Source organism: Eupeodes corollae, chromosome 1 (genome assembly GCF_945859685.1).
Source record: "Eupeodes corollae chromosome 1, idEupCoro1.1, whole genome shotgun sequence".
In the NCBI taxonomy this organism is placed as follows: Eukaryota; Metazoa; Arthropoda; class Insecta; order Diptera; family Syrphidae; genus Eupeodes; species Eupeodes corollae.
The window spans coordinates 300,615,513-300,687,601 of record NC_079147.1 but is presented as its reverse complement, the minus strand read 5'-3'; the positions used below and the strand labels follow the sequence as shown (position 1 = coordinate 300,687,601).

Here is a 72,089-nt window from a genome sequence, read left to right as displayed (position 1 = left end):
AAAAACTTAAGAAGTAATTTTTTAATGCTTATGTAACGAGTAGATAATTATCTCTTCCCTAAGTCCAATTCAGATCAAGAGTTTATATTTTTAATAAAGCTACACAAAGTTGGTTAACTTTCAATTGTTTCTGTTTAGCAAAGTGGGTATGTTAAAAGAATGTTATCGGTACTCAAATTGTCGAACATCTTTTTTCGTTACCGAAAAATATGACCAAGTGGAATAAAAAATTTACATTTGACCAAGTAAACAAATAATGACCAAATTTGGACACATTTGACGAATGTGGCAACCGTGATTGGAATTGTCATTCAAAGCAACCTCGAAGTACGCCCAACGTTACGCAGACGTGTTGTGTTTCAGCCATAAAGAATTGAGGCCAGCTTCAAGCTCGCTTTAACACATGAAGTAGTCTATGAACAAACCCCCGCCTTAAAGCAATTGTTAAATGAACTTTTTGTATAAAATCTCAATTTCCAGGTATTTTCTAAACATTAACTGATGTTATTTAAACGCTTGATTTTCACAAAACTTTCTTCTATTTGTGTTTATTTTTTAATTATTATTCTTACAGGTCTTCTTTTAGTTGTACCAATTTTTAAATACAAAAATCTACCGATGCGTTTTCTTGGGAATTTTCTACTATACTATTTATAGAATGCCAAAAAAATGCTCCAATGCTCAAAAACCGTCAATGAAATCGTTTCTTAAGTTACAATGCATGAATAGTTAGAAATAAACAAAATTAATTATGGTATGCCACAGGGCTCCACACTGTTACCACCTTTCTCTCTCATATTCATATTAAAACATTTAACTACCTGAGTCTTATAGAGTTTTTCAAGCAGACATTAAATTTTAATAAGCAAGGGCTATTTAAGCAGTTGTCACTTTTTAAGCTGTATTCTTTTGACATTTGACGATATTTTGGACATTTTTTACAGTCAAATTTCTTAACCAGTTCTCCTGGCCGTGGTATTTCTCGACATAAAAGATGGATTTTACGAGATTATTTTTGTAGTATCGAACTCAAAATTCTTATTGGAAAGCATCCGTGAGTGGAGCTGTTTTTAATAGAATTTTGAAATGCTTTTTTTTAATTCTAAAAAGTTTATAGGAAGACCTTTTGGCTCACTGATGTTGTTACCAAAAATATGATACAAAGTGGATTCTGTGCACTCAACTTCATCAAGCTCACTCTATAACTTAAAAAACATTCTTTAATCTATGAGTATACATACTTACATAGAGTACTCACTATTTACATACGCCTTGATTGATGAAGGTAATATTCGTTTACCTGAGGAAATGAACAAAAAAACTACCTTTTACCTATATTCAATTTCAATTTCCACTTTCCAATCAGGTTTATTTTTTTTTGTATTTATTGCTAAAAACAAATAGGTAAGTACTTCTTTTCTTCCGTGTTGATTTTAATTTCCTTCCTGTTCTAAGGTTAAACTTCTAGTTTTATTGAGAACTTGGAAATTATGGAAAATATCTGCATACAGATATATTTAAAGTACTGCTTAAGAAATTTTAATCTCTATATTTCTGTATATTAATCTAAGACAAAAATAATATTTCCTTATTGAAATGTTGGGTGCATATACATAAATCAAGCTCTATGACCACTCCCGGATGTTATTTCAGTTTAACAAAGGAAATCAATCATATATATATATTTGTAGACATGAAGACCTTACCTTCAAGGTCTTGCACATAGAACAATGTTGTTAGTACAAGTATTTTCTTTAAGTGCGATGGAATTCTCAGAAAATGGTATGATTTTAACTTTAAAGTGGATGGATTTTAAAGAGTGTGATCCTATTTTCGAATTGTTGTGAATCAAAATAATTTACAAAAAAGAGGCTGGGATGCGACCCACACTGATAATTTTCCATCCCGTCTCTCGATTTGTCTTGCTTTAGAGTTTGTAGGGTTGGATTAAAAAGTTAGTTGTTATTTTTTCTCTATTGTTCAAATAAGACGAAGTTTAGTTTGAAAATCTAGTTTTGTCGAAAACCAATTTTTACCAATTTTAGTAACATTTCTTATATTTTTAGACATTTTTATTTTTTGTAAAAAAAACTGTCAATTCGTTTTTTTCTCAAAATTTTACTGACCATATTTTTTAAAAGCTTAAAGTAGTTTAAAACCAATATCTCAATGTTTTGAAAAGATATTTGAGTCGAGAACCAATTTTTACCAACTTTTATTAATTTTTTTGTTCAGATTTGTGTTTTTTGTAAAAAAAACTGAATTTGATTTTTCTAAAAATTTCTGAGAATGTTGAAAACCATATTTCTTATAAGTTAAAATTAGTTGAAAGCTATACAGGCCAATTGTGCTATTCATCGGGGTTAATTGTACTTGAATTTTCACTAACTATTATTCTGGTATTTATTCGAAGTGAATCTTTGTGTGTCGGTAACGTCGGTAACACTGCGCGGTATTCTTCTATTCACGTGAAAGCATTAATTCTATACAATTCATATCCGCATATAAAATTCAGCGGATTTTTCATTTGATGTCTGGTTTGTAAATTTTTCTAAGCAAAATGTAAGTGAAAAAAATTTTAGAGGAAGGAAGACACTTCTTAACATTTCTTCCGAAGCTCTCTGTTTGAGAATTCTCTTATTCCTGTGCTTACATTTGGAATAAGAAGTCCAATACTGCCCATTTCCAAAAATTATACAAATTAATCTGTTTTCGTGGATTGATTAAACTTAATTTTTGTATGAATCAAAACAATTTATTCAACTTTAGCAAGATTTTTACATGAACAGCTGTTATTTGAATGTCAAATTGGTTTAGGATAATGTAGTTCACCCGATGGAAAGCATAATGCAAAGGCAGTGTGAAAGGGAATGGAATATACGATCCACGGGAATAGCAGACTAGGGCTTATAATCTCAAAGTTTTGAAAAGAAATTTGAGCCGAAAATCAATTTTTACCAACTTTGAGTATTGTTTTTTTTTTTTTAAGTTTTAATTTTTTATAAAAAAAATTGTCAAATTTTTATTTCATTTTGTTGATCTATAAAAAAACTGTTAATTGGATTTTTTCAGAAAATATACGTGTTTTCTATCAAATTATAATATATTATATAAAATTTAGTTCAAGTCTATAACATATTTGGTTCGTAAGATATTTAGGGTTAGCCAAAATGTTTTTTTATCGAAATTTATTCCCTTCAGTCTTGACGGATCTGTCCTTCCTTCAATTTCCAGGTCATTCAATACAAGGGACCGATTTTGATTACTTACCTGCTTCACTCATCACAGTGCCTTAAGGTTTCCATTTGTTCTTAGACTCTAAACCCTCTACCCTTTGTACTTCTACGAATGCTGCCCGTGATGCAGTGGGACAAACATAGGCCATTTTAATAATCCATTGTGATGTCACATGAATCTTGAGGCTTTCCTCTAAGCTCAATGAAGCCACTCTGAGTACCCTACGAAACGTAAGAGACAAATTACTTACTTACTTAAGGTGGTGTTACAGTCCTGTGTGAACTAGGGCCTCACCCAACAAACTTCTCTATCTAGCTCGGTCCCTAGCTAGATGTCTCCAGTTTCGCGCTCCAAGTTGGGTGAGGTCACCTTCCACTTGTGCGCGCCACCTGATCCGCGGTCTTCCTCTACTGCGCTGTCCTGTGGGTGCTGATTTGAAGACTTTCCGGGCCGGAGCATTGCTTTCCATGCGCTCTACGTGACCCAGCCATCTTAGTCGTTGGACTTTTATTCTTCTGGCTAAGTCTACGTCGCTGTACAGCCCGTACAGTTCGTCATTCCATCTTCTCCTCCACTCCCCTTCGATGCATACGGGACCGTAGATCACACGAAAAATTTTTCTCTCGAAGCGACCCAAGGTGCTTTCATCCGCTTTTGTCATGGTCCATGCTTCTGCACCGTATAGCAGGACGGGGATGATAAGGGTCTTATATAGCAACACTTTGGTCCCTCGAGAGATGACTTTACCACTCAATTGCTTTCAGCGCTGGTGTTGTTTTCTGCGTTTACAGCGGAGCCTAGGTAGTCCTTGACTACCTCAAAAATACATCTGTCGATTGTGACGTTTTGACCAAAACGTCGATGTTGTATGTCCTTTCTAGACGACATCATGTACTTTGTTTTGCCCTCATTAACCGTTAAACCCATTTTTGCCGCCTCTGCCTCAATACTCACAAAAGCCCCATTGACATCACGCTGAGTTCTTCCGATTATGTCAATGTCATCAGCAATGCTAGTAATTAGACAGACTTTTGAAAGATAGTGCCTCTAGTGTTGACATGTGAGCTCTGCACTATTCTTTCAAGCACGATGTTAAAAAAATCGCATGACAGCGCATCACCTTGTCTAAAACCTTTTTTGACATCGAAAGGTTCTGTAAAGTTGTTTCCAACCTTTATGGAGCAGCGTGAATTCTCCATGGTCATCCTCCACAAACGGACTAGTTTGGCAGGGATGCCAAAACTAGACATGGCTCTATACAGCTCGTCCCTGCAGATGCTGTCATATGCGGCCTTGAAATCGATGAAAAGATGGTGGGTGTCGATTTGTTGTTCTTGAGTTTTTTCCAGGATCTGCCGTAATGTGAATATTTGATCAACTGTGGACTTTCCTGGTCTAAAACCACACTGATAAGGACCTATCAGGTTGTTGACTATGGGCTTTAGACGTTCACATATTACGGCAGAGAAGATTTTAAAGGCGATGTTAAGTAGACTTATTCCTCTATAGTTGGTGCAGTTTAGAGGGTCTCCTTTTTGCAGGATCAGGCAAACAATACTGAGGTTCCATTCATCGGGCATGCTTTCTTCCGACCATATCTTACAGATAAGTTGGTGCATGCTCCTAACCAGCTTATCTCCGCCTGCTTTAAAGAGCTCGGCATTAAGCCATCCGCTCCAGCGGCTTTATTAGACTTCAGCTTAGATATGGCAATCTTTACTTCGTCTAAGTCGGAAGGACGGGATTGTTGGCTTTCGTCGTCTATATCGAATGGGTCATCCTGCCTGACAGCGGAATTCAGTTCTTCGTCGCCGTTATACAGTCTGCCGAAGTGGTCCTTCCATATCCTCAGCATTGACTGCGGTTCCACTATGATGTAGGTTTACATACCTGTGAATTTCGTTTCACATGTTCATAAAACTTTCGAACCTCATTCCTGCTTTTATACCTCTTAACATCTTCAACCGCACGCTTCTCATGCTCTCTCTTTTTTCTTTTGAGAAGTCGACGTTCCTCTTGCCTCTTCTGCTCATAGAGCTCATGAGCAGCTCTCGCCCTTTTATGCAGCACCGTTTTGCGTGCCTGTTGTTTGGCTGCCGACATTCCTCATCAAACCAGGGGTTCCTTGTTGGTGGCTGTTTGAAACCCAGCACATCTCTGATTGCATCTTCGCAATGTTGCCACTGATTTTCGATACATTGTGTTGGCTGCAGAGAACTTCGATAGAGGTTACTTGTAACTCGGTCAGAAAAGGATTTGGCGATCTCTAGCGATTGTAGCCGTTCGACGTTGTACCTTCTCCCAGCACCTCCCTGTTTTGCCTTGGGTCTGGAAATCCGAAGTGCTACCTTGGCTACAACGAGGTAGTGGTCCGAGTCCATGTTAGCTCCTCGGAAAGTTCGTACATCCATAATGCTGGAAGCGTGTCTGGCGTCGATTGCAATATCGTCAATCTGGTTGACGGTAGATTGATCTGGAGAGGTCCAAGTTCCTTTGTGGATGTTAAAGTGTGGAAGAGGAAGAGACAAATTATGTTAGTATAATTGAGATCGTTTAGATCCTTATAGAAGAATTCTCCGAGGTAATTCTTAAGTTTTTAAACTCCTCTTTCTCATCCATACAGATTCTGAAAAGGCAATTTCAGAATACGAGTTTTCCTATTAGGCAGTACTCGGTTATAATTCCGATCATCGAGCTTATATGCGATATGCTAAGGGAAATCAGGCACCTTGATCGCTTTAGATCTAGTGTAGGACAGTTGTTTTTTGTGGCCTGACACGTGGTGATGTTGTTCGACTTAATGTTTGCCTTCTTCACAGCGTCTTGTATAGTTTACATGTAGCGATTTGTATTCAAATTTTATAGCCAATCGTGGTAGAATGGGTTGTACTGTGCCATTTCTGGCAAGTTTATCGGCCTTGCAATTTCCTGGAATGTGTCTATGGCCCGGCACCCAGTAAAGGTAAATATTTAACTGTTGTGCCATCTCGCCAATAGAAATTATTGACAGTTAGAGACTGTTAGTGTTTTTAGAGACAGAGTCCAGGGATTTGATAACGACTTGACTATCTGAGAAAACTTGAATATCAGATGTTGAAATCACATTTTCTGTAAGCCAGGACAAGGCTTCTTTTATCGGCAAAATCTCCGTCCGGAACACCCCACAATGATTGGGGAGGTAGAATGAGAGACTTTATTTCAGTCATTCAGAGTTTTTTTTTTATATACAAGTGGACTGACTCGTCTCCAAGGAATGCCACATCCTCCCAGAAAGATCTGGAAGGTATAGAAATCTGGTAAACCCTAAGGCCCAATTTCGTTCGTTAAAGCGTTTCGTTCTTTAGCCGTACTAGGTGAATGTGTTCAATGTTATTTCAATATTCAGTAATGAAAAACCAATACGTACTAAAACCCCTAATTTCAAACCCTCCCTCCATTTTCTTATACTCACAGTGTGTCCTGACATAAAAAGCGTACAAAAAAATCCCTTTGACTGTGAGTTTATTACAAACAAACAATAAACTATATCTCTTAAAAATACCTGTTAAGGGTTTTTTTTAGAGGTGTAATACTTTGAAATTAATTAAAACAAAAATGATTTTCTTTAAGTTGACGTGACATGTACTTTATTTCGAAAGATAATCTTTTGGCATTATAATTTCCGCATATAATCGTCACTACTGGCACGAACGTTCTCTAATCTAAAGGTCAAATTTTCGATGAAGTTTACCAAAATTTGTGGCTGTAGATCGTAAATGTCGTCCTCCAAGTGATTAATCATTGGGGATTATCAACGTAGCTAAGCGAATTTACATATCCTCTCAATAAATTCAATCGCACGATTTTGGCAGTAAGTCATGGGTCAGTACTCCTTAACGTAAAACTATACTGTTACCAAACTTTCCCTGTGTGACATATTGCACGACTCCATGTTGTTTATGGTTTTCAATTTATGAACAAAAAAGTCAGTTATCATTGATTTGTAACATTCACTATTGACTGTAACGTTTTGGTCTTGCATCATTTCAAAAAAAAGTACGGACATATTATTCTACCTAAAGTAAGTATTCAAACAGAACCATGATTTTTAAAATAAAATTGGACCAATTTGCAAGCGTTGTTCTTTTCATATACATCAATTATTGACAGCTGACAAAATGACAGCCAGTTAAAAAAGTGTTGCCAACTTAAAGTTATATACCTCTTAAAAAAATACCCGTGAGAATCTTATGTCAGAATCATGTTATTAAAAAAAGGCTTGTAGAACTTGTCTTATTTCAAATTAATGTAATTCTTCGAATTCTTAAGTTCTTTTAATAACACTCCCGAATGGAATCAACGGCTGAAAGTCTGTTCCTTTGCTTTCAGATAAAGTTGGTTTCATTAATTATAAATAACACTAAACATGATTTTTTCGATCATTAAGGCATTATTCAGCAAAGTCAGAGTTTACAAAAGTGATTTTTATCTTTTTTCAATTGCATTTCCTGGTTTTTTGTGTTCTAAGTAAATTAAACTACTGTTTATTTCTCATTGACATGCTAAGGAATGCATTTTACATAGGAAGACATTTTTAACTAAAAATGCATTTATTTAAAGCAGCCTTGACGCCTACAGCTTTAATTAAATATAACTTCTATTCAAATATCATATCAATAAAAACAACAAACTAACAACATTATAATTGCTACTTTCTTTTCTATGAGCATGAGTAATAATTAATAACTTATAATGACTTTTGCACTGTCACCACTTCTGACAATCTGGGTTAATGGTCTAAACAAAATCTATCTACTCCCATACGATTATAGGTAAACGTATTCAATAAAGCCCCTTTTTTAATGACTGCAAGTCAAAGTCGGAACTATTGTTGAGATCATGCTTTTTATGTGGCGTTGTCACTTTGCATTGAGGTTGACTTGGCTGCCATTTCAATTGGAGTAAAACTTCAATTTATGGGCATTTGGTTCACTGACAAAAGAGTATTATAAAGTGTATCAGTATATTGAAAAATCCAGGCAACTGGTACAAGAGCGCCATTTTAAGAGCCACTATATTTATTTTGTGACGTGGACTAAATTCCTTTTTATAGGTATCGGAACGTATAATGTATAATAATTGGTGCGTGGTACGTCACTTAGTGTATAAATTAATTGCACGCATTCAAGAAATAATTCATAACACTAAATGACTCACGTATTAAATGGAGTTTAACTGAAGTTTTGGAATTATTAAGATGATTTCAATAATCATAAATTTGAATGCGCACGATTATCGTATCGTGTATAGCAAGTATTTTCATACAAATATCGAATAACATAGAAAATACCTTCTTATGGGAAAAACATATTATTTTCCAAATGGTTTTATTAGTGGTTATGTATATGACTCAATGGAAACAGAGCCTTAAAATTCCAAGCACGAATTCAAATCTAAAAGCTAGCGTGAAGTAGGTTAACAGGTTAGTTAAAAAATAAAGTTATTTGTTTATTTTGTATGAAATATTGAATAGATTTTTGTGAATAATAAAATACGCAAATAATACAAAATGAACACAAACAAAATTAAAATAAACTTAAAGTGGTTTGGTTTTATGGGCTGGCAGTACTGTTTCCAGTGTTTTGTTGGTTTACTGTTGACTGTGATTCGTATCAATTTGACATTAGTACTTAACCGTCAAAGTTAAATTTTTCTTTAGCTAATAATGGAAATAAGTACTTTAAATCACACTCGCCGTCCAGCATCATTTTTAACATCGAAAATCCGGCTAGAAGGACCAATTTTGTATACGCAGTAAGTAAATCCACAGTATTTGACAAGGACTTACACTGTATGGATTTTAGCGGATGTTTTGACGTTAATCACTAGCAATGCATTGCGCTGTTTTGTTTAATTTGAGAAGGACAGAGACAAATACATAATTTTTTGTTGTCGTAAGTTGTATATAAATAAATAAATGAATTAGGTGGCGTAACAGTCCGTAGAGAACTAAGGCCTAGTGACTTACAACTCTCAACCATTCCTGTGTGCGAGTAATTGCAGATATGGAGGGGACCTACAGTTTATATGCCGAATCCGAACGGCTAATTTGAGAAAGCACTTTTTCATAACAAGAATTACTCTCGGAGAATTTGTCAATTCTTCGCAAGCGACACTACCCGTGAATAAAACTTTAGGTTGCACAGGCAGGGATCGAACGCAAGACCTATCGCATAACAGTCCAACGCACTAACCATCATGCCACGAGTACCAGTTGCATATGAAACAGCAATATCTACTAAAACAATAAATCCATACAAATTCAATTCTCCGATTAAGTTGTGGTTTTCGTAAACTTTCAACATGTTCAATTGTTTTTTTATACGTTTCAAAATGAACATAAACCAAATCAATATGAATAACGATTTGTTTTTATAGGTTGGCAGCACTGTTTCTAATATTTTAATAGTTTACTGTAAACTCTGATACACATCAATATGACAGCCAAAATGTTATTTTAGGTAACAAGAAAAATAAGTAACTTTAAAATATCCTCACTGCCCAGTCATTATTCTATTGACTGCCTCCGACATGAAAAATCCGACTCGAAGGACTAAGTTTATGTGCGCAGTAAATAAGTCCAGAGTATTTTACAAGGATTTTCACTGAAAATGTATGGATTTTTAAACACTCTTTTAACTTGCCTAGTGAATTTAAAAGCGAATGTTTTGACGTTAATCGCTAGCAATACATTGTGTAGTTTTGTTTAATTTAAAAAGGACAGAGACAAATATATAATTTTTGGTTTTGATATTTTTCTTTAGGGTGTTAACGTATGCCGTGGCATGATGGTTAGTAGGTTGGACTGTCATGCAAGGGGTCTTGGGTTCAATCCCTGCCTGTGCGACCTTAATTTAAAATAAATTAACTTTCGCGGATACTGCGTCTGGAGAGGAATCGACAAATCCTTTAAGAGTAATTCTTGTCATGAAACAGTGCTTTCTCAAATTACCCGTTCGGATTCGGCCTAAAATTGTAGGTCCCTTCCATTCCTGATAACAGTACTCGCACACAGGAATGGTTGAGAGTTGTAAGCCACTAGGCCCTGGTTCACAGAGGACTGTTGCGCCACCCAATTTATTTATTTATTTTAGTCAACGTATGCAACAGCAGCATCTGCGAAAATATTAAATGCATACATATCCAATATTTCGAACTTTTAACATGTTCATGTGTCTTTGAACTTATAGTGGTTTGGGTTTAAGAGTTGGCAGCAATGTTTCCATTGTTTTGATATACTATGTTAACTACGATTTGTTCTAATATGCCACTAATACTTAACCGTCGTTGAAGCAAAATTTTTCTTTATTGACTTATTAAAAATAGAAATAAGTGACTTTTTCCGCTTTTAACATGAAAAATCCGGCTCGAAGGACCAGTTTTGTATGCGCAGTAAATAAGTACACAATAAAAAACCTTTGCATTTGAAATAAAAGGTAAAAATAATTGCTGACTAAAAAAGGTTTATATTTTGAAAATAAATAAGGAGAGAGACACAAATAGAGGATTACTATAATAATTTAAATTTTCTTTTCTTGGTTTTGATATTTTTTTTTAGGGTGTTAAAGCAGATAGGCTGCAACTTAAACAACAGCAATATCTGTCAAAATATTGAACTTTTAACATTTTCATGTGTAATTTTTGACGTTTGAATAAAATTTCAGTTAAAGTTAATTGGCAATTTAGTATTTCAATGATTTCAAAAATGTCAAACAATCAAAACACAAAATATAATTTTTTACTTCCCATAGGAACTTATTGTAATGTGTCCAATTTGTCAAATGGAAAATTTTCACATTTCTCGACGTTTCAAGGTCCCTAGAGTCGAAATAAAAGATTTTTAGAAAGATGTCTGTGCGTGCGTGTGTACGTACGTTTGTACATCCGTACGTTCGTACGTTCGCGACGTTTTTTTCGTCGTCCATAGCTCAAGAACCAGAAGAGATATCGACTTCAAATAAATTTTGTTACGTGTGGGGCGCATCCCAGCCTCTTTTTATATTTGAAATAGCTCTGTTAGCAGTGAAAGTGTATTACTTTATTGAATGAGTTTAAAGGTACGTTTAGAATACATGATGAAATTGTCAATTTGCGAATTTCTGCTAAAGTAGGAACAAACTAAAAAGCTTATGTCAAAATTCACTTTCCATCACTTCTTTTTACTAATACTAAAACTGACTTAAAATTTCTTGCAAATTGCATTAAAATGAAATTTATATTCTTCTCAGTACAAAAACCAGAACTTAAATTTTAACATAACTCCAGTTTTATGTGCAAAAACTAAAATCTGTGGAATATTTTCATAAAATAAGTCTTTTTTTTTGTCTTCTTTTGTTTATTTACCACATTCAAAGCAAACACTATCCATTGTCCATCAACTCTAAAGTCATCTTCAAACAAAAATTACTCATAAACTTACTGTATACGACATGTACACTTGTACAGTGTATTGTACATCTTTAAGTGTTCATCAATATGATGTCGGCCTTTTTTACAATTTCGTTCACGTCCTCTTTCGGCCACATACCTACCTAACCCTTGTTGTATGTACACAACAGTAGTGTGTACTCGTCTTAAGCTTAAGATACGAAGTGAATTTGTTTATGTTTCGTTGTTTTTGTTGCATTAATTTTGTTTAACGGAGACCGTTTAATATGCACGACACTTAACAGTCAACACTCTTCACAAAGAAAAAGAGATGGCAGATTTTAGACTGCCATAACGTGTGAGTTGTGCGTTATTTAAACGCCCAAGTTCACTGAACTTATTTTCTGTTTGATTTTCTTGCAAAGTGCGTTTATAAAGAAAATCTGACATTTCAATAACTTGATGTTTGATGGCATTTTAATTTTTATGAAAAAGAGAATTTGATTTGATGTTTTGTTAATTTTTTTCTAGAGCAAAACTTTTTGACATACGATTTGACAGTTTAATGTTTATATACATTATGACACAGAAGTTATCAAAATTAAGAACTGTGTGTTTTAGAGCATCGGATTGGCCAACTGTCAAAAATAGTTAAATCACTTTAAATGGCATCATGGATTTTAATATTTAGATTTAATAAAATACATACTGAAATTGGCAAATCTTCTAAATCCATTTTTTCTATTGTGAATGTTGTTTCGTGCGTGAACTAATATGCTGAAATTTGTGAAGAATTTGTTCTTTTTAAATATGTACGCACAAAAACATACATTTAAAAGAGTAAGCGCTGCTTTAAAATTGGCTTCAAGTTGAAATACTCTGCATTCTGTCATTGTAAAAAGGATTAAAACACGGGGAAAGTAATTGCTGTAGATTTGTTGACGCTTCTTTTTAATATGCTGTAATAGTTTTTTTTTGCTGTTATATTTATATTGTTATATTTAATGTAAATGGTTTCTTTTGTGTTCCAAGCACCACCTCTCGGCCTTCTCACAAAAGATGATAATCTGGCAATGCCGGACAAGAAACAAAGGAAAAACACGTGGAATGCAGGAAATGAAGCCATCTCGTAATTTTTGGAGATTAATGAAGTTTGGATACGAAAAAAAAAAGACTGATTCTGTGACTAAAGAAGAAAGAAAAAAATAAAGTTTTATTACAATGCTTTAAAACTTCTTCAATTTACTACGTTCCACACGATAAATGTCAGAAGGAGTCCAGGTCAAAAGTACTAACAAGAAGATTGAGCAATGTGAAGTTGGAAGTTATACAGTCTACAAATGACAAATTTTCGTTTGTAGATCACAATAGGCAAAATAATATCTCATGTACTTGGTTTTAACATATATGTCATTTGAGACAGCTACATAAAAAAGTACCTATTTTGAATAGTTATTGTCAATGACACATATTTCAAAAATGACAGTTCCCGCCAACAACTTTTTTTAAGTCAAGCAATTACCAAACTTTCTGAAGGCAGTCTATTGACTAAGTTTACTAAGAGGTGTGTACTTACCTTCAATATGTGTTAGCAAATATTTGGTGGTCTTTTTTTTTAAGTAATTAATTAAACCTTGCTTACATTTTGTGCAAAAAAAGGTCAACTCCCACATTACTGATGCACTTAGTTTATTAGATAATAAAGGTAAGGTGCCACTACTTAAAAAAAAGCAACATCACACCAAACCCAACACAATAAACGCCTAAATGGAGAGGAGAAAACAGCTGAATCAGCAGCCAACAAATTATCATTAACCATCATCGTGTAAACCTCATTCGAATGCAAATTTTAATTCATTTTAACTCTGAAGTTTTTACATAAGATTTTCTTTTATACGTTTTTTGTTTTATTTTAAAAAATGGAGGTAGGATTTGTTGTTTGAATCTTTAAGGTTGACCTCGCTGACCTCCGTAATTTTACGCTAAAGAGCAACAGAGTGAGTTTATTATTTAAATTGTACACCTTGCTTGGTGTGTTGGGGTTTGCTTTGTATTGTAGATGCAATAAACTATTCAATCTGTGTCATATCAAACAAAAGATGAAGAAGAGTGTTTTTGCTGGGTGGGTTAGTTAGTTGCCTGAGGTAAAATATAAAGTAGGTGTACAGCTTAAAGAAAAAAGTATAAAAAGCTGACTGTGGATAATTTTCACAAAATGATTTAGTGTGCATAGTGTGAACAAAGACCGAATCGATGATAATGCTAGTTGAGAGTTTGGAAAGTACTTTTACTTGTTTACTTTACTTTATGTGAAAGGTGTTAAAAAAAACAGGAATAATTCAAAACTTCGAACACAATATGTTAAAGAATAATCATACCAATTATAGAATCCGATAAATGAGTGTTGCAGATGGATCCGGAATGAGTATTTTACATTTCCTTACTTAAGGTGCCGTTACATTTCGGGCGGACATAGGCATCAACCAAAATACGTCTCCATCCAGCTCAGTCCCCTGCACAGAAAAAAAAGTTGTCATAGTAACAATCGTCGATAGTCAACCCGAAATTTGGGAAAATTGTCGCATTGACTACCAAAATAGTCAATATGACAACCTTATTTTTAAAAATTGACTACTGGATAGTCAATAGAACAATTTTCAATAGTCAATATGACAACCTTATTTTTAAAAAATGACTACTGGATAGTCAATAGAACAATTTTCAATTTTGAGTAGTCAATATGACAACAGCGGTAGTCTATAGAACAACTTCGGTAGTCAATACGACAATTTGGTTGTCATATTGACTACCCACAATTGACTATCGAGAATTGTTATATTGACTACCTAGTTGTCCTATTGACTTCCGCAGTAGTCATATTGACTATCAAATTTGACTATCAAGAATTGTTATATTGACTACCGCAGTTGTCATATTGACTACCGCAATTGTCATATTGACTACCGCAGTTGTCATACTGACTACCGCAGTTGTCATACTGACTACCGCAGTTGTCATATTGACTACCGCAGTTGTCATATTGACTACCGCAATTGTCATATTGACTACCGCAGTTGTCATATTGACTACCGCAGTTGTCATATTGACTACCTCAGTTGTCATATTGACTATCAAATTTGACTATAGAGAATTGTTATATTGACTACCGCAGTTGTCATATTGACTACCGCAGTTGTCATATTGACTACCGCAATTGTCATATTGACTACCGCAGTTGTCATATTGACTACCGCAGTTGTCATACTGACTACAGCAGTTGTCATATTGACTACCGCAGTTGTCGTTTTGACTACCGCAGTTGTCATACTGACTACCGCAGTTGTCATATTGACTACCAAATTGTACAAAAATTTCGGATCCCAAAATTGACAACCGAAAATTGTTCTATTGACTATCGCGGTTATCGGCTGAAAACTGATTACCAAATAGTCATATAGGATGACTTTTTTCGTTCTGTGTGCTAAGTGTTGGGGTCCTATCCCACTTGCCTGCGCCACATGAGCCACGGTTTTCCTTTACTGCGTCGCCGGCCGTCCCTCGGGATTGGATTCGAAGACTTTCCGGGCTGAAGCGTTGACGTCCATTCGTTCTACAAGACCCAGCCATCTAAGTCCTTTGTTCACAGCTAATCAAATTGAATCAATAAGTGTTGTGACTGTTTAATCCGCGAATTTGCATGTTAACCAAAATTGCTGTCAATGATTCCATAGTTCGAGTTGTTAATTATCCAAATAGCTAATCAGCCAATATTGGGTGATTCGCTCTATTTAACCAGAGCCTGTGACAAAACTTTTTACAGATATAGCAAAATGTGAACAAACTAGCCCCAAAGTTAGTACTGTTACACATAATTCACATGCTTAATGTTTTTACTGTCACTTACAAAAATCTAGTTAGTAACCAAAAAGCTTTCAAGTCGTTGATATTGTTTAATTAGCAAAAGTGCAAGTTCGTATTTTTCAATAAAAAAAAATCGAGCTTTTTTTCGCTTATTATTTTAAATATACAATAAATTGACTGATTAAAAATTGTAAGTGTTATTTCTGTTGTGTTTTCTACAATATTTTTAGTCATTTTAAGGATTTTACAGATATTTATTACAGGCTATGCGTCTCATCAAATAACAGGTTATAAATTACCCTCAAATCGTCAGGTTTTGGCAACTTTGTTGTTTAATTTGTGGATTGTGAAGTTAAATCTGAAAGAATCAGCAAAACTTGTCATTTGAAAAGTACTTATTTTTTTGGAAAAAGCAAGAATGGAGAAATCACCAACGATATTAAAATAAATCATTTGAAACCACTAAAAAACAAAATTAGAGAATTTGCCTTAAAATTAGACGATCTCTTTGATGTAGCCCATCGCGATGCCTTGATTAGATGGAGCCAGAAGATAATGGCTGAAACACATACACGAGTTACGAGTTCAACCATAGGAATTCAATGCATGCTATCACAATGAAGCTTCGACCTCACGTTTCGTTTGACAATCGTAAGGAAAAGAACGTAATGTAACGTAATGTGACTCCAAACGGAAGCTCTAGTTCAATTATCTGAACACTTGCTTTGTCTGACAGCTCATCAGCTATAAAAAAATGTCAATAAACAAAATATTTGCTCTTTGGAGGGATGAAATAATAATAGAAATAATAATAAATGTCATTCAAAGCAACCTCGAAGCAGGCCTAACGTAACGTAGACGAAGCCGAAGCTGAAGCGTGTATGTGTTTCAGCCATAAGGTTTTTCTTTTGAAACAGATAGAAAAAGGTCGTCAAGGTTGTCTGATTGGAGTCGATTTGCGGTTCAGTCGAGCTGAAGAGGAAAAGCCTAAAAAGAATGCAGAGAAAATGAAACGCAGAATTAAAGAATTCTGTTTTGATATCGGTAAACTTTCCTTTCAATATTTTTAGACCTTTTGCTGCTCTTGCTCTAATTTTAAAAGATACTATCGATGAGGAGGAAGCACAAGCGAAAGAGGAGGAGGCTCAAGAAAATGAATATTACCAGCATTTGAGCATTCTACGCATTGGGATGAAATGGGCGTTTCTACATCTCAGGAAACCACAGAAGTTTCTGGACCGTCGTGTAGCAAAAGAATGTCGTGGGGTGAAAGAACTGTTAACAATGAAACTTTCAATGTTATTAGATCGATGTAAGGTATCTGACGGAAATGCTTCTCGCTATAATAGAAGCACTAGGGCAGAATCCAATTAAGTTTGTAGTTTCAAAATCAGCCTTACATTCGAGAAGAAGAAACTTTAGGGAAAAATACACCGCGGACATTCGAAAACGAGTACAAATATCAGAAAATGAAGCAGTGGTTGTTCATTGGGATGGGAATCTGCTACCAGGTATTCTAAAGAGAGAGCAGAATAAACGGATTGCTATATCCTATGGTAAAAACGAACAACTCCTTGGAGTGCTGGTGTGTATGAAATTCTGGAGCAATGGGAAGTTTCACACGCTGTGAAAGCAATGTGTTTTGACACCACTGGTTCAAACACTGGAAAGCTTGCAAAATTTTTCAGCAAATGTTGGATGAGAAGTTGCTTCACCTGACATGTTGTCACCACATTCTTGAAGTTTTACTAAGAGGTATTTTTGACTGTAAATTGGGTTCAATCACTGGACCTCAACCTGATATTTTCAAAAGATTTCAAAATGAATGGTCAAAAATAGACATTAAACGATATAACACAGGCATCAGTGATAAAAATGTTAAAAAACACCTAACCAATGATGTTAAAACCCAGATCTACAGATCTGGTGCTAGATGGAAACGTATTTGGATTTAGAACACTAGGTCCTACTCATCATGCCAGATGGATGGCTAAAGCTATTTATAGTTTAAAAATATATATGTTTCGAAGCCAGTTTAGCATGAGTAATGAAGAACGAACTGGGGGATATATGCGTTTTCAATGTTAAAATTTACTGCAAAGCTTGGTTTAATGCTCAAAGGGCTTATATGGCTCCTAAACAAGATATTGATCTTATGCGTAGTTTTTTCGAGTACTAGAAAATAGACAAGAACATTTCTGAGAAAGCTCTTGCAAATTTTTCAACCATTTATATTATTTGAGTTCAGCGAAAAATCTGAAATGGTCAACATACTTTTGGTAAGCAACGAGGCAGAAGATAACAGAGTTGTAAACTCAAGGCTTCCGAAACATCAACTTAAACAATTTGTAACAGCTGGGTTAAGAAACATTGTCAACAAGGAGACATTGAACTTTTTTAACCGCTTAAAAATAAATGTAAATTGTGTGAAAGAGCCTCTAAATCTTTGGCCCAAAAACCACCATTTTGATGATAGTTTCAAAATAGTTAAATCACTTAAGGTCGTAAATGACATGGCAGAAAGAGGAGTCAAATTAATAACATGTTTTAATGACCTTTTAACAAAAGATGAGGATCAAAAGCAATATGTTCTTCACGTAGTCAGTGAGTGCCGAAAATTGTATCCAAATGTTTCAAAATCCACTTTATGTAAATCTCTAGATTATACGGCAGAAAGGATCTTATACGCAATGTTCAGGAGACTGAAGGCTCTGCAGCCAGGGGAATTTAGAAGGCTACCTTTCTTGTGTATTGGCCAAACTGATGTTGATATTGAGATTCCACTCATCGGGCATGCTTTCTTCCGACCATATTTTGCAGATAAGTTGGTACATGCTCCCTACCAAGTCATCGCCTACTGCGTTAAACAATTCTTACTTAAGTTTGAGGTAGCTATCGTCGCTTAGGTTTAGTGCTTCTATCTCCCTATATCTAGTATTTGACACTTATATTGTAGAAATGTCAAAATTAACATTTGGTTCTCGGTTTGAATAGATTTTACCATGTTCAAAAAATTACATTAAAAGGCATATTTTTTCGCAGCCAGCTTGGATATGACACTCTAGCAATTGAAGTTTTTTTACACTGTAAAAAAAACCTACAATGTGAAGATCAGACACTTTCAAATGACAGTTCAGCGCTAGATATGACACTCTAGTAATTGACGTTTTCACTTTTTAACATCGATTAAATCCCGGAACTGTCAATAAAACCTACAAGGGAAAGATCAGACAAAATTAAATGACAGTTCAGCGCTAGGGAGTGTTTCTTTTTAATATTAAAGATGGCTCTGAGTCAAAAAATTAAAACGTAAAATGTCTCTACTTTTGCTGGCTAATATTTGAAAAAAGACTTAAGCTTAGGCTATTTAAAGGAGTAAAATAAGATTTTTTTGAAAATCAACCTTTTGAATTATTCTAATAGTTGAGGCCCTGAGTATTGAATGATTGAGAGTTAATTTCTTTTAAAACTTGCATTTTATTAAAGTTTCGTTTTTGTAGAAGTTTCCCAGAAAGAAAACAAATAAAAATACTTTTTAAGCTGCAAAGACATTAATTCCTAAACATTGAGCTAACGAGTATTATTTTTCGTCATTTAAATTTATTGAGGAAGGTATTTTGCACATGCGAAAAATTCTGTAGATACCCATAAATTTTCGTTGACATCTGTCAGTAGCGGTTTAAATTTACTAAATTACCACACATGACCTTCAAAAGTATAAATATCATATGGCTCGTATCTTATGCAGATTAAAACCCAAAAAAAGACTTAAGCAAGAAGAACATTAAGTATAATCAACAAAGACCAGCCACGAAACTTAGGTCCCATTTGAATTCTTAACACGTCTTCAGTCGCAATCACGATCATTATCAACATAAAGTCATATTATATACTGCCAGAAGGTAAGTTAAGGTACGAGTACATCATCCACCATTCCACTTCATCATACCCTGATGTACAACTGACTCTACACTATTTTAATGTTTAATCTCAGCAAGAAAATCTTAGTGGCAATTGCCACATAAGTTGCACCTAAATGTTTACTAACCCCTTAACTTTTGGATCACATCAACCGCAAAGAGGTGAATAAGACCAACTACGACGACGATGTGACACGATGAACAACCAACAACAATCACCACAGAGAGAAAGAGAGATGGCGTGTGGTAGAAAGAGAAAGAATAATCACATCAGCCAATCCTATTCCGTAGTCATCACGTTAAGTCCATCCAATTATGCAAGATTCTTATCCCAGATTGGGTATTATGGTATTTCACGAGGTTAAATGTTGGATGAGTTTGTCGTCTTTGCCATTTGACTGTCAGTTATTATCTTATATTCCGAGTTAAGTTGGGAAGGAGCAACAATTGCAAATGGTTACTTAAATGTCTCCACCATAAGGAGTCTATTCCTTCCACAGCCCGCCATCGCTATATAGCCATATCGCCACCGCCATCACCACCTGGTTAGACTTCATATTATTCAAACAAATTGCCAACCCAACCAGTCGGTGCCAGAGCCACAGTGCCATAGTGGAGCTGGAGCCAACTGGCAGAGGTGAACTTCTATATTTCCCCCACACCTAACCCCCATTCTATGGTTTCGTTCTTTACAGAGTGACAGGTATTGTTTACACTGTGAATCTGAACAAAGAATCGATTGCTATATTGTGTTGTAGGTACATATTGCTGATGCAGAGGTAATTTAATTAAAAATCTTGAACTACTGCTGTCGCACGCCATCATCCACAACAAAGTGTTGCATGACTAACAACACAATATTTACCTACCTAACCTAACCTTACCTTAACTACCTCAGCTACCTAAAGCAACAGCTTTACAAAGGTGGCATAAGGTTATATAAATGTACATATCTTAGAAGTTGAAGTTCATAAGTAAAGACCTTTTCTTTGTGAATTCAATGGTTACATAAATATTTTTAGAATGACGACGTTACGCTCAGGAAGTTGAGACACTTTATATTCTAACTTGGCCTTGACGGATGGTGGTTCATGGAGATGAAGCTCTGTTTCTGGATAAACTAGAGAAAGATCTAGAAAATAGCAAATAAATCAGAAAAAGAATAAAGAGTTTAATTATAAAAATTGATTTATATGCATGACAAATGTTCGTTTCTATCGTGTAAATGTAGCATTAAGTTCGAAAAGTATGTGCATATACTTCATTTAGCAAACTAGGTGAGGTTTACACGACACCATTCAATTGCATGAATGTATCTAATGACTGCTCACACTTAGCAATAAGAGTGTGAAGGTCATGGTAAATAGTTTTTTTTTATTTTTTTTTTATATTGCTTTGCTCAATAAATCAATCAGTCAATTGACTGATTGAAAATTAAGAGAGCTGAAGATTGAGATTTTTGCATTACATTGACATTTATATAAATGACAGAAGGTGTATTTGATTAAGAATAAGAAGTTATGTCAGAAATCTAAAGGTGACAGGGATAAATTGATAGTTTGAAGAGATTAAGGGCAGAAAGCTTTAAATTAACCTTCTGCTTTTGACAGATTTCGTAAACGTCAATTTGCCTATCCGTCTTAATGTATGAACTAATATAGCAACAATTAGGATCAAGAGAGAAATTTAACAATCCAAGCAAGCTGATAGTCAATTGAACAGATTTAACATAGTTTAACAGATTCATATTCCCTTAAATTAACGATAAAAGAGACTTTGAAAGTCTATAAAAGGGGCGTAAGCCTCAATTTGACAATTTTGAGTTGATGATATGGAAAAAACAAACATTTTCACATATTTAAACGAAAAGAAGATGGCACTTTTTGTTGTTTCTGTATATTTTTAAAAACTAATTTTAATTCTATTTCGAAGGCTTTAAAGCATCTTGTGCATAAGATACGATTTGTGAACTGTGGATGTTCTCATATTTTGACTTTTTTTCACTTTATTTCTATTCGCAGACAGCGACGAAATGTCAATTTATAATTACACTTTTCAACAAACAAAACAAGAGTGGTATAAATTTGAGGTTAAGTTGAGCGTGAATAATATATTCGTTGCAGTGTGGATGGTATGTGGAACGCAAATAGAATTTGACAGTTCGTAGCAACCACAGGGCAATTCGTTACTACCAAATTGTTTGTATGTACATAATTGCCTTGTTTTAGAGAAAAATGTAAATTATATTATCCTAACATAAGTGTTAATTGGTTTCTTATAATTTAAATGAGTTTTCGTTTAAAATTGACTTTTTGAAATGTGTAAAATCACGTTTGTTCGTCCATTCCTTGTTCGCTTTCAAGGCCTTTAAGTGTCAGTAAACTGTCAGAAAAGGAGTGATAATCACAAATTTTAGATTAAAAAAATAGGTCAAAAGCAAAAATTTGATAAAATTATGAAAATTAAATTATACTTAAAATACTTAAGCATAAGATCTGTCAGATCTGTTTGGAGTGTTCTATTGGTATTCCTTCCAGTTGACCATTGTTGTTCGATTTGTAAAAAAGCGGCTGGGATGCGACTATATTTCAGTTGAAAATCTATTTGTAGTATTTTATAAAGGTTTCTAATGTTGTAAGAAAAAATTTTCAATTTTATTTTCCTAAAAAATACACCACATTTCAAAAACGTTTCCCTCGTTGTATAACATCATTCTGGTGGAAATATCATTTTTTGTTTGTCAAATATTCGATAAAAACTCAAATTCAAAGTTTTTTTTTGTAAATACTTTTGATACTACTAAATTGATACCACTCTGAAAGCCATGGATTTCGATGGTACAGAAATTGAAACTTCAAGAAATATCAACATTTTCAAATTAAATATTTTGACCGATTACAATAACTTTTAATAGGAAACGTTTGGATTGATTCGCTATGTTCTAAAAAGCTATATTCTCCATATGTGAGAAAGGAATATCATGCAAATGTTTCAACTGTCAAAAACTTTAACAGATTTATCCTAGAGTTGATGGAATTGTCACCTGTCAGTTTTCATACATACTTTTCAGTTAAGATACGTCCTTAATTTTTAGTATTGAATCAAAACGTTATGTGTTTGGTGTGTTTTCAGCCTTACGGAGAATTGTTTTCCTCTTATGTGAGAAAGGAAGATTATCAAAATGCTTTATATGTCAAAAACGTCAAATGTCAATAGAGCTGACACCTGTCAGTTTTAATATATACTTATCAGTCAGTGTGATTTTAAATCACATTTGACAATTTTTGACTATCGAATCAAAAGCGTTTCGCGTCATCTGGAGTGTTTTCAGCCTTATGGAGAATTGCTGTAATCATATGCGAAAAAAGAAGATCATGCAAATGTTTCACCTGTCAAAAAATTATATCGGATTTATCCTGCGGTTAATAGAACTGTCACCTGTCAGTTTTTATAAATACTTCTCAGTTTTTGTGAGTTCAAATAAGAATAGTCCTTCATTTTTAGTATCGAACCAAAATGTTTTGTGTTAAGCAGCATTCACATGAGTGCGACCAACGAACGATGAATCCATTGCAAAATGTGAGTTTATATACTTTTGAAGACATATTTCCACACGAATTCTTAAAAAAATGATAGCAATATAGTTTCTATCTAATTTATGATGCATAGTTGTACTTTTCAATATCATACGTTAGTAAATTTAAGAAGTCAAATTTATTTGTCGGGAAAAAAATTGTAGTGGATGCGAACTGTCAAACTTTATTCGCGTTCCACATTATCCACACTCGCAACGAATAAAATAATCGCGCGTACTTACCCTGAAAAAAAACTTTCTTGATTTGGTGTCGGTGGTCAAAGTCAATCTTCATTCGCGACGAATTGAAAACTCTCATGTGAAAGAAATGTCAAAATCCACGAATATTCGTTTATTCCTTGGTCGTTGGTCGTGCTCATGTGAATAATGCTTTTGTGTGTTATCCCTAACGAAAAGTTGTTACGTGAGAAAGAAAGATTATCAAAATGATTTACATTTCAAAAATTTAAAGCAGATTTATCCTCATGTCAATATAACTGTCACCTGTCAGTTTTAATTATTACGAACATAGTTTCGGCCACACTGTTACTAGAACTAAATACATTGTTTCCTGCATTAATTTTATTGTATTTTTTCTTCGATATAAACGCTTATTTTTCAAAAATGTTTATTATGTTTTCAGTTCCTCAAAAGTTAAAATTAAAATCAGTGCATTAAGTTTAACCACAACCGTAAAAAAATCATTCAAAATTCTAAGAAAATATTGTGTAGTAATAAAATCTGAATGTTGAATTAAATTCTGAATAACGAGCAAACAATCACCAAAATAAAAAATAAATAAAATTAAGGCTCAATGTAGGTAAACCGATTATTATTTTTTTGTTGTTTCTTAGAAATCTCAGGGCCACAAAACTTGTTTGCCGCCGCTAATATTCTGTCATTTATTCATTTGTAACAAAATTGAAGCCAATTTAAAGCAAAAACAAAAAAAGCTGAAATAAAACCTTTTAGCAAAGTGTGTAGACCGTATAGATCACTCTTGAATACGAATTTCTCATTAAGTCTTTTGAATCATACATATTACCGATTACCGTCTTGTACCGTCAGGTATCGGCCATATGTGAGTATCATAGGTTTTTGTAGTTGTTTTTTTTTTGGTGGTTGTGAAAATCAAAATAACTTTCCTATAGCTTCAACTTTAACTTAACTCTTTTGACTACTAAATAACTCTGCAGATATTGTAGTGAAGATAAAAGTGAAATCATCTTAACTTTAAAAAGACAGGTAGCAGCTGATGGCAAGGTAAAGGTAATGATATTTCTTTTGTAAGCTCTTGTTATCTCATTGATATGGTTTTTGTTCATTCTTCGGGGAGATGTTGATGGTCTTCAGTTTTTTTTTTAAGGCTGTCATAAGAAGCAAATAAAACAACAAAAAGAAGAGGATACTCATATGCCCCTAATGATGTCGAATCGACGAACGTAGTTAATGTGTAATCAATAAAAGAATTGAGTATTCATTTCCCCCCTTTAGTTAATCCGTTTCACTTTCACTACGTGAGTCGTGTAGTTGTTGAAATCGATCGAAGATGATGGTAAATAGTCTGAATCGATTTTAAACTGCAGATGATATATCGGACGGAGATTCAGTCGCAATGTGAACGTTGCTTTAATTATCAGGAAATTCCATTTTCTTTATGATATTTGGAATATTTTATGCGGTATTTTTAGACTGAAGACTTTTTCTTCCGTATTCTATTAAATAATTTAATAAATTGTTATAATTTTACCTACTTTTCAAAGTTGAACAGAATATTTTCAGACTTGTTTGGTAAGCTTCTCTTTATTTAAGAACTTATGTATATACCTATTTATCTCATAAATTATTTTTGAATTTTCAAGGCCTTAGAATTTTTACAAGTACTGATATTAAATTAATGTTTTTCCTGGAATTCTCAAATGAAAATGAAGCCTCAGGGATAGATGTTAATATTTGAAACATCACGGTTAAAACTGTCTGAAATTCCGCTGAAATAAGTAAGATAAAGTACCTTAACCATTTGTCAAACATTGTGTTAAACTAGTTCCGAGCATCACTGAGCACTCATTATTAATCCTATAATAACATGGTCAATGATTTCGGGGTTTCAAGTTGATAGCGCATATGTATGACAGCTGTCAAATTAATAAAGAAAAATGAAGTGAAATGTTGTCGTCCCCACAATTCTATAACGATGCACGGTGCAAATCTAAGTCCAAATTGAAACATCACTAATTTAATAAATTCCGAAACTTAAGGCTCCATTTTAAATGCCGATGTCGATTTTGAATAAAACACAATTTTTTTTAGGAAATTATTTTTATTTATATTTATTATGATAATGTTGGTATAGTTTAATTATGTATGGAACAAAAAATATCGGCCAAGTGGCTGCAGAAATCTGACGATGAGCCATCATTGAGGTTCAATGAATTTAATGCACCAAATTGTCTCAACCTTAAGCTTTTGAATTGTTGCTGGCTTATTGACGTGCACCCTTTCTTTCAAATAACTTAAAATAAATAAGTTCAACAGTTTGAAATCACAAGATCTTGGCGGCTAATTGACATCGCCACCACATGAGATAACACGGCCATTCAATTTGTCGTGCAAAATAGCCATTCTGTCGTTAAAAGTTCGTTATAACGGGTGTGTTCAAAAATGCAACTAGTTGTACAAGCCATGCCGACAAAACTCCTGCAATGCCTTTATGATCAGAACAACTACTGCAAGAATGCGGCAGAAATACAATATCAAAAACCATTTCATAAATGTCATCTTAATAGGGGCCTATAAAAAAATATGACAGAAATAATTAAGTTTTTTCTTTGAGTTACGCGAGTTTTGGTTTTAAGTGCGTTAACAAATTTTTTTTCAAAATGTCAAGTAAAAATGTTTTGTTAGGACTTATATAAAATGTTTTGAATCTAACAAATTCATTTCTATGTAGTATAAATATTGAATTTCAACTAGTTGCATTTTTGAACACACCCGTTTGAACACACACTAGTTGAATGGAACAAATAATTTCATTCATTTCTATGAAGTATAAATATTATATTTGAACTTATTAATAACAAATCATTTTATTTTTTGCCAAAAATTTCATAAATATTCAATTATTTTACCTGCTCATCTTGTTCTGACATTTTTCTGTAGAGCAGCAACAGAAATGAAAAGACTGCAGGATTGCTCCCATTTCAGCTGTCAGACTGTTCTTTTAAACAGAATTACCGACTGCGGTAATGCAGTGCAATTACATTTATGAACGCAAATCTTATTACTGCTGCATTTTTACATTAATGATCTTATCTCACGATATCGAACACGATTCACAATAATTGCCTGTTCGGACTCAGTTTGGGAAAAATACGGCCCGCCAGTTCATGAACCGCACCAGACAGTCACTCTTTTTGGGTTCATTGAAAATCCACTGTTGCCATTTCTTGTCACCATTCTGACCATTAAAGACGACGACGCTTGAAATTGAAATGTTCAGGAAGCTTTAGTTCTTTAGTCAATAGCACCACACAGACACGGTTTGCTTAAAATGTACGCACATTTGGCCGATTAAATTCAGTGAAAATGATACGATAAGCATTTTGATTTGAACGCAAATTTTCATAATAAGCTTGAATAACTTCAACACGTTTCTCGATAATATAACTTTCCATGGTTCAATTTGAATTAGTCTGAAATTGAGAAATGTCAAATGAAATGCATACAAAAACTTGACGATTATGTGCTGTTTACATCAACCTCAGCCCTTAAAATGTAACTATCTTTTATTTGTCAAATGTTGTTGTTGTTAGTTTCGAGCATCACTAATATCTTAGTAGACAATATTTATCCTATAACAAATACTACATGATTACTTATTTCGTGGTTTCAAGTTGGCAGCGCAGGTATTTGACATCTGTCAAACTCAGCAGCCATTTCAAGAGTCATAATATCTATTAAGCACATGAGCACCACCAACGAAAGAACGAATATTCGCCGATTTTGACATTTTGAGATTTTTTAATTCGTCGCGAATGAAGTTTGACTTTGACAATTGTGTTTTTTTGTGTTTATCATTATTGTGTTTTGTTTTGAAAACAAACGATTGAGAAAATGGGGTCGAAGCTATATTTGTTTTAAAAAAAGTTATTGGTGTCTTTGTTAATAAACAAAACAAGAAAAAGATTTTATGCGCATCCATTTATTGCAAATCGGAAAATTGAAGGAGAATATGTTTACTTAATAAGACTACTGGAAAAATGTCCAGAAGATTTCTTTACATATACATACATAGCCGAACACCATGCACCACCGAAACAAGAATGATCTTTTTAGGTGAAGTACGCTCGATTATTTTATTCATTGCGAATGTGGATAATGTGGAACGCGAATGAAACTTGACAGTTCGTATCAACTACAATTTTTTCCCTACGAATAAACTTGTTTTCTTAAATAATTTATTAATATACTAGTTGACCCGGCGAACTTCGTACCGCCTAACAGTCAATGAATGTCGTGTTAATTTTTAGCTGAACTAATTTAGGCTTTGATGAACGTAAAACAATGATACAAAATAATATATTTATATAGATAAAAACAAAAAAGTATTTTATTATGATGAATGATGATGATGATGGCGAAGGCAAGACGAATCGGAAATTGATTTCATTTTAACTCAAAGGGCATATCCGTTGGGATCATCGGAATCCTTGGAATAAGAACTTCCTCATCTTTAAATTTTCCTTTAAGTTTCGACGCGTGAATCACATTGCTCATCAGTTTTCTTATCACCAAACGCGTTCCATTACACAGTTTTGGTTGGTTTAAATTTCTAAGCATGATGACTACGGAGCCAACTTTAAGTTTCATATTGTGCAGTGGTAAACCAGGCACATCCAAGAAGTTTAAAAATTCAGTTGGAAAATTAGAGGCTTCTTCTTCGTTTGTTACACAATCGATAGATTTGAATAAATATAGAGTACCTACAGTTTGATTTTGAATTATAAAATTGAGGTCATCTACATCTTTATTTTTAGCGGCCAAAATTGCTCGCTCACTCAACCATTTATTATGTTTGTGGTTAGCAATGATATCCGGGAATACTTTATTGATAAACTCGTCTTTTGATGATACGAAATTGTGAAATCAAAGCGCTCGATTTGTCAATAGGAAAACGGTCATTACTGATAGTCAGCAATTGCTTCGAGGAATCATCAGCAGATAGATTGTTCAACAATGCAACTTTCATATTTACAGACAATTGAAGTTTCTTTACATATCGCCAAAGATTTAATGCTTTGAGGCATGCGTTTATTTCGTCGGCAGCAGTAGTTCTTGGAATGACTGGTAGTGCTTTGTCGGAAATCGCAAGATAATAAAATCATTGCACCACCAAAACATCTCGAGTCATAGCGCAGATCCTTAAATGTTCGGTCTAGTGCTTCCAATGCGAGTTTGTGCGCCATTGTGTATTCGTCCCATATGATGATTTTTGATGGTACTAAAACTTTGGCCATTTCGGAGTGTTTCGAAATTGTACATGTCGGTTGTTCCATAGTTTGAAGGTTTAATGGCAATTTTAACGCTAAATGAGCCGTACGGCACCCGTCTAATAATATGGCCGCTATTCCAGAAGAAGCAATTGCTACCGCAATTTCCGATCTTGCACGTACAGTGGCCAAAATCAATGACATGAGGAATGTCTTCTCAGTTCCACCGGGGTCATCCAAAAAAAAATAAGCCGCCATTTCCATTATCAATTGCATTATTCAGTGTATCATCATTCCGCAATCTGACGCTGGCATTCCTAACCTAACTAACAAACTGCCGCAAGGTAACACATAGAGCAAAGTCTGGTTATGGATCTTTCTTGAGCGAATTCGATGTAAAATATCTTCTGACATGTTATCCTTGTATTTGTTCTACAGGTCCCGTGGGTTCGATGGAAAGCATGTTAAAATGATGATAGCAAATAATGTGCGTATCTGACTTGGAGATGCAGAAATAATTGCCTCAGCGATTGTCGTGTCCCAATGAGTATCGTTTTCAAGAAAATTTAGCTCTGACATGCTGCACGAAATGTGGGGCACACGATACTATTAACCGTTCGTAGTGATTCAAATGATGTTGGCCCTCGAACATGTACCAGCAACAACCGCAAATAGAAACATTCATCATTCTTCGGATGAACTGTGTAAATACGACCAAGATCATCAGTAGAACACATATCTGGATGACCAGGAACTGCATCGCCTTACTTCCGACGTTGAAATTTCTTCGATGTAGCGTTCCAAGTGTAATAACGTGGTATTTCTGAGTAAAGCAAAGTTCGTGCAAACGTATCGCTTTGACAAATCGCAAAGAAAGTGGTCGGTGTTGTCGCTAGAGGTGTTTCGGCACGTTGAGCAGCATTCGACGCTGCGAGATATACTCTCTGACCGTTCTCTAGATGCACCCCCAAATGTAAAACAGTGGAATGACGTTCGTGAATAGGGAATGAAAATATACGCCAAATTGCCTCATTGCAGTTCACATATCTACCAACTTGATAGCGCGTGATTTCATCGTTGGTATTGGATGTTTGGATACCAAAAACCGCCATGTCTCTCCCTTTCGTGACATATTTGCAAATGTATTTAATTGACTTGACCGAATTGCAATACTCAACATTACAATGTGCTTTGAATGTTTTGGAAAGAAGTGGCAAATATGGAACAATCCAACTGTTGTCAACTACGAAATCGTTTCCTTTCACTTTAGTTGTGATAGTTCTACCATTATCATCGGGCCTTCGACGCCGCTACAATGGATAACCATCGTTGCCTGTAATGGTATCTGCCGTCAATTTTCGTGGAAACCGTTTGGAACACTTGCCGTCGATCATGCACGGTGGTTGTCAGTTAATAGTGCCAAACGGTCCATGAAACATATTCGTGACTACAACATCATGTAGGTCTGGATCGGATTCAGTAGCAGGAATCTCCGCACATATGATGTCATCTATTTGATCTGGCCGAATTCTTTCGACTAACCAAAACCTTCTTTGCTCCATACTAACGCGGTGCTGTTCTCGTGCAATTTCTCGTTCTCCATCAGATACTTGACTCGCGATATTCCGTTGCCTAATTGCATTACGGCTTCACTGGGAAAGATAAGATCTTCTAGGACGCGACATAGTTATAAAAATGTGCACTCAATTAAAACCACCAAATATAATAACAGTGCCTGAACTTTCGAGACATAGACAATAGCTCAAAGAGTATATAACCACTACGTATGAATAGCTTATCAAGACAAATCATAGACAACCTATAAAAAGACAATTTTCGGGAATTGAAAATCAAATAATTAATAAATAATTTTCGAAAATTAATGTCTAAAACAAACAAATATAACAGTACCTGAACTTTGTAGACATTTTACAAAAAATAAATTTCTGAACGCACACATGATGTCTTCAGAAAAAAATAAAGTTGTGGCTTAAAGGTTTCATCAACCAGTCCATAAGCTCCAAAAAAAAAAATAGTTGTTACACTATTTGACAGAATTGGACAACAATCCTGTCAAATAGTGACATGTTTGACATGTAATAAACAAATCAGCATCTATTGAAATGATTAAGTATTCATTACACATATCAAGTTTTCATTGTTTTTTAGATGTATTCTGCTATTCGGGACGGAAACAAATCCAACAAATCAAAAACCATGGCAATCTGTCCAGCCGTTCTCGAGTTATAAGTGTTGTAACAAACACGACTTTCTTTTATATATATAGATGATATTGAAATGTAAAAGTATGCATCAAAAATCAAATAGAAACTAGATTGCTATCGTTTTGTTAAGAATTTGTGTGGAAATATGTCTTCAAACGTATACAAACTCACATTTTGTTATTCAATAGTCGTTCGTTGGTCGCGTTCATGTGAATACTGCTTTAGTTGCATCTTTGTCATATACGATACTGACATTTGAAAAACTTGCTTCATTAAACTTACTACAAAAGTATACTAACTCGAACTTAGCCACTTTTAGCACATTACAAAAATATTAAACTTTTTCCTTACTTGAATACCGCTGCAATGTCTTTTTGTTTTTCGTGTCTTACCGGTATTTTGAAAAACAATGTTTTGACGAAATACCAAAACGTATTGGCCTATTCAAACAATTCACGATTTATACTTGCATTGTCTGGGCACTTACTTAGGTCCACAGAGACAGACCTATAAAGTCCATCTGAGATAGTGTCTCAACTATTCCTAAGCGCTATCGTATTCAAATTCCGGTAATGTTTTTAAGAGTCCTTCAGTTCTTCCCAATTCCGACAATTCCTCCTAGACCGTTGATCTTCACATGCTTCTCGGTCTTCCAACTCCAAAATGACCCATCAGTTTCCCCTTGAGCTCAATTTCAGACGTACTGTTGAGTACAGATATGCTTTTATCAACCGCACATTAAGAATGTGAAATGCTTTTCCGTCAACCTTCCATTTTGATATTCAAATCTTTAAGTCCCGTTTTAATGATTCTGCCAAAGACCCTTATATTCTCTTATTAATAAATAAATCCGTATGAAATTAAATAATTGAATATAAAAGATGTGTGTCAAAGTTATTAACACCATCTTCATCGATGACATAAGAAATTTCGCAAAACAATGTATTGTGTACCACTCTTTTAAAAAAAACTGGTATTACGCAGGTGACGCATTTTATAATTTTATTATGTTTTGTTCATCCTTATTGACATCGCCATGAAAAAACGGCACTCCCATCAAATTTATTTTGAATCCAAATTGGGAGTTCTTTTTGGTTTTAATTGCAAAAACAAAAAAAATAGTAATAATGACAACGCCAACGTAAATTTAAAATCAGGGTTCCATTGAAGAGATTATTATTTTTACTGGTTTTTTAATTTTATTTCAGTAGGTTGTACGATGTTTGCCAAAATTATAATAAGATTTGTGTTATTATCGCGGAAGACTAAAATCAAATCATGAATTGGGGTTTTTTTGATGATGCTGTTGTTGTTTTGCTTTTTGACAGGTAAACACAATTGGGTGCAGTTGTAGTAAGTAACATCTCTTGAAATAAGTAAAAAAAATGTTTAATTTAGTGTAGGATCTTCAACTTTACTTTATTGTTTCATTGATTTGTTAATTGAAAATTTATTGGGTAATGGAAAAAATTGATTTTGATTGATGATTGACTGATGGATTTGACGTTTTGATATTTTCTTATGTGTATAGACCTTTAATACATGGGTAAGTTTGTTACTGACAGGCAATTTCAATGAATTTGTAACTGTCAAAAAATGCCAACCAACACAATGTAAGGAACCTTTTTTTATTTTCAACTATAATTAAAATTTGTTATTTATTAATTTTTTAATTGTATGAAATTCACAGCACTTTATGTAAAAATTTACTGAGAGTAAAGTTTCGTCTTAGGATACACGATAATTTTTCATCTCTGTATCAGTTTCAACTTTTTATTAGGTCCTTAATCATTGTTTTGAAAAAAGTGTACCCTTACAGAAATCAAGAAATACAAACTTTAGCCATTCTTGGTACACGAAATAATTGCGTTTACTGCGTAACAAAAGGAATAAGGCGTGGAAATCATATATCAAAACTCTGTCTCCAATCAACTTCGAACTCTTTAACCAATTTAAGTCTCTTTCTAATTTTGTATATGCTTGCTATTTTATTGATATGGGCACCTCTTTGAAAGAGAATCCTAAAAAATTTTGGAATTTTGTACACTCAAAGAAAAAATGGCTTTCCAGTTAACTTCACTGTTAACTGTTGATATCTGTAACGCTTTCGCAACAAATTTCAGCCTTTTGTTAATAGCCCTGAAGAAGTTGATGAAGTATATTTTCATAATCTTCACCCCTTTTCGCAAACTAGGTGTAGTCACATCCCTGTGCTACAGAGTACGGTCCTTGATCTTTTATCCGCGTTGAATGATGACTGCTCAGCAGGTCAACTTTTTCTAAAAACAGGCAAATTTCCCAGCATGGAAGAAGTCATTTCTAACACCAATTTTTAAGAAAGGTAACAAGTCGGATATAAGCAACTACGGGCCCCAAGCTTTATTGCATTCCTAAATTGTTTGAACAAGTTGTTTGTGAAAGTGTAGTATTTTTAGTAAAATATCATTTGCGAACAGCAACATGGTTTTGTGAAAAAAAGATCAACCGTTACTAATCTCCTCACATTCTCAAACATATGTTCAAACGCTTTAGAACAAGGTTATGAAGTTGACTGTGTATACACTGACTTTTCTAAAGCTTTTGACCAACTTAGCCACGGAATTATTTTATTTAAACTTAAGGTTCTTAGTTTTCCACCATTTTTCTTAGCTTGGATTAAGTCATACCTTGAAAACAGATCCTTCGAAGTAAAATTTAGAAATTGTCATTCTGAACCTTTTGTTGCTCAATCTTATTGAAACCAAGTTTTCTGTTAAAGTTAATTTGATACTTGTTTCTTTTTGCACTTATTACTTTAAGTTTCGAATTAAGTTTGTTTTTAGCAAAGCTCAGTTTTTATGTTTTTTAATTTAATTTTAGTCTGAAAAATAAACTCAAAGATAATTGTTCAATTTTATTAACGTAAAATCTTTTTATTCGAAAATTTGATTAATTTGATATTGATTTCAGATTCAAAAGGTTATGGTCCCAGTCCAAAATATAAATTAGTTGGTTTCTGAATTGAATTTAGTTTATTTAAAATTGAAAACTTCATTTAGTTTGAGAACATGGATTTTTCGAAACATATAAAACCTTTGACTGGTGAAGCAGATTGGCCAATATGGAAACGGAAGATAAGGGATTTACTCAATTACCATGAAGGAGCAATAGACGTTATTGACGGGATATTGACGAAACCCGAAGCCTTAGAAGCAGGCGCTTCAGAAGCAGCAGTTAAGAAGCACAGCGAAATGAACAATTTCTTTCGGAAGGCAAATAGCTATGCAAAGTCCATGATCACAAGCTCAGTAACTGATGAGGTCTATCAGAAGATTATGGATCAAGAAACAGCTCGTGATACTTGGGAAACGTTGCGTTTGCATTTCGAAGCAACTTCCAAGGATCAACTGTTCAAAATATGTACCGACCTTTTTGCATTTAACTGGAATACAAGCAATGATGTTTCCACGCATATTGCACATTCGAAGAGTTGCATGTACAAAAGAAATTTCAAAAAGAAGGATGAAGATGACAACTCAGCTCAAGAGGCGCTAGTTGTTAAATATGATTCAAGAAAACAAGAAAACTTACGAAGACCAAGAACATCAAGAAATAAAAGAGAAGATATTTGTAATTTTTGCAAGAAAAAAGGACATTAGATGCGAGATTGTAGGCGATGGATATCTGAAGGAAGACCAACCAAAGATAAGATGTTTAACAGAAGTACACACAATTTTGTTGACACCAACACATTAACTGATGTTTGGTATGTACCTTTTATTTCTCGTGATTTACTTTCCATATTAGCTGCTCAAGACACAAATCAGAGAAGTGTTGTCAAGTCGACCACTAAGGAGTATTGGCTTGATATCGATGGAGAGATTGTTTTATATGGAAACCGTCAATTGAATGGTTCTCTTTATAAGGCAGCAATCAAACCAGTAGTATCGAAAAAGAATTTGCAGTTGAATGTAGCCGTTGGAGAAGACTCAACACTTCAACTTTACCATGATCAATTTAGCCATCAAGACAAAAGACACGTCAAACAAATGATTGAGAAAGAATTTGGAATTAAAGTCATGCTCGACGAAAAGATTTGTGAGCCTTGTATCTACGGTAAAGCTCATTGACTTTCATTCGGAACAAGAAGAAAAGCGACAACACCTGGTGAGCTGATGTCTACAGACGTTTGTAGACCTTTCAGTGACTCGTTTGGAAAGAAGAAATACCTTGTCATTTTTAAGGATAGTTTTACGAAGTTCCGATACGGATTTGCAATAACACACAAATCAGAAGTTAAAGATGTTCTGAAATCTGAAGGAAGTGATTGCAAATGCCAAGATGTTAGGTCATCCCATCAAGAAACTACTGAGTGAAAATGGTGGTGAGCACCAACTCTGAATTTAAGCAAATTCTACGATCAAATGGTATCACACAGAGACTTACAGCACCATATACGCCAGAGCAAAATGGTAGTTGTGAACGTGAAAACCGAACTATAGTTGAAATGGCAAGAACCTTTAAGTATTCGAACAGTGAAGCTAATTTTCCAAACGCAATTTGGGCGGAGCTGACAAAAACTGCTGTTTATATTCTGAACAGGACAGGAAAGTCTTCAGTTGATGGTAAAAGCCCGTACGAATTGTGGATGTGGAAGAAGCCGAGGATAAAGCATTTAAGAATAATTGGGTCCACATGTTACACCCACATTCCCATTCAGAAGAGACAGAAAATGGACAAGAAAGCAGTCAATGGATTTCTTGTGGGATATGACGGTGATGAAAGATACCGAATCTTTATTCAAGATCAGAACAAGTTAGTTCTTTCAAGAGATGTGCAGTTTCAGGAAAAGCCGATTATATGTGAAAATGCAGTTAAACTTCTCTTTCGAGAAGAACGTCAAGGAAATCTTGCAGATCCCGAAAACGTTGACGAAATAAGAGATGAAGAAAGAGTTATTAATTTAGAGAGTAGCATATATTCGGATGGATTTCTAAGAAATCGAAATACTATCAAGAAACCGCAGAAGTTTGAAGACTCTTCAACAGTTGCAGAAACTTTTTGAGAAGCCATCAACAGAAAAGAAAAATTTGAATGGAAGAAAGCTATGGAAAGAGAAATCCAGTCATTGAAAGAAAACCAAACATGGCAATTGACTTCGTTACCAAGAGGCTCTAAAGCAATGCATTGCAAGTGGGTTTATTGTTTGAAGAAGCATGCAGATGGCACCATTGATCGATATAAGGCAAGGCTAAAGGATTTACTTAGCGAGAAGGTGTTGATTACAGTCAAACTTTTAGCCCCGTAGCAAAGTTGGGAACCATAAGATCACAGATGCACAGAAGAATCTTATGCAGTTTGATGTATCAACAGCCTTCTTGTATGGTGACTAAGACACCATATATATGTATGAAACAACAGCATCAGGGATTCGAAGATGGTACAGATCAAGTATGTGAACTTAAGAAGAGTTTATACGGCCTTAAGCAATCATCAAGATGCTGGAACATAAGTTTTGGAAGTTTCATATCCAAACTAGGATCTCAGGCAAGTGATTCTTGTTTGTATATGAGGGAGAGAAATGAAAAGAAAATAGTACTTGTTCTCTACGCAGATGATAGACTTATTGCATTGACTGATCAACAAGAGTTGAAGATTTTCATTGAAGAACTGAAAACCGAGTTCAAAATTACTTCAAAGAATGCATCGTACTTTCTTGGACTCGAAATAAAGCAAACAGAAAATGGATTAAAAATAGACCAAAAAGCGCACGCAAGAAAATTTTGGAACGTTTCCAGTTCAGTCAGTGTCGAGCAATTTCAACTCCAATGGTGAAGAATTCAGAAACTTCGCAATAAGGGAAAGACGAACAAAGTAAATGTCCATATAGGCAAGCAGTTGGTGCTCTGATTTATCTTATGGTAGGCACAAGACCTGATTTGGCTTACAGCGTTGGATTCCTTTCAAGATCCTTAGAAAATCCCACAAGAGAGGATATAACAAGAGTTAAAAGAGTTTTTCGTTACATATCTGGAACTTTGGACTTAGGTATTGAATATCGAAAAGATTTTAAGGAAGGAATACTAGAATGCTTTAGTGATGCAGATTTTGGTGGATGCAAAAGTACTGGAAGATCAACTTCTGAAGTTGTAATCATATATGCAGGTAGAGCTATTTCCTGGCTTAGTCAAAGACAAGCAATGGTTGCAACATCCACAACAGAAGCCGAAATCGTAGCAGTGAACGAAACAACAATCTGCTGTGCAGATTATGCAATGGAATAATAGACTTGAGAGGAATTCCAATTCTTCAGCTAGATAACTCTGCGGCAATAAGACTTGCTCAAAACCTAGAGTTTCATCGTAGAAGCATACTGCAACGAATATTTCTTTATCCGAGAAAAAGTAAATGAACAGCAAATCGAAATCAAGCAAATATCTACCGAGAATCAAGTAGCAGATTTAATGACTAAACCAATTCCTTTGCCAAGACTAAAACTATTATGTAATCAAATGGGACTTTTTAGAGAATGTTAAGTATCAATTAACAAGGGAAAGTATTGAAACCAAGTTTTCTGTTAATGTTAGCTACTTTAAGTTTGGAATCAAGTTTGTGCTTACGATATGAAAATTTTTAAGATTATAAAATCCACCCATGATCGTATTCTTTTACAAGCCGCCATTAATAGTTTCACATTTTGGTGTGGGAAAAATAGTCTTTCACTCAACCCTTTAAAATGCCAGACGATAACTTTCACTAAAAAACTAATCAGTAACGTATTTGACTACTGTATATCACAGCAAAAACTCTGTCGAGTCTCCAAATTTAAAGATTTTAGGTGTACATTTCTGTTCAAACTTAGAGTTTACACATCACATTCATTTTATTGTTAATAAGGCAAGTTCTATGCTTGGTTTTATAAAACGCTGGGCAAAGGAGTTCAATGATGATAAAATTACAAGGGGCGGGGAATTCGGACTCAAAAGGGAACAAGTAAAGGGTATCTTTCAGATGGGATTTGGAAATGTTGAAATCGAAGACTTCCATATAGTCTGGGAGGCGACCGTAGGGTACCCTACCTCATAAGCCGACTGGAATTGAGTGCCAGAAATGGATAGAGCATGACGTGGCTTATACAAAACTGCAGGGCGGGCTAACTTTCGATGGGCCTTGTGGTGGCAAAATGGCTACTTCCGGTACCGTTTTTTGGTACATACCTACCTCATCTGCCGACTAGACAAATGAGGTATCAAATGAAAGCCTAGACTCTCTAGATTAAGAATCCGTTGGGCGGGCTAACTTTCGATGGGCCAAACATGTGCCCGCCCAGCTGTTTTTGGAAAAAAATCAAAATTCATTAACTTTTTACTTACCGAAATTTAAAATTTTTTTATCTCAAACTAAAAAAAAACGGTGAGTTGATTAGTTTCACTGTCAACTCAATAAAATATTTAACTGAATTTGTAAAAAAAATTAAAATTACTTAAAACAAGTATTTTACCACAGTTTTTCACTGTATATTTGTCTAAATGTATGTTGAAAACATACATAAAAAACATGACATTATTTTCTGCAACAAATTTTTCGATCTTCATTAGGTATTTAAAAAAGCAAAACACATACGAAATATAAAAGTATTTATCTTCATTTTTTCAAAAAACAAATAAAATATAATATAATTTAATATAACACATTTACAAAAGATAGCAATAAGAAATTTGCATATTTCACACAATTATTAACATAACATTTTCATTTGTTTCATCTATAATATTAAAAATAAAATAGTAAAGATAAAAACAATAAAATAAATAATATTAACAAACTGAAAATAAAATTATAAACCTATACCAACATTTTTATTTGCATTAAATTTTTAACAATTGTCATCAGAATCTTCATTACTTAAATATTCTATTTCGTCATTTTCATCTTCATTTAAAATAATGTCATCAACAGTCAAAAAAAAAATGTTTTCCCTCAAAATTGAAATGAATGAACTTTCAATGTTGCCCTAAGAATCTTACCAGAGATTCCTTGAAATTTGGATTTTTTATACATTTAAGGAAGTCTTCTGTTCTTTTTTGTAGTGGGCCAGATATTGCAAAATTTGTGGTTTCCTTTTCGTTTCTATTGTAGTGTTCCGAATCCTTAACTGATGATTTTAAAACAATATGTATTTCCTGAGACTCAGTAGAACATACTCGTTTTGAAATAATTTTTGGTATTTTATTAAATGTCACGGAACTAAACCTTCATAAGACCCTGTTTTTTACCATCACTACTCTTTTAGTGTTTCTTTACGCGTGCAAATCGATCAAGCTCTTTTGAACAATCTTTAATAAAATTATGTTCTTGGGTTTCACCTATTTTATTTGCATTTAAAATAAAATCTGCTATATCTTGACTTGTCGCTCTACCCGTTGTTATATTAAATAGAAATCCTTTCTCTAAATTTTCATCAAAAGGATTAATATTTTGTTTTAAATTGTTAATTATTTCAGAAAATGATTTCTTATAATCATAAGTTGTATGTGGAAAAATACAATATAGGAATATTTTGTAAAAGTTTTGGATGGGAGATAAAAAATCTTTGGTTTCAAGGCGAACCAACTAGTCCAAATGTTGATGACATTATTTTAAATGAAGATGAAAATGACGAAATAGAATATTTAAGTAATGAAGATTCTGATGACAATTGTTAAAAATTTAATGCAAATAAAAATGTTGGTATAGGTTTATAATTTTATTTTCAGTTTGTTAATATTATTTATTTTATTGTTTTTATCTTTACTATTTTATTTTTAATATTATAGATGAAACAAATGAAAATGTTATGTTAATAATTGTGTGAAATATGCAAATTTCTTATTGCTATCTTTTGTAAATGTGTTATATTAAATTATATTATATTTTATTTGTTTTTTGAAAAAATGAAGATAAATACTTTTATATTTCGTATGTGTTTTGCTTTTTTAAATACCTAATGAAGATCGAAAAATTTGTTGCAGAAAATAATGTCATGTTTTTTATGTATGTTTTCAACATACATTTAGACAAATATACAGTGAAAAACTGTGGTAAAATACTTGTTTTAAGTAATTTTAATTTTTTTTACAAATTCAGTTAAATATTTTATTGAGTTGACAGTGAAACTAATCAACTCACCGTTTTTTTTTAGTTTGAGATAAAAAAATTTTAAATTTCGGTAAGTAAAAAGTTAATGAATTTTGATTTTTTTCCAAAAACAGCTGGGCGGGCACATGTTTGGCCCATCGAAAGTTAGCCCGCCCAACGGATTCTTAATCTAGAGAGTCTAGGCTTTCATTTGATACCTCATTTGTCTAGTCGGCAGATGAGGTAGGTATGTACCAAAAAACGGTACCGGAAGTAGCCATTTTGCCACCACAAGGCCCATCGAAAGTTAGCCCGCCCTGCAGTTTTGTATAAGCCACGTCATGCTCTATCCATTTCTGGCACTCAATTCCAGTCGGCTTATGAGGTAGGGTACCCTACGGTCGCCTCCTGGACTAATAGCAGCGTTGCAGTGACGAAGAATTCTGGACATTGGTTCAAAGTGCCCGTAATTAGTGCGGTGATGAGGGATACAGAAAAGGGGAACAGATTGCAGATTTCGAGGGTTGGTGTTAGGATGAATATCACTCAGGAGTGCCGGGGAATTTATATTGCCCATTAACAATTGGTGAGCAAATAATATATCAGCGTTTTTACGTCTAATATATAAGGGTTGCAAACCTATCAGTTTTAGTCGATCGGCATAAGGAGGCAAGTTGGATGTATCATCCCAGATGAGGCCACGTAAGGCAAATCGAACGAAACGTCTTTGAACATTTTCAATTCTGAGTGAATGGTTTTCATAAAAGGGAGACCATACTTGGCATGCATATTCAAGATGAGGACGGACTAGGGAAATGTAAAGCGCTTTAGTAACATAGGGGTTGGAAAATTCTTTTGACCATCTCTTAATAAAACCGAGAGATCTATTAGCTTTATTAATAATTTGGTCAAAATGGGAATGGAAATTCAGGTGTTTGTCACACATAATACCAAGATCTCTAATAGAATCGACTACGTTGACGGCGTCATTAAGGAAGTAGTATACTCTATGAGATGGAATTTGTTTGCGCGAAAAGGTCATTTGTTTACATTTACCTACATTTAACTCTAGGAAATTATGCATGCACCAAACAAAAAAGATATTAAGATCATTTTGTAAAAGTAAGGAATCAGATGGAGTAGAGATAATCTTAAAAATTTTCTTATCATCCGCAAACATTAGGATAACTGAGTTTTTTAATTTAAGACAGACATCGTTAACAGATAAGACGAAGAGAAGGGGGCCAAGGTGACTACCTTGTGGGACTCCAGAAGTTGCATGTATAGGATTGGAGACTGACTTACGGAAAAGGACTCTATAAGTTTTATTAGCAAAGTAGAAGCTTATCCAGTTTATAAATATAGATGGAAAGCCTAGGGCTCTTAGACGCCATCAGGACCAGGGCTAAAGTTTCCTTTGAGGCTTACAATTTTCTTCAGTTATTGTAAACGATGAAAGAGAGGTTTGAGTGCAACCATCTAAATAACTAAAGTAGTGTGGATCAGGATCATGCAAATGTTCAGTATACGATTTGCTAAAGTAATTAGAAAATAGATTTGATATGGTTGTTGGATCAGAGGAGATTATGTTGGAAAAACTCATTGTAGGTGGAAACCCATCAGATTTTCGTTTGACATTTATAAACTTGAAACATTTCCTTCCATCAGAAAGAAGGTTATTTTCCATTTGGTTAGGGTATTGGTTATAAAAAGATTCCCTTAGTTCAGAGAAAGAATTATAGGCGAGAATATAGTTGTTGTGATCAGTATCAGATTTGGACTGTAAAAAGATCTTCCAAAGCTTGTTACGGGTATTTCTTAGGCTACGTTGCTCTCTGTTGTACCAAGGGGGAGCAGAGGTGAAGTCTTTTTTACGAGAGAACGGTACTGATCCTTCAATACAGTACTGAAGAATCAAATAAAACCAATTTGTAAGGGACTCAACTGTTAAGTGGAGGGATCTTAATTCAAAGTCGGCTGAGCTAAGAAGATTGTTAAGTTTGGATAAAAGTCATTTTCTATTTCAAAAAAGTTGTTTTGACAGACGATCAATAAACAGCGATTCAGATTCAGAAGAGATGTTAGTTGGAAAGAAGGATGTCTGATCATCTGAGGTGGACCAATTGAGATGGGGAAGATTAAAGTCTCCAAGAACGATGATCAAAGCATTAGGTTGCACTAGTTCAAGCAGATAATCAATGGCATTAACAGTGGCTTAGTATGCTTTAATTTGTCGAATATAACAACAAAGGGCAAAAAGACTTAGGGAGTGTAACCTTAGCTGATACACCTTCAAATTCGATTGAAGTGGGAATACGGAGTAATGAACTTTCAAAATTACAAGTGATAGATGGAATAGTCGTTAGTGAAGAGTTCAGTACTAAGGATATCAAGCAGATGAACTCATGCTGACAGGGGCTCAAACTGGTTTCATTGAGCTTAGAAGGAAGCCTCAAGATTCATGTAGTATCACAATGGGCCATTAAACTGGCCAATGTGTGTCCTGTGTGTCAAAGCGGACAGCCACTTTAACCTAACCTAAGCTAGGTAATAATTGTACTGACAATTCACACATCCTCACTTATGATGAGCCGCTCATTTTTGTATGACGTTTTCTTATGAGCTATAACTACTTTCTAGAATTTCAAACTGCTGCATATAAATCAGAAGCAATCTTGTGTCTACAGTGCAAAATTGGTAGGTCACGTGTCCATTAAGAGCTTTAAATCCAAAAGTGACAAAATGAAAACGCCTTAAATTGTATTTATAGATGTTGTTTTCAAAATTTAAACTAGACTTCAGGCTTTCGGTCTTAAATTCCAGTTCAAACGTTTTTAAAATTCCTTTTTAATCTTGTTTTACCCCGAAAGGTTTTAAAAATGGAATTAAAGTCAAGGTCATATTTAAAAAAAGAAGAATAGTTTCATCCAATAAAAAATATAAAACTTTGCATTGCAAATTAAGAGCTCTTTTGGTGTGTTAAATCCTTCCTTTTTGATTTTAAATTATACCGATATAGGCCTCTATTTTAAAGCATGACACAAATCGCAAAAGGTCTATCATCGAGTATCCGCTTATAATAATTTAACTGCTACATAAATAGTATGTAAATTTCAACAGGTATTTAATAAATACCAATTTATAGCTCTGCATAAAATATTTACTTTTGTTCGTTCATAGAAATCGAATTTTTTTTTATTTTAAAATAAAAACAAAAATATAATATTTTGCATATGAAACCCTGGCTTAAGTTTATTACATGAAAATTTGCAAATTTGTATTGCAAACTTCTGTGTTTTTATTAAATTCATCTTCGATATAAAAATGCGGTGGTGTTGTATCATTCTCTTGTTTTGTTGGTTTATTAATCAATATCATTAGTTATTCAATGTTTTTTTTTCTTTTAATTTTTTTAATGTTTGGTTTTTATCAAAATAAAAAATAAAATTGTTAAACACTATGCATGCATTGTTGCGTAAATTTGACATTTAGCCTGTGGTTTATTGGTCCTCCTTCTCTTTCTCTTTCATCTTCGCATTGGGGGATTATTCAATGTTTTTCTCTTCTAAAGAAATGCAGACGTCTGCCTCGTCGTCGTCGCGTCGTCAACGACGAAGTCGCCGCAAACATCACACAACAGGTATTTATCACTAAGGTGCAACTTGTTTGGATAAATATTTATAGCTTTTTTTTCGGATTCGATGTGGATTATATAATGACAGAACCAAAGAAACAGCCCATGCTATGCCAATATACAGTGTTGGCCAAAACATTAGCAACTAAAACGACCGCCATCTTTATGCCATTCAAAAATTAAAAACTTAAACAATTCACGTTCATTTATTTCCAAAATTTAATACATTATGTTTGTACTTCTATATACCTAAATCAAAAGAGAAAATAGGTTTTATAACGGTCCATTTAAATATAACATAAGTAGGACTGTAAACCAAGCAACTTCTTATCGCTATCTCTCTTTTTCTTATTAATAGAGAAAAGTTAGTCCGTTAACTACAAAATCCATTGCTCATATTGAAGTTGTTCTCAAACGAGTGCAGTTGAATCTATTTATTTGGTGTTATTCAGTTCACGGGCAAGTTAATCAGTGTTCTTAGCTAACTTTTGTAAAATGCCCGGAAACAAATACTCTAACGAAATAAAGGGAACAATTATAAAATAAAATAAAAGTGGAATGAGTCAAATTAAAATATCAGAAAAATATTCAAATCCAAAATCAGTGATTCAATCCAAACGGTTCATCGAGGTGGCAGACCAAGAGAAACAACAAACAAGGGGATTTTGCAAGAATATAACCAATTAAAAAAGACTCTTTTATGTCATCAAGGTACTTGGCGGTCCCCTGATGATCGAACATGCAACCAAATCGATCATGTTGCTATTGACGGAAGACAATCCTTTAGTATACTTGGCGTTCGTACATAAAAGATCAGCCAACATAGATTCCGACCACTACTTAGTCGGTGTTAAACTGCGTATACGAATATCCATGAAAGCTCTTAGGCGAACAACAATTTCGAGGAGAAGATTCAACGTTGGAAGACTGCAGCAGGAGGATACCGCCAATGCCTTTGGCGACCGAGTATCCCTAGAGCGTTCGAAAACCCCTACAACGGACGAGATGTGCCCAGAGACCCACTGGCAGCTTTGCAAACAATCCATCAGGAATGCTGCAGAAGAGGTGCTAGGTTTCTCACAGCCGCCACCAAGGAACCCCTGGTTTGACTCTAAATGTGGTCAGGCAAACAAAACCAAAACGGAGGCATACAGATTGTGGCAGCAAAGGAGGACACGATCTTCCCGCTAGCTCTACGTTGACAAGAGAAGAAATGGGAACCGCTTGCTCAGAAGAAAGAAAAAAAACCCATGAGCAGCGTGAAGTCAAGGAGATCCATGGATGTTTTAATAGGAAACAGGTGCGGAGTTTTTATAGAAGAGTCGAAAAGAAAATAACGGGATTAACTAGCCGCCCTGAAGCCTGCAAAGATAAGAAGAGGAATACCGTAGTCGAGACGCAGTCAACGCTTAAAATCTGGAGAGATCATTTCAACAATTTGCTTTATGGCTGAATCGCAAACAGGCTTCAGCTTCGGCTTCACCTGACGTTTACGAGTTCAGCCATAGGAATTCAATGTATGCTATCACAATGGAGCTTCGACCTCACGTTTTGTTTGACAATCGTAAGGAAAAGAACGTAATGTGACTCCAAACGGAAGCTCTAGTTCAATTATCTGAACAATTGCTTTGTCTGACAGCTAAACAGCTGTAAAAAAGTCAACAAACAAAATATTTGCTCTTTGGAGGGATAAAATAATAGAAATTTTATTCAAAGCAACCTCGAAGCAGGCCCACCGTAACGCAGACGAAACCGAAGCTGAGGCGTGTTTGTGATTCAGCCATAATGGTGATGAAGACAACGATTCCGCCAGCGAGGAGTAACGTCAAATCCATTTGGTTGACGATCTAGAGTTCCACCCACCCGACCAAAGTGAGATCAGACTAGCCATCACAAGGCTGAAGTCAATTAAAGCGGCCGGTGATGACGGTCTGCAGGTGGAGCTTTTTAAGTACGCTGGAGCAGATCTGGTAAGGAGCATGCTAGTTACAAAAATTTAGACGGAAGAAAGCATACCCGACGAGTGGAACTTTAGCACCTTCTACCCGATCCATAAAAAAGGTGACCGCCTTCTCTGCGCCAACTACAGAGGCATTAGCCTTTTAAACATGGCGTACGAGATCCTGTCCAGCGTATTATGTGAACGCTTGAAGCCATTTACTCACGAACTAATTGGCCCTTACCAGTGTGGCTTCAGGCTTTGAAAATCTAACATCGACCAAATTTTCAATCTACGCCAAATCCTGGAAAAGACTCAAGAACATAACATGGAAACACACCATCTTTTCATCGGTTTTAGAGCAGCTTAAGACAGTGTAGAGAGGAACGAACTGTGCCATGTTGAGTTTTGGTATTACTACCAAACTGATGCTCGTTGCTGCGTCAAAATTGGAAGAGACTCTACCGAAACCTTCGAAACCACCAGATGACTTCGACAAGGCGATTTGCTGTCATGTGCATAGCTGCTTCAATATTGTTTTTGAAAGAGTGGTGCGTAACACGTCAATACAAGTGGCACCATCTTTTAAAAATCCACACAATATATTGGATAATGCAGATGACATCGACATTACGGGAAGTACCAAACGAGCAGTGACGGGTACATTCTCTAATGTCGAGTTTGAGGCGAAGAAAATGTGTCTTGACATTAACGGGGACAAAACGAACACCGTAGACTTGGTCAAAATGTCACAATTGACAGGTACAACTTCGAGGTCGTAAACGAATTGGTTTATCTGGGCACTGCTGTTGATTCTGCAAATGACATCAGCGCGGAGATCAAACGCAAATTACCCTCGCTAATCGCTGTTTCTTTGGCCTAAGTAAGCAGTCTAGGAATAAGGCCCTATCGCGAAGTACCAAAAAAACACTTCAAAAAATCTTAATCATCCCAGTCTTGCTGAAGCATGGACCATCTCCTAGGCGGATGAAGGATCTCTTGGTATCTTCGATAGGAAGGTTCTTCGTAGGATCTATGGTCCGGTTTGTGTCGACAGGCAAAGTAACATCTGGCGGAAAAGATTTAATCAGGAGTTATACGAGCTGTACAGCGACTTGCAATCTGGTTAAAAAACTGCGTGTACAACGCTTAAGATGGCTAGGGAATGTCGAGCCAATGAACATCGAACTCCAGTCCGTAAGGTATTCAACGCCTAGCCTGAGCAAACAAGAAGCAGAGGCATGTCTCATCTTCGGTGGAGTGATCAAGTTGGTATTCGAAACTGGAGGCAGCAAGCTAGAGATCGAGTAAACTGGTGAAAGTTATTACTTACGGCCCAGAAACACAATGCCCTGTAGCGCCAACTAAAGTAAAGTAAGTAAGTACTTTTATATCATCGAGAGAAATAAGAACCCAACTCGACCTGAACGTAAGAGCGAGAACAATTCGGAGACGAGCTGTTGATGGTGGACTAAAATCTTTCAAAGCTGTACAAAAAGCCTTTTTTTCAACTAAAACAAGCTGGCGATATTAAAATTTCCTCATGACCACATCAATTGGACCGCTAGGAAATTGAAGAACGTACCGTTTTGGGACGAGTCCAAATTCAATTTCAAGGGTTCCGATGGTTTCCGCCGTGTTCGAGGACTAGCCAAAGAGGCACTTAATTAAATTGGCAATTAGTGTTGCTTTTGTTTTGGCCAACACTGTATCTAGCAAAAGCTTAATAATAATCATCATCGTCATCATCATTTTGCCTTAAAATCTTTTACGATACGGTTTTGGCTGTTAATTTAAATATTTGATGGTTGGGGCAAAAAAAAACAAAAAATTAAATATGAAGACGTATTCAAATTTTGAAAAATTGTATTTTTTCACATATTTGGTGTTCAGGTTTGGTCTAGTAGAATTTCACAAAAATTAGATCAGATACCCTCGGTGTGATAATTATTGGAACTGGTTGCCAGTGACATAATGAACCACAATATTTGCTCTGCACTGCTCTGCTCTGTGGTTTGGCTGTGGCCGGGACAGTGGACAGCCAGTCAATTGGACCGGCTATGTTTTTTTTTTTGATTGTTGTTTTATTTTGATTTTGATTGACCGAATGTTTTAATTTTTGCCCATTTTGGATATTTGATTTAAGTCATTGATTGTTAGCAGGTGGTATAAGGTTTAGTTGTATGCATGCGAGAAGCTTAGATAGAATTCTTTTTAAGTCTTTAAGTCCTCACAAAGATTTGAAATTATATTCAAATCACTTAACCAAAATCACTCTATTCCGTTAGGTTTGGAAGATAAAGTTGTTTTTATAGGAATGGATTGATTTTGACAAGTCGTGGCGGCCATATTGTTTCTTTAAGTTTCTGTCAAAATATATTCTTTTAATCAATCGCTAAAGAAAAATCATCAGGCCGATGTCTTCTTACATTTGCAGCGTGAATAATGTGTTTGCTAATTGGATCTTGAAGCAGAGATCCCAACTTTGGCCGAAGATCATTTTTAAAGCTATGAGGCAAGCTTTTGGGTGAATGGATACGTCAATAAGCTAAATTGCTGGAACGACACCAATCCACGTAAAATTCACGAGGTGCATTACATTCAAAAGGAAGTGTGGATTTCAGACTGAAGGCGTCATCGGTCCGTACTTCTTTAAAAATGATGCTGGCCAGATCATCACTTTCAACGGCGATAGCGACATATAAGTCGATGATCACTAACTTTATGAGGCCTGAATTGGATGATATGAACACCGAAGACATATGGTTTCAACAGGATGACGCTACGTGCCATACAGCTTAAATCACAATCGATTTTCATGGCATGTTATCTATCGCCAAAGCGACTTCAAATGATCACTAAGATCGTGTGATTTGACCAATTTAGACTTTTTCTTGTGGAGCTTCCTTAAGTCATGGGTCTATGCGAATAAGCTACAACCCCCCGCGGCCCTCAAAGAGAACATAATCGGTTCCATCGGTCTAATTAACTTTATCTGAAAGATAATATTATGGGGTTATAATATAAATGTGTCGAGACTGACTCAGGAGTGGTCTAAACTGGAAGTCCAATATTCGATGGGTTTATCCAACATTTATGGGCGTAACACGAAAAACGTTGTCCTTTATTAAGAGGCCAATGGTTCCGTGTGTATTGGTCTATACTTTCGTCTTTACAAGTCCTCAAAGAAAAAGTAAAGTATTACATGGCACAATATTGGCAAACGAAACTAAAAATAAACCACTTGACATCTGACAAAATGGCCGCAAGTTAGAGTAGTGTTACCAACTTAAAGTTCTAAAGCATACAAAATCATGATTCAAAAGCTTCCCGACGAGGGGTTCACTCTTGGTAATCTTCCAGGTGGCTCGAGTTCATATTTACATGGTGTCTTGAATGATTGCGCTACAATATCGTGAGGCCTTGAACGGGTTACGGTTATGTTCTTCCGGCGTCCCGGTGCTCTGTGAGGTAGAGCTTTTATAGTCCGTATTCCTAAGTGTCCCATCTAAGTGGATGTTGGGTGAGAGTGGGGCCGTGGAAGTCCCATCGAGACCCTCCCGTTCACTGGATGGTGTTCTGGGTGGTCTCTAAGGCCTCCTTCACACGAGACGGTTTTGTCCGTACGGTTAAAATCCGTACGGTTTTTATCCGAGAGCCATTAATAGTGAACTAATAAAATTAACTAAAAAAATTAACGCACTGGTCGGAGACAGGTTTTTTCCGTTCGGACGATTTAAAACAGCCGTCTAAACAACTGAAATATACGGCGGCCGTGCCGTCGCCGTCTTATCGGTGCGTACGTGACTACTCGAACGCATTCACAAAACACGTCGTCTGCCGTCCGTTTTTGTGGTCACTTGTACCTGAGTTAAAATTAAAAAATATCTAAAATATAACCAAACGTAGACGATTCACGGGAAAAATACGTTATGTGTGAAAACAAAGTCCGTACGGAAAAAAATCGTTGGGATTTTAACCGTACGGACGAAACCGTCTCGCGTGAAAGAGGCTTTTGGGTTCGCAACTCCTTGGGTGCCTGTGCGCTAACTATCCGGTTACAACCAGAGCTTTTAGTCCTCTTTCACACGAGACGGTTTCGTCCGTACGGTTAAAATCCGTACGATTTTTTTCCGTACAGACTTTTTTTTTCAATAATAACGTATTTTTGCCGTGAATTGTCTACGTTTTATAAAATATAATATAAAATACTTTATTACAAGTGACCACAAAAACGGACGGCAGACGAATAAAAATCGTGTTTTGTGAATGCGTTCGCGTTGTCACGAACGCAACAGTGGTTTACACAGCTGTTTTAAATCGTCCGTACGAACAAATCCCGTCTAAGTCCAGTGTGAAAGCTTTAGTTAATTGTACTAACTTACTATTAATAGCTCACGGATAAAAACCGTACGGATTTTAACCGAACGGACGAAACCGACTCGTGTGAAAGAGGCCTTAGATGTATGTATCCCTTGTTGTAGCTAGGTCATGAGCATATAGATTAGATGAGTGAATGCAATAGCTGTTCGTAGACACCGTTAAAGGGTATCTTTGTTGTTGGCTTGGACGTCTTGGCTATTACTTGCCTCGAGCCTCTTCGTGCAGTGGCTATGTGTTTCATAGCTGTGGTAGGTTTTTGGTAGTAGGAGTGTAGGAGGTTAATAGGCCTCGAGTCTTAAAGGACTGATCTATAGAAGTGACCTTCACGTTTGCGAAGGCTGCAAAAGGAGCTATATTCTGGACCCACGGGAGGACGGGCCCTGGATCTGTTCGTTTCCCGTGTCTTTTTGTCTCTGGGCGACCAGGCTACTGTCTATGTGGGAGCATGTTCACTAAATTGTACTGGGGTAGCGCAAGCTGTCCTGGGGCATTTGTCGTCGCTTTTCTCGGCTCCAAGAGTATGGGTAGGCCCACAGTTTGATTGAGTTAAATAAACAGATGCCCACGTAAAGCCATAATTCATTCTTTATATATTACAGACCAATCATTATGGCCTATCGAAGGAAAATTCTATCTGATTTCTAAGAAGCGTACGATATGTTTTATCAGAGTAAGTTTTCCGTAACGCAAGGAGCTGTCAAAATGTATTTAAACGGCGGTGGATGGTGCTTCCTTTGGTTTTAATTAATTACTGCTCCGCAGCAAAATTGATTAACAATTCTATGGTCAGAATTTCTCTAAGACCTATCATTCTAAGGCCTTAAAAGCTAAAGTTAACGCTCAAGATCAGGGCCCATAATATATGTAAATAACGAAACGAAAAGAAAAAACTGATCCAATAAAACACGGTAATCTTAACATAGACCGATTATAAATTTCAAGAATTGACTCATACAAATGTTTAAACATAGTTTCTGACCTGTCAATAAAATACCTGGAACGAGTCAAATGGATTTGAGTTCTCCTTTGACACCAAAAACAACGCCACCTTTGTCCTCAAATAAACAACACAATAGAAATTCATTTTTAAAATTTTTTATTTAATCAGTTTTTGTTTATAATTAAAAAAAGTAATTAAAATAGGCATAATAATAATAATAATTCATTCATTTTACTATCATAATTATCTCTTCTCTTTATTTAATTGTTTTTGTTTGTTTTTTTCATTTTGTATGTAACATTTTTCAATTTTTTTGTATGTTCTTTTGTCTTTAAACTTAAACACAGCGTGTGACTTTGTCTGCTAAAAATTCGAAGTCATTCAAAGTCTTTTTTTAAAAAATTTAAAAATATATAAGTACGAGTATATTGACAGATATACAGGAAATAAAAATAAAATCAAAAATAATCATAAAAATAATAATTATTTTAAATCTAATTTGAAAAAAGAAAAATTTGACAGATTTGAAGCAGAAAAGTGACAGTTGAAAACAAAAGATGACAGATAAAGAAAAGAAATTAGAAATTTAGGGTTTTTATAAATAAAAACTAGAAATAAGAGAAAACCATCAATGAATTTGATGGAAAAGTTTGACAAGTTGTTTAAAAGAAAATTAATTTTAGACTGTCTTTTATTTTACATTAAAACTATATACAAGGAGGGAGGGAGATAGAGGGATTTGGGGGTTTTGGGAAAGGGGGGGTATTTTAGTAGATAGTTCAAAGTACATATATAAAGATTCAGATTTAAGGCATTTTAGACTCTGGAAACTCGATAGAAGTTATAAATGGCAAACAATATTAAGAAATTACTACAGTGCGAGACCAAAAAATAGATCCACTTTCTCAATATATTTCTTTTTTCTATTTTTTTTATTAAAATTTGGGATTTTTTTTTTATAAAAACATAATATAAAATAAAATAAAAAAAAATAAAACTCATAACAAATTAACTCTCAACACTTTTGACTTAGTAGAAACCATCACCGGTTGGATCGTTGATCCATGGGTAGTTATTGGGACATCTGACGCACGTCTGTAGATTGATGGTCTCACCGGGCACCTCCTTTGAGGTGAGTTTGCAGGAGTAGGGCACAGAGCAAGCTTGTCTGCCTTCGACAACACACTTCTCCCTCCATGGCTCGAAGTTCTTGGCTTCGCTGATGGTCTTGGGATTCTGCATCCACTGGATGACTTGTGTCATTGTGACGAAGTAGACATCGTTGTGGTTGGCGAGGACTTCATCGATCCAGTAAAGGAAGGCATCCAAGAATTCGGGGTTGTTCTTCAACCACGCAGCATGGAAGTACAGACCCAATGGAGCACGGTTCTGATCGTAATGCCTGTCGAAGTTGTGGTTCAAGAAGTTGTAGAATTGATCACCGGTCAGGATGTTTGAGCAAGAGTCAACCATGGCACATCCGGGAATAGATTCATCATTGGTGGGGTCTTCCCTACGGTCGAGTTCGTTCATGACCATTTCCCAGACGGCGTGAGAACGGGTTGGGCAGCTCTGGAGATTACCGTGACAACGATGTGGCATACGGAAGTACATGGTGTATGGCCATAGTGGAGGATTGGACAAAGGAGCAGTGATGGTTGAGTCGTAGAGGAAAGCTTGTTCTTCCATCATGGTGAATTGGTTGTTGCCACCGACACGGAGGTATGGAGCACGGACACCTACAACTGAGTTGTCGGTGATGTTGGCGTACTTCTCAATGATGATCCTCATACCAGCCATTTCCTTGGCCCAGTCGTCAACAGTTGCGTTTGACCAGAAACGTTCCTCATCGTTGTGACTGTTGAGACAAAAGGGAAACAGAATAATAAAAGAAGATATAAGAAACATGTTTCATGTTTATAACTCAAGTTCAACATAATTATTTGCTTAAACTTTAAGTGAAAGGATCTTATAAGATAACTTTAGAAAGCCTACTCACGTAATAGAGTGAACAGCGATTTCGTGTCCCTTGCGAGAAGTCTCCTGAACAGCTGAGTAGTTAGTATATTTGTGAGAAACGAAGTATGTGGCCTTAATGTCACATCCGTTGGGGTTTTTGCGCCCCTTGAAGATTTCCTTGTAGAGTTCGATGTTGTTGTTATTGATAGCATCATCGAAAGTGATCGTGATCATCATAGGAACATCCTTAGCTGGCAGATCTCCGGGAATTGAAGTACCATCTTCGGAACAGAAACAATCAGGCAACACACATACAGCTGGGTCACATGGTGGAGCACGATTTGGATCGTTATCGATATCTAAAACGTACAATTAAAAAAGATTTTTCTCTTAAGTTCATTGCCTTTTTAAAACGACGACGACGCACGGTCGAACGACCACCCTCAGGCGAATATTTCTTATAATCGATGACTTTCAAAAGAAACAGTACAAGAGGCCTTAAGTATCGTAAAAGTGTAAATTCATTGAAATTCAATATAGGCAATGGAAGTAACGAATAACAAAACTACCGCTATATGCACATTGTACCAACTATAAATAAATTGAAGAAAGTTCATAGAGCTCTATGCTGGAGCTCCGAGCTCGTGCCTTGAATAAATCAAATGAAAATTTTACAACAACCACAAAATCACTAACGACCAACGACGATGTCTGCATCACGATTTGAATGACAAATAGAAGACTTTTTTAATGTCAGAAAGTTATGATAATCTATACACCTTTTATAAGGTACCTTGCCTATACCTATGTAGGTACCTATAAAATTGTTCCTTGTTGCACTTTGAAGAAGAAGAAGAAGAAATTATAAAACCAATTACGAGAGGTTTCCTACGATGGCTTTTATGCCTTTTGCCGATCAATTGCATTCAAATATTTCACCATGTAAATGTTACACTCGAAATAAAATTTAATTGTGTGTTCAGCATAAGGCGATTAGGGTTGCAACAAAATAACAAACGAAAAAAAAACAGAACTGTTTGAAATTCAATTATGTAGGATGTTGAAATGTCAATTGGAATTAATTTTAATTGGACAAAGATGCTGAATTTTAAAATGTCATTAGTTGTTTTAAAATGTCATCAGCAATAGCTCTTTGATGATTTTAAAATTGATGTTCTTTGATGATATAAAAGTCAAATAAGAAACAATAATTTGACAGATGACACTATGAATTTTCAAGAATTTGAAGAATAAAATAAAAACCTATGAAGCATTTAACTATTAAGAATTTAATAGTTAGCGTTTTCATATTCTATCACAGTAAAAATATATCTAACTTGACGTTAGTGTCATGGAAGGAATCTTTTTTATAACTTGTGCGCAAGGTGAGATGCAAGCGGTTCCTAATGGTATATTGTCAAATTTGACATTTTAAAATGATATATAAGACAACAAATGTAATTTAGTACCACATTAGCATAGAACTGCAAAAAGAAACTTCAAAAGAACCGCATGAATAAACTTAAGTTGCACACCTTTGCTTGATTAATTGCGATTCAAGTAATTCAAGGTCCGTCCATACACTCTACAGAGACTCCACTCTCTGGACAGACACTTAATGATATTATGTGCATCATTCTGTTACCTAATATTCCGTTCTATTCATTAATCTTTCAATGCTAATTGCATAAGCCAGACCCCAAACACCGGGTAATGCACGATGGTGTTTTTTTTTTGATTTTGCACATCCATCGCCATCATCGGTATTTTTTAAATTTAAGTAATCAAATATTTCGTTTTTAGTTGAAAAATTCCCCTACTTGCAGTCAGTATTGTGTGAGCACTTAAAATTTTAAGTAATCTTCCACACTTGTTTAAGCCAGGTATGCGATGCCATAATATCAATGCACTTATATTCATCTGACATTTAAGCTTTAAGAAGCAACAAAATACAAAAAAGAAGTTCGAACAAAGGCCAAACCGAAACCGAAACCCGTAGGCATGGATGGGGATGGGTTTGGGTAGCCGAAGCCGTGTAGCATCCGCATCCAACACTCATCAAACCACACACATGTAGTATGTACATATAAGCATTATTATGTCTTGTCCATATTTACACGATGCAACACACCCTGTATTCTGTAATTTATAATCCACCTTCGAAGATTTATATGCTATATGACTGTACGACTGCGTGTATACCAAGTCTGGGTTTTCGAGCTTAAATTGAAACTCTATACTCAAATAGTGGAGGTGGCAAGTATGAAGAAGTAGGTTACCCCCATCACAAGAGTTGATCCATGCCCCAGCTGCACAGCACAGCCAAGCACACAAAAGTTGCTATCTCTCGCTATAGATAAAAATAAATTTAATTTCAATTTAACAGTTTCTTTTTCTCGTGGCTGTTATTTTTGTTTTTTAAGTTTGTTGTTATGTCACCAATTCGAAACCGGTTGGAATGTTTGCGTTTACACGAGTGATGTGCATGCGTTGAGATTGAGACTGTCATGGAGTTTGGGTGTCTTATATCAGACGTTACTTGACGACTTTGACTTGACTACTGGAAAAAACAGTGCTGCAACTAATTAAATCTATCTTTTTGCCATGATATACAATAAAGTTGGCCTAAGATATTGTATTTTTGTTGTCTCGTATATTTTGCTTTTGTGTCTTTAAGCTTGAGTTTAAAGAATTTCGGACAAGGTCAGGTGGTTTTTGGTTGTCTGTTTTGTGGTGAAAATCCTGTCAGAAACGGGTTTATTTTACTACTTTTTGTTTTCTGAGAATAACAAAGTGATATATGTCAATTTGTGTTTTTAAGTTTTAACAAAATAATAAATAATGAACTAATAATGGTCACGGATTAAGCAAAAACAAAATTGAAGGCAGAATAAATTATGGGCATATATTGAACCATGAACCGGAACGAAAGATGTAGAGTTTTTGTTGTTTGGATTTACATACCTACACATTTCATTTTTGAATCGACAATACTATTTACAGCTAGAGTCAATTTGACAACTGACAGTTGAACAGTTTTTTTTAGGATTACAGGACATCGGTGTGATTTTTATTTGGCACTAATTCTTGTTTTAATTTAAAAATGTCACCCAATTTTAATTCATACTCAGTGAGATGAAAATACAACTATCAAACGACAGGCAATTGGATTGGCGTTAAAAGCGTCCAATTGTAACACCAAATTATACAAATCTGTCAAAAAATGTGTGTGACATTTATGACTTTGTTGAGACTGACAGATGTAAGATAAGAAAGCGAAAATGAATGGCAGTTTCTTTTTCTTAGTACATTTTCTGGCGTGTTATTGAAGTTATAAAATATTTGACAGTTGAAAAACCAAAAATGCAGTAATGACAGATAAAGTTATTTCGATAAAATGACTCATTACGTGAATTTTTCTGAGCGTTAATTTTGATTTCATTAAAGGGATTGTCATTGCTTTGGTTTTGTTTGATTTTGACATAAATCTTTTTTCATTCTTTTGAACCTTCTTAAAAGTTTAAAGTTTTATTTTAATCCAAAAACGTTATTAAGATTTGTTTCATAAGAATCGTGATCTAATATAAACAAAACTAATCAATATCTTTCGTCAAATTGTTGATTGCATAATCAATGACCACAAACTAGCCCAATCAAAAACATTCACCACCATTATTATTCACCGACTTCAACTTCAACTCCAACTGTAAATGAAGAAATTATCTTTCAAATTAACAACAACAACACAAAATTATTCAATCAGACAAATTTTCTAAAGAGATAAAAAAAATCTTACTATCTTGCAAAAGAGGAAGGTGTGCCATAATATTGCATCAATCTTAATGTCAAATTATAAGGACACACTCCATCATCGTCAGCATCATTCAACAAAAACAAGAAAAGAAAAACCACAATGACAAATGTCATTTATACACGAGATGTTACGATCATCCGTATATCGTATCGTATAAACAAAACTTGTTGGGAATTCGCCTTTAGGATAGTATATTTTACAAAAAAAAAAGAAGAAAAATCAGAGGGCAGAGAAAAAAAAATAAAAACAAAACACACAAGATGTAAACATAATCACCTTACGGCTATAAGTTTACTTCACTTCAGACTTTCAGTTTCATTTTTGCGATATTATAGTACCCCAGACAAATAAGATAGACATAATAAACAACATCACCATAGGGACACAGCTTTAGATATATTATGGTAAACGAACCAACGAGAAAAAGTACGTATTTTATGGGTAAACATTTACTGTGAATGCCAAAGGAAATGAAGTAAAATGGAAGGTAAAAATCAAGAAATCAATCTTATGGGAAGATTTTTTCAAAATCAAAAAAAAAATCAACTTTTCCCTTTCTGTTTCTGATTAGTGATGTTTTGCGAGTTACAATGAATTATGCTGTTTGCCGTTTACCATTTATAGATTCTGAAGGTGTGTTTTGTTGGAAAAGTTCATTTTGATGAAGATTTAAGCTATGGTTTCACTTTTACACACCCTCAAATGGCGTTTTATTTTGTATCCCTTCTTCTTTCAAATCAAGATCAAAGTGAGGATTGTGTGAACAAAGCCTTAAACACATAAAAAGGTCAAAGATACCACATTCCACGTATGGGGCGAATTCGTATAATTTGACGTATGCCATTTACGATACGTTTTTGGAATAACTAATCAGCTGTCATCGTTTGCGTATTTGATAATTTATTATGGCTGTGGGCTTGTCAGTTAGTTATTCATTGTTCAATATAAATTGTGTGGTGAATCAAAAGATCATCGGTTGTTTATAATTTGAATGTGAAAAGGCCATCAATAGAAAGTCATACAATTATATTAGGTGACAGAAAATAATTAACAAAAGAAAATAAAAACTTACCACATGAGTTTTCATCTGAACCATCGGTACAGTCCTTCTCGCCGTTACAGAAAAGACCACGTTCAATACAGTTACCATCACCACAGGCTAGGAAACCATCTTGACACAGAGGTTCGTCTGTGTGCAACAAAGGCTTGATTTTACGTTCCTTGTTCTTCAATTTGCAGTTTTTGACAGCTTCCTTCCAGTCACAAGTTTGTTTCTCAATATCGAAGAACAAACCAGCTGGACAACGGATAGCTTGGAGACCCTGTTAATGAAAACAAAAAAAAATATGTTAAGAAAGTTGTATGACATTAGATAAAAAAAAAAATAATTTACATACAAATGTCAGTTTTTGGTCTTGTCAAATTGACACTATCGTATTACTCAACATAAAGTCAATAAACTATAACTATCGCGCTGGTATTTTTTCATAGCTTAAAAGATTATGTCAAAGTGTCAATTTGATGACTGAGCAATAAATCAAACTTCTTCCAATTTTAATGGATGATCAGATTGGCGTTAAGTGTATCTGTCAAATTCAAATGTGACACATGCTTATATGGATACAAAAATTATGAAATGTTAGTGTAGGCACCACTTTAAGTCAGCTTTGTTTATGTGATGTGAAATAATGACAAATTATATTTTAATAACTTTTTTATGTGACTTATTTTGACGTTTAATCATAGTTTTCGCCCCCACATGGTGTGGGTAAATGAGGAAAGATTTGAGAAAAAATATCGGGAGGTATATAAAATAATGAAATAAATATTGAGTCAATGCGTATTTGACTAGCCTTTAATTAATAATAGCACGTTTACACTACAATAAACACTAAAAGTGACAGTCAATCCATTTTTGATACTTTTTCGTAACTGTAATTCAGTCAGTAAGTGTATCTGTCAAATTCAAATGTGACACATGCTTATATGCATACAAAAAATGTGAAACAAATTACATGTTATTAACTGTTTGACGTTGTTTCCACTACGCTTTTTTATGTGACTCATTTTGACGTTTAATCATATTTTTCGCTCCCACATGATCAAAAGAAGTGGGACAGGATTTAAGAACAAATATAAGGAGATAAATATAATAATGTAATGTAATAATGAGTCATGCGTATTTAACTAGCCTCTAATTAATAATAGCACGTTTACACTACAATAAACTTTAAAAGTGACAGTCAATCCATTTTGAAGACTTGTTCATATTGTAGTTTTGTAGTTCAATCATATTAGGTTGGTTTGTTTCGATGATCATTGTTCGCTCTATGATAGGGATGCTTAAGTGTCAAAGTGTATAAGAAATTAAATTTTTAAATGTCATATATTTAGTTTGCTTTTTATTATGACATAAGCAGCAATGTTATTGGTCCGAACTCTGAATATTCTTAAGTGTCACTTTCTAAGATTTAACTTAAACCAAAAATTATAATGAAATAAAAATTAACTTACAGATGATGTACATTGGATGACATCACGACAATTATCACCTTCTCCAGCCACTAAACGGAACCATTCGCCGGCATCTTTATCTTTGCAAAGTTCCTGTTCAAAGGATTCTTCTTTCTTTGCTGGCTCATCAGTTGTTTGCCGTTTTACTCTTTCAGATGCAGCTGATGCTAGAAAAGAAAAATAAAGAATAACAAAACAAATTAAAAATAACTGCAATATTAAACGATACCAACAATTAAGTTTAATTTAAAAATTCAACGAAATTCAACATTTTTGACAGTTCGCAAACAGGCCTATATTTGACATCTTTTGTTATATCTCTTTGAGTACTTATATACCATCTATTTGATATCTCTCTTAGTCTAGACGCATCTTTATAATAGTCTATTCTACTGCAACGCATTTTGATAATAATTAAATTGAAATCGCAAAATCTATTCACGTGTTTATTTATAAATCATACCAAAGTCTTGAATTGTAATGACATATCTACATAATGATATTAAGTTCATATGCAAACACAAGACTGCAATGTCATAACCTTTGTTGCCTTAATTATCACCAGACAATATATCACAAAATGACACAAGATTTAACAATGACAAATAGCAAGAGAAAGCCTATACTCTCTAAGTTGATTCCAATTATGCTCACCTTATGTAGGGAAGGTGCTAAAATTACAAACCTCCATCATCATCACAAATAGACTATTAATAGTTGTTGGCCCTTGTTGTTTTGGTATGTCTGGCAAACTATCTAATTAGTATTTAATTGCATATAAAATGCAACACCTTTAAATGCAGGTAAACGAGTTTTGCACAAAAGACATCACGTCATTGTAGTGAACAAGAGCCTTATGTTTAATTTGACAGCAACAGCTGTTTACTTTTTGTGTAGGCTGGGTAGACCTATTTGATTGTAAAATACCTTTGTGCACTAGAGGTCGTTGTATAGGCGTTATTTTATTCTCATTAGGGAAACCACACAGGTAAGGTATGCAATGCACTACACAGTGCACAGCACACAACATATGCTTATATATTCCACCCAAACAACCGGAAAAATGTGGGCCACCATCCTAACCTAGCTCAATTGTGGTCTCTAAACAGAGATGACGCCTTCTAGTTTTGCACTTGCAGTCTTCTCTTCGTTCTTCGTTTTGGAATCTATTTAGAGGGACTCCTCTTTTGGGAAATACATTTGAACATGAAAGTGGTTTTGTGCAACCAAGCGGAAATTCCATTGCATTCCCAGACAAAAGTCTCCCCAGAGGGAGCCACTAAGAACCATCACGATGTAGGTTCCGATATAGACAGTTGACAGCTAATTCTTATTTATATTGGCAACTTACAAGCTTTGACTCAAGTCGAATATATGTATGTACAGATCAACTCGTATACATTAAAGCTAAGTAGACATAAGGTTGAAAATACATTAAAATAAACGACAGACGACATCAAACTAGTTTTTAATTTTTAATACATAGCAACAACTATGCTGTCTATGAAATTCTTTGAAAATTTTGTTGAAAAATAGCATCCAATTTATAAACTAGTTAATGGCAATCGACAACACCATCGTTATGGAAAATATTCCATGACTTTAAAGTTGAACTGAGCCAGCCAAGCGCATAGACATAGGCAAAAGCATTTATACAAACACCTCTAAGCACCTGAACGCAGGTACTCGCAAAACACCAAACCAAAATGGCACTAGTATAACAGGTGTCTAAATGCCGTTTTATTATACCACAAAGAAAGGAATTAGTTTTGAATTTATATTAGCTTAAGCCTTAAAAAGATGTTATGACAACCGGTGCCTGAGCGGTGTGGTGTTATGGTGGGGTTCGTCTGTCTATCTATCTACAGTGCACACAGAGTGAATATATTTAATGAAAAATAATCACGGAAGTTTTTGTAGAAATGGAGAAGCTTTTTTTCCATAATTATCTGTCATTTGCATATAAATAAGTTATGTTATATTGGCAAAGTAGAGTAGAAGTTTTGGGGTATGATTTCTTATAACTTTTATACAACTCCCTTAAGGTTGATATTAGATATACAGTTAATAAAGAAGTTTTTAGCTCTCAAGAGACTGTAGATGGCGGTGGAGTTCAAAAAGTATGCGCTTTTGACTTTCCTAATATTTGCATGTGATTCACAAAACTTTTTCAAGGTTTCATAGAGTTCATCAGTAATGCAATTAAAGTAGATATACATGGATATAAAAAGAAAAATAACTATACAATTTATTCCGATGATAGAAAAATTGAAATGACAGTTTTTTTTTCTTTTAAAAAAGTGTGAATACTTCCTTATATCTAATTTAATTTATTCAATGTACTTGTTCAAACTTTTCTAAGTCAATATTAAACCTGAGCAATAGTTTCCATTTAGATATAGATTAAGTGAACTCACGTGATGTTCTCAGTGTAATCACTCTTTACGTGATACATTTTGACGTTTCAGTGTTCACTTGTATAAACTCAATTTTAAACAATTTTGTTGGTTTAGGATAAAATAAGGAGTTACAAGGAGCTTTATGACAGATGACAGTTGGAAGGAATAGAACTCCGTTCAGAATTATTTAACTGATAAATTTAAAAGAATATGTGGATAATCTTTAAAGTCAAATACATATAAGCTTAAGGCCAACCTAACACTATAGTTTGAGTGAAAACGTTAAGTTCATAAATGAAATTGTAAACATTTTATGTTCTGTTTTCTATACTTTTTCGATTGAAGACCACAATTTAAAATTGTTAATGATAAAATCAAAAATATTGCATCGTAGGTTATGGTCAAGTTACATTACTACAAAAATTTAAGCGAAATTAAGCATACGAAAGTAAAAATTTAAATGTCAAACTTTTCCACATGAATTTAATTGCTACTGTCAAAGCGAAACACGTTAAAAATTTCGCTTTGAAGGAAAGTGAAATTTTATATTTTGAGCATCTACTTTTCTCGAGTTAAGAAATTAAAAGTAAATTGCGAAAAACAAGTGCAAAGTTTATTTTATTAATAAGACCACAATTTAAAATTGTTAATGGTAAATTCAAAAATATGGCATCGTAGGTTATGGTCAAGTTACATTACTTAAAAAAAATTGAAGTGAAATTAAGCATACGACAGTAAAAATTCTAATGTCAAACTTTTCCACTTCAATTAAATTGCTATTGTCAATGCGAAACACGTTGAAAATTTCGCTTTGAAGGAAAGTGAAATTTTGTAGTTTGAGCATCTTCTTTTCACGAGTTAAGAAATTAAAAGTGAAGTGCGAAAAACAAGTGCAAAGTTTATTTTATTAATAATACCACAATTTAAAATTGCTAAAGATAAAATCAAAGATCGTAGGTTATGGTCAAGTTACATTACTACAAAAATTTAAGCGAAATTAAGCATACGAAAGTAAAAATTCAAATGTCAAACTTTTCCACATGCATTTAACTGCTACTGTCATGCTCAAAACTTTTCACGAGTTAAGAAATTAAAAGTGAATTGCGAAAAACATGTGCAACAGTTTTTTTATTTAAAATTATCCCTACACAAGATTTTCACTGAAGGGAAAGTGAATTGTAAAAAATATTAAAATTAATACCGGGAAAATAGAGAGAATTGTTGTTTTCTACAAGGGAAGTGAATTTTATTCACACTAAATTTTCCATGAATTTATTTTGTTTAGTTTTAGTGGAAGTGGGAATTTATAAAAACTTTGAAAATCAACACGTTTGTTACAAAATAAAATATTTATTAGTTTAATGGAGTTTTATTCAACTTTACATTCCGTAGATTTTTTAAGAAAATAAATTCTTAAAAGTGGCTAAATTCTTCGGGAAATTTTTATTCTTGAATAAGTTTTAAAATACTTTTAAAATTTTTCTGCTGTACTCGTAGCTCGGCATTCTTACATTGTCAGCAAAATTAAAATCCCCTTTTGAATATTAAAAATCCGAAAAAAATTTAAGTTGTCTTGAAAGTTGTTAGTCCTTAACTGGTTCACATAAACTACCCAGTCAAGGTTATCATTCTTTTAAATTTACGCGTGTCTCTTCGAGATGTGATCCGCGAAAAATAAAAAAAAATCCATTTCACAATCGATACCGAAAAATCTTACGTAAAAACAAATATTTAAATCACAGAAAATAACGTGCGGAAAAAATCAAACATGGCGGACGAAAGTGTAACGTGGGCGGAAATGACGTTTATTGTGACATTTGAATTTTTAAATTCACCAAAATTATTACTATAACAATATATCTAAATTAATTAAACACATTATTTTATTTTTAAAATGTAGATTAAGCAATTTTTTAAGATTTAAGAAAATAGAAAAAAATATAATTAAACTTACCAGTTGAAACAGCAACAGCAAAAATGGCTAAAACCACAAAAAGTTTCGCCATTATTCCAAAAACTCCAGCAAAAAATATATGATTATTTGAACTCTGAACTTTTTTTCACTTAAATAAATTTAAATAAAATTTAAGCAATGAAAATCCTTTAAGTAGTTTTCGAGAAACTACTGCGCAAGACAAAGTATATTTATCCTTCCGCTCGGCGCTAAAGTTCCATATACACTGGCGAACCGAAATCGAATTTCTCGAACTTTGGATACGAAAACTTTTTCTTTTATTTCTGTCAAGGTATCGGTTATACAAAACAGCAAATTGGTTTTTACTTAATATATCTTCTTTTTCTCTTTTATTTTTCTTCTGCTTTATCACTCTTCTACTTCGACTTCTCCTTTTTTTCTTTTTTTTTGTGTTGTTTCACTAAAAATTTTATTCACGAATAATGAGAGAGTGTGTGTATGTTGTTTCACCCGATTGTGGTGAGAATGGAGATTTTTATTATAATATCAGTCGTTACCGCACAACAACGGGTTTGGTTATAAAACTTAACAAAAACAATAACTTTACGAGAAAAAAACTTATTTTAATATTCACAATATAATGTTCATTAGTCTGGTTACTCCATTAAGAGTAAAAAATTGACAACGGTGTCGTCGGGTAATCTTGTGTATAACCGACTTCCACAATGTAACGCAAGAGAGAGTCACCGAAATGCACGCTTTTATATTAACTTTGGCAAAACTTTAAAAGTGGGGATTTATTTTTGACGGGGACTGTATGGGGAACATGATTTCATGTTGTATCGATTTCCCCTCATTGAAATGTGGATAGCTTACATTCCACGTCTGTTTGAATGAACCTGACAGAGCTATCGGCGTGACAGAGATGTCAAATCAAAACTGGATTACAAACCTCTTGGCCATGCAAAGCCATCTGCAAAATACCACTGCAAGAAGTGTGTGGTGAATGTGGAAATTCAACCACTACAACCATGAACGACACCTGGGGAAAGACATCGATCACGATCAGGTGTGGTGAGTTTTGTCGATTTTGACTTTTGGATCTCGATCGTGGCTTAGAGATGGATTTCGATATTTTATGAATTTCATTATAAAAACATTTGCAATGTGTGGTTGTGGCGCTGCTGGCGCTGTTGTTGTTTCTGATATTGATCTTGGGTGTTGCACATAAGAAATGTTTTTGTTTTGCCATCATTTTGTTTGGATTTTGCTATAAAAATGTATTTACCACATTGGGTGGGCTCATGGTGTGATGAGAAAATTGACATTGTTCAATTTACTGAGGCCGGCTCGGCTGTGCTCGTTTCGTTTGAAATTGGAATAATTTTATTTTTTCAAAGTTGAATGGAAGTTGGAAAAATAATTCAAGCAATTAAGTAAAACGGTATAATTTTTCTGCGGCACGACCATTGGTGTTAATGGACTTGATTAAATTTGGTAATGGTTTGTGCGTGACTGTCAGGTGTAAATCAAATAAAATTTGTGCGATTATGTGCACCAAAAACTAGAGATGACGTTTAGTCGGAACATTAATAAGCATAAATTAGAAATGCAAACGGATTTACGAGAGTATGGTGGAAGTTTTGAGTGAAATGAAAATATCAGCGTTCGCTATTGATTGGATCAGATTATTTAAGACTTGTTGTTCCTTAATATTGATATTAGGTAAAGAAGTGAATTTGAGAATGTATATGGCTTCTGCCCAGAAGGCTCAAAAGGAACTCTTGAATTTAAATTTCCTATCTCAAAACTTCCTTCCGAAACGTTTGATGATTAATAAATAAGATTGAGATTTTTTGATTCGATTTATAATCGTCGTAAAAAGACAATATTTTAGAACTCTAGAATGACGTTTTTAATAAGTTTCTATCAAAGTAATCGAGAGGCGTTAAGTCGCCTGGAAGAGACGGCCAGTTGACAATACCGCTTCTAAAAATATAGTAGTAATTTGATTGAATTTGTAATAATTTTATGGCAAAGTGTGCTAAGGATGGGTTATGCCACCAGCGTGTAAGCAACGTCAAGTTAGTTAATTTGTTTGCATGAGCATTATCGTCACTCTACATATGTCAATTTTGTTTAAGTCCAGGACTTAGGGTGTTGTTCTGACTTAGGGCGATGCACGATGATTTGAAAAACCTTACTAAACAGAACTTTCAACACAGTTTGACATTTCCAACTCTTCTTGGATCAAATCCCTGCTTGTGCAATCTAAAGTTTTTCACAGGTACTGCCTTTTTCGAGGAATAAGCAAGAGAAATTCTTGTCATGAAAGGTACATCCTCAAATTATAGCAGTTTGCGTTCAACTTAAAATAGTAGGTAAACCATTCCTGGCAACATTACTCGCAGACAGGGACAGGGATGGTTTAGAGTTGTAAGTAACTAGGTCCTGTTCTAAATGGACTGTTGCGTCACCTAGTTTATATTTTTGCCAGATAGCCAATCGGCTACAAGAAAATTGTCTAATCGTCAGGGTCATTATTTTGGCTGTAACTGCCTACTGTTGTTAGACAAATTTTAAATCGAATCTTAATTAATGTAAATAATTTACATAAAATTTAATTTTCCTTTTGACTTTTGTATCCATATATCAAACATCAATAAAATGAATAAATTGTTCTTTTGACAGTATAGAGGAAAACCTTGAAATTGCAGACACTTAAAACGCAATTTACTTACGTACTTAAGGTGGCGCTACAGTAATGTGTGAACTAGGCCCCACCCAACAAACTTTTCCATTTATATCGGTCCCTAGCTAGATGTCTCCAGTTTCGCGCTCTAAGTTGGGTGAGGTCGCCTTCCTGTGGGTGTGGATGGTTTCCATGCGCTCAACGTGATCCCTGCCATCTTAGTCGTTGGTCTTTTACAATTCTGGCTAAGTCTACGTCGCTGTACAGCCCTTCGATGCATACGACCGTAAATCACACCAAGAACTTTTCTCTCGAACCGGCTCAAGTTGAGGGGGATGATAAGGGTCTTATATAGCAACACTTTGGTCCCTCGAGAGAGGACTTTACCACTCAATTGTTTTCTTAGTCCAAAGAAACAGCGGTTAGCAAGAGTTGTTCTGCGTTTGATCTCAGGGCTGGTGTTGTTTTCTGCGTTTACAGCGGAGCCTAGGTAGACGAAGTCCTTGACCCCCTCAAAGTTACGTCTGTCGATGGTGACGTTTTGACCAAAACGTCGTTGTTGTATGTCCTTTCTAGACGACAGCATGTACTTTGTTTTTGCCCTCATTAATCGTTAAACCCATTTTTGCCGCCTCTGCCTCAATACTCACAAAAGCCCCATTGACATCACGCTGAGTTCTTCCGATTATGTCAATGTCATCAGCATTTGCCAATAATTGGACAGACTTTTGAAAGATAGTGCCTCTAGTGTTGACGTGTGAGCTCTGCACTATTCTTTCAAGCACGATGTTAAAAAAATCGCATGACAGCGCATCACCTTGTCTAAAACCTTTTTTGACATCGAAAGGTTCTGTTAAGTTGGTTCCAACCTTTATGGAGCAGCGTGAATTATCCATGGTCATCCTGCACAAACAGACGAGTTTGGCAGGGATGCCAAAACTAGACATTTCTCTATACAGCTCTTCCCTATAGATGCTGTCATATGCGGCCTTGAAATCGATGAACAGATGGTGGGTGTCGATTTGGTGTTCTTGGGTTTTTTCCAGGATCTGCAGTAATGTGAATGTTTGATCAACTGTGGACTTTCCGTGTATAAAACAACACTGATAAGGACCTATTAGGTTGTTGACGATGGGCTTTAGACGTGCACATATTACGAAGAGAAGATTTTATGGTTAGGCTTAGATATTGCAATCTTTACTTCGTCTAAGTCGGGAGGACGGCATTGCTGGCTTTCGTCGTCTATGTTGAATGGATCATCCTGCCTGACAGCGGAATTGGGTTCGTCGTCGCCGTTATACAGTCTGCAGAAGTGGTCCTTCCATATCCTCAGCATTGAATGTGGTTCCACTATGATGTTTCCACTTTCGTCTTTGCAGCCTTCGGTTCTAGGTTTATGTACCTGTTAATTTCGTTTCACCTGTTCATAAAACTTTCGAACTGCATTCCTGCTTTTAAACCTCTCAACATCTGCAACGGCACCCTTCTCATGCCCTCTCTTTTTCCTTCTGAGAAGTCGGCGTTCCTCTCGTCTCTTCTGCTCATAGAGAGCTCATGAGCAGCTCTCGTCCTTTTATGCAGCGCCGCTTTGCGTGCCTGCTGTTTGGCTGCATTTTCCTGCCGACATTCCTCATCAAACCAGGGGTTCCTTGTTGGTGGTTGTTTGAAACCCAGCACATCAGAGGCGGCTTCTCTGATTGCGTCTTTGCAATGTTGACACTGATTTCGATACATTGTGTTGGCGGCAGAGAACTTCGAGAGAGGTTACTTGTAACTCGGTCGGAAAAGGATTTGGCGATCTCTGGCGATTGTAGCCGTTCGACGTTTTACCTTCTTCCAGCACCTCCCTGTTTTGCCTTGGGTCTGAAAACCCGAAGTGCTACCTTGGCTACAACGAGGTAGTGGTCCGATTCGATGTTAGCTCCTCGGAAAGTTCGTACTTCCATAATGCTGGAAGCGTGTCTGGCGTCGATCGCAATATGGTCAATCTGGTTGACGGTAGATTGATCTGGAGAAGTCCAAGTTCCTTTGTTGATGTTGAGGTGTGGAAAACGCGTACTGGCTAACATGACGTTTCGCCCCGCAGCAAAATCTATGAGCCTGAATCCATTGTTGGAAGTGTTGTCGTGCAACACTTCGGTGCCTTCCACACGCGTCACTAAATACATGTAGTTCTTTGATAGCAGGATCAAGATTTTGAATACTCTTCCACAGCAGACTGCAAACGTCATCAAAACCTCGATTTGCTATGCCTTCATGGTACGTATTAAAGTCCGCAGTGTTCGTCTTCATATCATGGACGCAAAATAGATAGAGCCACAGTTTTCGCAAATAAAACATTTCTTGCGCTGGAATCTTCGCAAAGGCCCGTTCTGCATATAGTCAAAAACAATGGCTCCAACATCTTCTCTTTCACCACATAAAGCCAGCACTTCTTGGTGTTTATTGTAAAACTTTTTTTGCCCGTTTCAGATGAATCATCACTTAGTCCTGCACTATTTATTTTTGTACTTAGTACCTCGAATGTTGAACAGATGTCAATCTGTGGCCGCCCAAATATGTACGAGAAATTAGTATAAAAGTGCTTCCGATAAAAATCGTACTTCACGACATCGGTGTGTTCAGGATACTTGGTGCAGAAAAGTTCATACATTCGGCCCTATCGAGGTAATCGTCGGAGAGGAATTCTCTCCGATTTCCTCCGAATCGGAGACATTTTGCTTCAAGGTAGTTGTCCGATCAGCTGATCAGGCATTCTCTCCGACAAAATTCAACGCACGCAATTTGCATGCGATGCTTTGCGATTGTTTGGTTTTAGTCTTGACAGATACAAACACAATTTTCCGAAGTCTTCCGACAAGTTCTTCTTGCGGAAAGTGTTTTCTTTTTTTTTTTAAATCGTTACATACGAGTATGTATTTAAGTAAAAAATCTTTCCCAACACCATGTTGGTAGTTTCCCTCGGCAAAAAATCTGAGGCAAGCTGCTAATTTATGTTCCGGAATGACACAATCAGACCGATGATTTGTTTTGTATTTGTGTTGAATCTGCTCCAAAACAAAAGCAAATGCATTTTTATTCGAGCGAAAGTTTTTTCTTGAATCTGAAAGAATTATTAGAAGATAGAAATTAGATTAGAAGATAAGTTTACCTACGCCGCGTCAGATAGTTTACGTATATTGCTTTCATTATTGCTTGTATAAAGTCAAATAAATAAATAAAACTTATGTTTCAACAGTTTTTTTTTCCATTTATTCTTTTTCTTTGACACTTCAAATGGAAACAAAAACATATGTTTGGAATAGGGAGGGGACTTTATTCGATATTTTTGAATTAAAAATCGTTGCATCTCATTACGTGTCTTAAAAATGCTAGCGCACTACAATTAAAAAAATTACTTTTTATAAGCAATAAATTACGTTCTGCCACCAATTTTTCATGGTTTAAAACGTTTATTGTCCTTATTTTATAAAATATTATCGAAAATATATCGCATTTTCGATATATCGGTTAATTTGCACATCTCTTCCTGAAATTTATATCCATCGCATTGTGTCGTCTCATATCTGTAAAATTTCTTCCGATGACAGCTACCTCAAACCGGAATTCAATCTCCGAAAAAGGATGCGTTGCGGATATTCAGTGATGCCTCCAAATACTGAATATGCTTCCTGCTGTAGTGTGATTCTTTTAAGGGGTGATCATTCATAGCAATAAGCACACTGTTAGGTAACCTGTTTGCACGTACATCATGTTTCCCACGCTGATCTACAGGTTTTCTGCCCGCCGCCACAAGTGATAAGAGCCGATAAATTCCACTGCTAGATACGCAAAAGAAAATGGAGAACGCTTGCATATTCTTGTTTTAGCAATATTTGACATTATGTTGTAACCAAAGGAATGTTGTTTTGTTGCTGGGTTTTCGGTGCCTGATCGAGGCGGTCTTCGATCCACTGGCAAGCATTCTATAAGTCCCATAAAATATGTGTCCTGCTCATTCTTTGCCCGACCATTGTAAACGTTCTGCAGTATTTCTTTTCTTTCTTCTGTGTCTATGTTTCTCGTACAACTTAGCTTGCAAGAACAATGACGGCCCAAATTAGATATTCCATTCATTACCCTTCCAGTTCTAACGCTTTTGTAGGGCTCACCGCGTAAGCGGTGTAACCTTTGGGCTTCTTGCTTATATAAATGTTTTCTACTTAATCCTTGCTTCCTCTTACTTATAGATAGTACATCACTGTTAATTGAACCACTAGACATTTCTGGGAGAAATTTAATTTAAAAAAAAAAAAGAGGCTGGGATGCGACCCACACTGATAACTTCGCATCCCGTCTGTCGATTTGTCTTGCTTAAAAGTTTGTCTATATGCACTCGTATCAATTTTTACCAAATTTGCGTATAATTTTTTTGTAGATTTTATTTTTTATGAAAAAACGGACTGTTGGATTTTTATATAAAAATTACTGAATATTGAAAACAATATTTTCTGTGAAATAAATATGTTTGAAGCCAATATTTTTAATTTTTGAAAAGCTATTTGAGTAGAACGTACATTTTTACCAAGTTTTAGTATTGTTTTTTTTTTAGAGTTTTATTTTTTGTAAAAAAACTGTCAAGTCGAATTTTTTAAAAATGTTACCAAATGTTGAAAACAATATTTCTTATAAGATAAAATTACTTTGAAGCCAATCTTTAAAATTTTTAAAGAGATATTTGAGTCGAAAATCAATTTTCACCAACTTTTATTAATTTTTTTGTAGGTTTCTATTTTTTGTAAAAAAACTGTCAATTCGATTTTTCTCAAAATTTGTCCTAATGTTGAAAACAATATTTATTATAAGAAAAAATTAGTTAGAACCTATTATCTCAAAGTTTTTAAAAGACATTTGAGTCGAAAATCAATTTTTACCAACTTTTATACATTTTTTTGTAGGTTTTTATTTTTTGTAAAAAAACTGTCAATTCGATTTTTCTCAAAATTTGTCCTAATGTTGAAAACAATATTTATTATAAGAAAAAATTAGTTAGAACCTATTATCTCAAAGTTTTGAAAAGAGATTTGAGTCGAAAATTAATTTTTACCAACTTTTATTTATTTTTTTTTTTTAGGTTTTTATTTTTTATAAAAAAACTGTCAATTCAATTTTTCTCAAAATTTTATCAAATGTCAAAAACATTATTCTTCGCTGCACAAAATTGTTTTAGAGGTGAAATCATATTTCAGTCGTAAAATTTTGGAGGTCACACATTTTTTTTTTCAGTTTTCTTGATTTATAAAAAAAACCGTTATGTTGATTTTTTTCAAAAAATATACCTGTTTGGTATCACGTTACAATATATTATAAAAAATTTAAATCAAGTCTCTAGCGTTTTTGGTTCGTAAGATATTTAGGGTTAACCAAAATTTCCACCTTTTTTTCAAACTGCTATGGTAAAAAAACCACCCACGCAATTTTCTTGAGAGCCCTTTCTGCATCTTTCTGCCTTATTATCTGTATAACAAAATTTATTTGAAGTCGATATCTCTTCTGGTTCTTGAGCTATGGACGACGAAAAAAACGTCGCGAACGTACGGACGTACAAACGTACGTACACACGCACGCACAGACATCTTTCTAAAAATCTTTTATTTCGACTCTAGGGACCTTGAAACGTCGAGAAATGTCAAAATTTTCAATTTGACAAATCGGACCCATTACAATAACTTCCTATGGGAAGTTAATAAACGTCACCGCTTAAATGTTACACTTTCATACCTTTAAAACCTTTAAAAATATATTTATTTGAAAAACAAAATTACTGTTTTTCAAAAACTGTAAAACTCAGAATAGTTTACTCTCTAATATTAAAAACCCATACTGATAACTTCCCATCCCGTCTGTCGATTTGTCTTGCTTAAAAGTTTGTCTATATGTATCGTATCAATTTTTACCAAATTTGAAATAACCGACTGTTGGATTTTTATATAAAAATTGTTGAATATCGAAAACAATATTTTCTGTGAAATAAAATAAGTTTGAAGCCAAATTTTTTTTTTTATTTTTTATTTTTGAGAAGCTATTTGAGTCGAAAGTAAATTTAAGTATTT

General features: G+C 34.7%; 2 protein-coding genes across 2 annotated transcripts; one reads left to right on the top strand and one right to left on the bottom strand.

The window, feature by feature from the left end:
• Positions 1-36,609: 36,609 nt before the first annotated feature.
• LOC129951889 (uncharacterized) lies at positions 36,610-36,975 on the top strand. The gene has a single exon (XM_056064251.1). The coding sequence runs from the start codon at positions 36,610-36,612 to the stop codon at positions 36,973-36,975; it is 366 nt and encodes a 121-aa protein (XP_055920226.1).
• A 13,868-nt stretch (positions 36,976-50,843) lies between these two features.
• Positions 50,844-64,039, bottom strand: LOC129941594 (chitin deacetylase 1). Its single transcript, XM_056050265.1, has 5 exons — positions 63,345-64,039; positions 58,992-59,158; positions 57,550-57,799; positions 52,704-53,022; positions 50,844-52,562 (listed from the first exon to the last, which is right to left on the bottom strand). The coding sequence occupies exons 1-5, from the start codon at positions 63,394-63,396 to the stop codon at positions 51,734-51,736; spliced, it is 1,617 nt and encodes a 538-aa protein (XP_055906240.1). The 5' UTR covers positions 63,397-64,039; the 3' UTR covers positions 50,844-51,733.
• Positions 64,040-72,089: the final 8,050 nt, after the last annotated feature.

Bases quoted from the DNA above. Each gene is read 5' to 3' on its own strand.
- LOC129941594 (XM_056050265.1), bottom strand. From the start codon at position 63,396: ATGGCGAAACTTTTTGTGGTTTTAGCCATTTTTGCTGTTGCTGTTTCA. The intron at 59,159-63,344 runs GTAAGTTTAATT...TTTCTTTTCTAG, and splicing joins TGCTGTTGCTGTTTCAACTG to CATCAGCTGCATCTGAAAGA. The intron at 57,800-58,991 runs GTAAGTTAATTT...TTTCATTAACAG, and splicing joins TCATCCAATGTACATCATCT to GGTCTCCAAGCTATCCGTTG.
- LOC129951889 (XM_056064251.1), top strand. From the start codon at position 36,610: ATGGTAGGCACAAGACCTGATTTGGCTTACAGCGTTGGATTCCTTTCA.